Genomic DNA, 72,089 nt, shown 5'->3' with positions numbered 1-72,089 from the left:
GTAAAGCCAAAAGTCAAGTTCCTAAGGAGAAGAAGGAAAATAAGAAGAGAGAGAAGAAGAAGAAGGAGCCAAAAGCGAATGGGGGCAAACGAGTGTCGTCTAACGAAAATCCACACACTGCACCGACCAAGCCTAAATCGCCATGTGTCATTTGCAAAGGAGACCACTTTCACAGAGATTGTCCTTGCATCCCTCGGATCTTAAGGGACTGGTCTCCTCATTTGCACAACCCGGTGTCATCAACCTCTGATGATCATGTTGAAAACACACCGTCAACTAGTGAAAGTGAAGCCCCAGGACAAAAAGGGAAATGTAGATTTCCTTGTAAACTGTGCAAAGGCGATCATGCTGTCCACCGTTGTCCCTTCTTAGACGAAGCTAAAAGAATTTTTTATGATCGTCCGGTTTCACCATTACGACTTCCTCCTGGATATAAAAAACTCTTGCCGAGTCTGTCACTAGTTGAAAATCCAGCTGATCCGCTCAGGTGGTCGGCCGAAGCATCTATCATTGAAGATGAACCATCTGAATCCACACTAGATGAAAGTCAAAAGGTCGAGGCGGCAGTTGACCCGGTCTTGCCTTCAAGGGTTCCATCTTCAGATGATACAATCACTGAAGAGAACAAGGATGACACCGTCCAAATTCTTTTCATAAGCACAGACTCCAACAAACATGGGGACAATTTACCTATTCCTTTACCGCAGGAAGGAAGTTCGTCAGAGTCATACCCGGCCATCTATTCGGTCCCACCTCCAAGCAACCTAGTTGTCTCCTTCGACTGGAATCAACTAGGCAGACCCCATTTACCAGCTAGTGTACCATTCCGAATTATTGTTCAAATATATAGAATGGTTATGGCTGGTACCATCATAGATGAGGGGGCTTCTGTGAGTATCCTTTCCTCAACTGCTTGGAAAGCGCTTGGTTCGCCATCGCTTTTGCCTGAGATGAGAAATCTGACAGGCTTTGATAAAGGAACCAGTCGACCGTTAGGGATCCTTCCCGATGTGCCCATAACATTGAGAGGGAAAATAGTTCACATGAATGTAATGGTAGTTCAAGGACCCCTGGATTACAATCTACTCCTTGGACGAGACTATATTTATTGCATGGGAGCAATTGTCTCCTCACTCTTTAGAGTAATGTGTTTTCCGCACGAAGGAAGAGTGGTCAAGCTCATGGACCAGCTTTCATTTCCCGGATCATACAGAGAAAATAGTCATATACCATCCCTGAATGGTCTTTTCACGCAATAAATGTCTCAATTTCCAGTATGTCCTCCCGATGAGCGTGAGTGATTTGGAGGGATATGACTGAAACCCAGGGGGCATGCACCCTGTTCTGCTTCGGCAGGAAAACTTCGGGTATAGGATAGGTTTCCACGAGAGAATATGACCTCCGTACTCCCATCCATGATTGGAAGAGGGAGTTGGACTGGAACAAGATTCTCTTGTCAAAGTTATGTGAGTTGGCGAGCACCGCAACTCACCTTTGTTTATCTCGGTAGACATCGCCGAAGAAGTGTTTTGTTTGCGTTGTGAATAGAACAATCTTTGGGTAACCTGTAAGAGGTAGGCCTCTCTCGGTAAAACAAATGCTTTAACGGACTAAAGAAGGGGTAACCTTGAAACAATGTTTTATACCTGGGGACATGCAAACCTTTTGGAATGCAAGCAAAGAGCGACTATTTATTTTTTAAAATTTTTAGGACCTCTAACCCTTTAAACCCGTAGGATTGGTCGTTTCCTAACTTGCATAAAGAAAGGATGTGGGGAAAAACTATAAAAGTTGCCATTTTTATATGAGACATTCTTATCATACGACTGGATTAATCAAGAAGTTTTAGCACATAGTTCAAGCTCGTTAAAAAATAAACATAAGACATGAGAAAATGTTTCTACCCGCGTTTAAGCTCGTTAAAAAATGAACTACTCCCCGGTAAATAACCATCGTGAATGTAGTACTTCAGCCATTAAAGCCTTGGTCGTGCTTGCACCGTCACCTCCACTTTTTCATTGGCCGATCATTCACCTCCATTTGATTGTTTATCCATTTTGAGGAACAGCTGCGAAGAGTGATCTCACTAGCCATCCTTGTGACACTGCCGTGATTGGAAAATTCCAAACCTTACCTCGAATCAGCTGCTACCCGTTTTATCACTCGTTCCTCAAAAGACGAGTCTCCTTTAAGCTCTTTTCAACTGACTCGTAAAATATGAAAAGATTGCCGAGTCCTTGGCCTTCCAGCTCGTTAAAGGGACAGGTAGTGCTATCCCTCATCTAGATTTTAATCTTTTTGGACCTGAGGGATTATTACATAAAAAGATCGAGCGCTTGTTTTGTTCAGCTCGTTAAAACTATCGAAAATCATCACTTCTCTATTGTTTTATACTTTTCAGACTTAAGGGATTAGATGACGAAAAAGGAATTTTGGAGTTACCTTTACGTTCCTTTTCAGGCTCTCTAAAATTGAAAAGGACCGAGTTATCTTTGTCGTTAAACTCATTAAAAAGATTAATAGCGACAAACTTGTCTTTAGACGAGAACGAGTTTCACTATCACTAGGCTCGTTAAAACATAGCGATGGGTTTTCCCGAAGGGCAAATTATAGAACAAGCATATGTTATCCTCCTTAAGCTTGACAAAAATAAAGAGGTACTTGTCAGCAATGACTGGGAAAAATTGGGAAGAAAAATCAAAGAAACTTTGTTGGTAGCAAGTCGCTCTTGAACATGACAGTTCCACTCCGTGTCCGAGTCGGGTTGGGTTGTTTCATTCACCGGTCACATCGCCATGGTCACGCCATACCATCCACATTTGGGGTTAATGCTAGCAATCCATCACATCAGTGTCGCCGATATGTTCAAGAGAAGTCATCCAGAGAATTCACATGTGTCTCACCCACTACCATACATTATACTCCATTCTTTCATGACCGCCACCCTGAACATTATATCATCAGATCGTTTTCACCTCCATCAAAATCATTTGCTCCGTTCCGTGTCATTGACGTGGGATTCATTAAGGCCATCCTGTGATGGATCACTTCTTGTCGACATCAGCTCATTATCCAAGAAGTTGATCTAGGAACACCCCATTCAGTACTTTGAAGCTTGCATGCCTCAATGGCAAGTTTCTCACTTCCGGCGACAGGTTTACATCAATGACCTTCGACCGAAAGATTTTGCGTGGTGTTCAACACCAAGTCCTTTATTCACACCACGTGAATTGTACTGTAGTACCTTGAGGATCATTATCATTATCGGTGATTCCTCTCGTGCTTGTTAACAGTTTACATCATTGACTGGTAATCAAGCGATGTCTTTCCATGTTTGACTTCAAAACATTTCTCACATGGATCGACTTGTACTTTCAGTAAAGATCGGACGAGATTGAAGACCCTGGAACTAGTTTCATCCATCCAGGCTGCGATATATATTCAGGGAAATAAAGATATCAAATGTACAGCATTGCAGCACAGATAATCATCCTACCAAAAGGATGATGGCTCTATCAGAATCATCAGTCTACCCTCAGACGATTGTCTGTCCTATGTACATGAAAATGAATTTATAAAGCTGAGCATGGGAATGCCCGCCTCAGCTAGATCATGAAAATAGTATGAAGATAATGTATTGTATTGTATCTTATTATAGGTCTCCTCCCAGCATTGAAAGAACTTCGGATCCTCATAATAAAGAATTTCACCTGACACCAAAAGGTTAACGGCCTCATACTTTAGGGGGCAACTGTTATAGACATTTTTGTGCCCTACAACTCCAAGCATGAAATGTCCATAAACCAAGGGCTCCGAAGTCCCTAAAAGTGTTGTTCTAACCACTAAAGGAACAAGGTCAACAAATTACAGCTTCTCCCAGAAGTTCTCCACCAGAAACTGCTCAGAATAAGTCAAAACAGGATCATTTCAGCTGCTCCACTGGCTAGGTGCGTTGCATTGCACCTAAATACACTGTGAGGGTGCGTTGTATTTCAAAAGTCCCTTCTGTGGGGTGCGATGGGCGAGAAATGACAAATGGCAGTGTCATTCCGCAAGGTGGAGAGACAATGGAAGCTTCCAGAATCTTCTCCTGTGACACTTGCCTCACTAAATTCGACCAAAGATGAGTAAGAGGCCTTCAGTCTCCAAGTGGAAGCAAGAACTGACATAGAGACGACACTAATCAAATCACAAGCTGACTCATCCTCCTTACAGATATCTATATATGGATCCCTCATCTCAGAGATCCAGAGGCTGGAATTTTGCATATTGTAAGGAATTGCTATTGGTTTTTGAGACAAACATCAGAGTATTGGGTGATCTATGCTTTGTTTGAGGTGAAGAGGGGCTTCTTTGCTAGGAGGTTGATGCTAGGTTAGGAACCACCGGTTGTAACTCCTCCTGGATCTTTTCTTGTTTATCAATAAAAACTATTTGAGTTTTTCCTCCATGCTTTTGTATCATTGATGCTTGTTACATTTGTATGGTTAACTTAAATCTGATCCTAAGTTGTTTATGAATATAGATCCATGTCTTTGTATAGTGTTCTTGTTCTGTGATCTTAAAGGTACTTTGTGAAGCTGGGCAAGTAAGGGAGCAGGTAGCTGGAGACTATCAAAGAAGAGAGGGATTGGATCAAAGGATTAGCGCAAGACACAGGTTGGTTCTTTCTTTTCCTCTCTATCTATAGTTCATAAAGGAAATACAAAAGTAGTTTTTCTCTGTTTGTTTCTAAGGCAGCTGTCACACCTTAGTGGGATAGAGCAGTTCTAAATAGACACTTTTCCCTGTAACAGTAGAACTAGTTAAAGATGCCGGTTTGCTAGGAACTTTTCCCTTTCCTCCTATCAATGCATCGTCTTCTTTTGCAACCATTCATATGATTTCATCAGACACCATTGTTTATGATGATCCTTGGATCATACCTTCTGAGTCTGAGATAGACTCATTTGGTGATGTTATGCCTTTCAGTCCATATGAAATTGCGTAACAGGCCGTGCAATCATTTTCCGACCCATCTTCAACCAAAATTGACGTAATGAATGTGGTCCATGAGGAATCACTTTTCACATCAAACTCGGATTCAACAACGTTTTCTGAACTTGTTCACACTGATGAGCAAATTTGTGAAATCCTATGTGTCGATGATTTACCATGGGAAGATCTTCATCACAGATCTTCGTTTTTACCCGAGGATGATCGTTTTGAAAATGATTTCTCATCAATTTTTACGACAGAATATGTCAAGGAACCTCAGAATCCAATGAAAAATCATGATTTCGAGTTAAATTTGGGAAACATTTCTCGAACTATTCCTATTGATATTTCGGTTAAGCCTGGAATTGTTGGAAACATTCATATAGGTGCCTCGTGTACGAAAGATGAAATTCAAATATATAAGGCCCTATTTCAAGAATTTCGTGACGTGTTTGCTTGGTCATATGAGGAAATTCCAGTAATTGACCCCGCAATTGTTGTTCATGAAATCAAAGCTTACCTGGACGCTAAACCCGTCTGGCAGCGTTTGCGTCAGATTCACTCGAGAAAAGTTGCTGCTATTAAAGCAGAAGTTGAAAAATTACTCAAAGCAGGTTTCATTTATCCGATTCTGTTAACGGATTGGGTATCGAATATTGTTCCTGTTAACAAAAATAAAGGGACAATAAGAATATGTATTGATTATAGGGACATTAATCGAGCTTGTCCAAAGGACAATTAACCAACTCCCTATATCGATCAAATAATTGATGATTGTGCTAGCAGCGAAATATTCTCCTTCATGGATGGTTTTTTCGGATACAATCAAATCAATATTCTACCCACCGATCAACCAAAAACAACTTTCATTTGTCCATGGGGGACATTTGCTTATTGCAAATTACCTTTTGGGCTCAAGAATGCCGAGGCAACTTTTCAAAGGGCCATGTCTTATGCATTTCATGACATCAAGCACATTGTGCAACCCTATCTCGATGATTTCCTACTCATTCATTACATCGAGCTGATCATCTCATCCATTTAAGAGCAATCTTTATGAGGTGTAGGCATTATCAGATTAGGTTGAATCCACACAAGTTTGTTTTATGTATAGAAACGGGTCGGTTACTGGGGTTTGCTGTTTCGAAAGCTGGCATTCGCGTCGATCACTCGAAGGTTGAAGCTATTGTCAAATTGCCTCCTCCTTTGAGTCTTCGCCAACTCCAAAGTTTGCAAGGGAAAGCAAACTTTTTACGACGATTCATTCCTAACTACGCCGAGGTTACAAAAGGTTTTACCCGGTTGTTGAAACAAAATACTCCATTCTATTGGGATGAGATAGCTCAGAAATATTTTGATGCACTAAAACATGCGTTGACCCATGCATTGTTATTGCATCCTCCCAACTACAACCAGGACTACTTCTTGTATCTCGCCACCTCCCATTCCACCATTGGAATGGTGTTAGTTTAGGAAGATGAATTCGGTATTGAACATGTGATATATTACCTTAGTCGAACTTTAAATCCAACTGAGCTAAAATACTCACATGTGGAGAAATTGGCATTGGCAGCTGTTCAAGCTGTCCAACGTTTTCGTCACTACATTTTACTACGTAAAACTACAGTAACTTCTGATTGCAACCCTATGATCCATATTTTGACCAAGCAATTGCTAGGGGGGAGGTACTCCAAATGAATTGTCATCCTACAGGAGTTTGACTTGGAATTTGAAAAGTCCAAGTCGAAGAAATCTTTAGTTTTTGCGGAGTTAATGTGTGACTTCCCGCGTGCTGACACGGAAACTCTGGCGGAGGAGCCCATTGCAGACGAATCCTTGTTTCTAATCAGCACTTTAGATCCATGGTATGGGGATATCATCATTTATCTCCAAATCCAAACCTTTCGGCAAAAAATTTCAAGGTCAGGACGACGAAAAATACGATTCCAGTCCCAACAATTCAGAATTATTTGAGATACTCTTTATCGCCGTGGGGCGGACTCTATTTTTCAACATTGTTTAACTCACGAGGAAGCTGAAAAGGTTCTAAATTACTGTCACTCTAGAGCGTGTGGCGGTCATATGTCTAGGTATGCCACAGCCCAAAAGATATTGTGCGCTGGCTACTTCTGGCCGTCTTTGTTTAAAGATTGTATTAATGCGGTCTGAAAATGCCACAACTGCCAAATTTTTTATCGAAAGATGAGCGCCCCACCTGCTGCTCTCCACCCTATAATTGTTGTTGGTCCTTTTTCCAAATGGGGTATCGATTTTATTACATGTAACCCTCACTCGGCCGGGGGGCATGCGTATATCATCCTTGCAGTAGATTATTTTACCAAGTGGGCCGAGGCAATGCCTACATTTGAGGCAAACAGAAAACAGCTGCGATTTTCATGTTCAATCATATAATTGCTAGTTTTGGTGTTCCAAAAGCGATCATCACTGATCATGGGCGTCATTTTCGAAACGTTATGATGACTGAACTTACAGGCCAGCTTGGCTTGCATCACGATAGTTCAACTCCTTATTATCCACAAGCTAATGGTCTGGTTTAATCCATCAACAAAGTTTTAGTTATCATGATTCAACGAATCATTGGGATTCATCGGTTGAATTGGCATAACATGCTATTTTCAACGCTTTGGGCGTATCGAACCTCAGTAAAAACGTTAACAGGGTTCACTCCTTTCCAACTAGTTTATGGTTTGGAAGTTGTGTTACCCATTGAATGTGAAATCCCGTCATTGCAAATGGCCATCAAGTTACTTCCAGCCACTTCCGAAGAGGAAAAATGTTTGTTATACTTAGCTCAACTAGATGAGAATCAACGTGATGCTGCATTGGCGATCGAAACTCATGCAAAACGTATTAAAGCTCAGTATGATCGAAATGTGACCCCTCAAAATTTTTCGGAAGGAGACCTAGTCTTATTGTACGATCAAGCTAATGATAAATTAGGCGTTGGAAAATTCGTTACTATGTGGCATGGTCCCTATGTTGTCAAGCGAAAGCTAGAAAAAGGGGCCTATGAATTGGTAGACTTTGACGGGGACTCTTTAGGTAAAGCAAGGAATGGTCTTTACCTGAAGAGGTATTATGCTTAAAGAATGGGTGTGGAGATTTTTAGTTAGGTTAGCTTTCTTTCTAGCATTTGAAACTTTTACTATCAGTTTTGGGATGAGATAAAAACAAAACAAAAAAAAATTAAATTAGGAAAATGTTGAAAATGATTTTACCTGAGTCATCCCATTGCTCTCATGGTGGAAGAGCCATGTCTAGGTCACCGCAAAAATCTACCCCAGCGTAAGGGAAGTCTTGAATAGCGAAAACCTGGTTTTCCAACCAATGGAAATACTCAGGTTTGAATCGAATGACCTTTGTCCCCTCGTCAGGATGACGGGCCATAACTGCAACCCATCGCATCAGTTTGGGCTCTCAAGGAAGTCCAGCTCCAATAGTGAGGTGCTGCGGGACCAACATCGGGACCCTCTCCAAACCAAAGCTCACAACTAAAGCACCATAACCAAAGGTCTTCAGTTGTCCGTTCTTGGCTCTGGTCAGTTGGCCTTTTACATTAGCCAACACAGCATCGCACCAGTTGAAGATGGTGCCTCAAAAGCAGTCAACTGCCATCCACATCTGGGATCCAGTGGCAATATGTAGTGCGGCGCTCCCACAGAGCCTGGTAACAGTAAACACGATCACCATGAGTTCAGGACGAGATATGGTTTTGATGTCTATCCCTTTTTCTCTAGTCTGGTTGTTGCAAAACTCTAGCCGAAGGCTATCGACAGACTGGCCACCTGGCCTAGTCCCGAATAGAGTCAAGTCTTCGCCTCTCTTAGGCAAACCAGTCAAAAAGTATATGTCTACCGGCTCAATTTCGAGCTGGTGGCCACCAATGAAGAAGCACTGGTCCTGTATGCTCCACCTGTCTACCAGCCACTACAAGAAGTCCACCTGGGCCCTCATGCCAGGTATGGCCTAGAATTTGTACAAGCCGCATGCCTTCAATGCATCGATCGAAGGTTGGTGATTTAACGCAGAAAGATCTACGTCCTCATTCTCTCGTTATCACCAATCAAGCATGATGTATACTCTACATCCAACAAAAAGGCGAATTAGGATGCAAAAAAATAAATTGTTTGGGTCAATTTTGAGAAATTTGGGTTAAAAACCCTTGCTGCGGGGACCGCACCCTCTCTGTTAGAGACAGTGCATGGGTCCGCACCTTCCCTTCATGGCAGGTGCGGGCCCCTGACTTTTCCCCATTGAGAAAAATTTGGGGTCCACGGGCTGCCAGTGTTATGCCTGCGAGCCCCTGGGCGCAGGTTTCTAGCCTAAAAACCCTCTAAAAAATGAAATAAAACCTTAAAAAACAAATTGAAACGGATGAAATTGAAGAGTAGGATGATGTGGATTACTTGGAGGAGACGACGCTCAATTTCGACGAATGGATTTTCCGCAATATTCACGGGAAGTTTCTGACCAAAAGCACTATTTTCTCACCCAAATCTCAAACGGTAAAAATGAATTGACGAAAGCCCTTTTTATAAGTTTTTTGAATAAATGAATTGTAAATTTGTTTACGTTTCACTTTAGAAAGGTAACTTATGTAGCATTTTTATCCATCTCAAATAGGTATGAGTAATGTTTTCATTTTTGTTCATGATAACAGATTTTTCAGGCGAAATCGGTCATTTTCGACGAAAAACATTTAGAGTCACCTTCAAGCTCTTTTCTGACTCCTAAAACATGAAAATATCGCTGAGTTTTTCTTTTTAAACTCGTTAAAAAGGAACTAAAAAGACAGTCCACTTACAGCTCTTTTTTCTGACCGTAAAAACATGAAAAGATTGCCGAATTTTTGTCGTTTCAAATTTGATATTTGTTATAAAACGACGTGTCATTGATCGCTTTTTTACTTTTTCGGATCAGGGGCACTAATTATGAAAAGTATTCCTTCGTTGTAAAGATAAAGCAGTTATCTCAAGTATTATTTTATACTTTTTTGGGCTTGGGAGACACAAATTTACTAAAAACATCAACCCTGGAGTCTTCTTAAGTTTTTTTAGACTCTCTAAAATTGAAAAATGTCGAGTTTCTCCTATACTGGACTCATTAAAATTTAACAGTAAAGGACCTGTTCAATTAAAAATAGGAACGGACCACTCCTTCTTAGGGTTCAAATTTAAACTAAGTTGGACTCATCCGAAGGATGAGCTTATAATCAAGCAAATGTTATCCTCCTCAAGCTTGTCAAAAATAAAGAGGTACTTGCCAGAAATGGTGGGGGAAAAGAGAGAAAAATGAGCCTGTTTTTCATACTTTGTAACCACTCTTGAACATGACACTTTTATTCACCTGGGTTGGGAAATCCTTTGCCTAACAGTTGATCAAACCACATTGAAAGTCTTCAGCCGGTTTCTGGGTATTAACTTTGGGTCAATTGTCACCAAACCATCTGCTGTGTCGTTATGTGTTCAAGAGGTCAGTGCCAATAAGCCATTCATCTGCAAAATATCTGTCATTCGTCTTGACCATCCCTGAGTCAGTCCTTGCAACTAAATTTCTTCAACTTGATCTATGATTTCGTGTTGTGGGTCTGCCTACGATAGATCGCTTTCTATCGACTTCAGCCCATTATCTAGAAAGATGATCTAGAAATTGTCAGTACCTTGGGATCTGCATGCCTAAATGGCAGGTTTCTCGCCTTCGACGATAGGTTGCATCATTGACCTTCAATCAAAGGACTCCGCGACATGTTTGACATCAACACATCTATTGACATCTCATGGATTTTACTGGGTACTTTGAGAGCCATTGACATTACTGGTGGTTTCTCTCACACTTGTTAACAGTTTACATCATTGACTCATAATCAAGTGGTTTCTACCATGTTCGACTTCAACACATTCATTCGCATGGATAGAATCGTACTATTTCGGGAAGTAGAAATGAAGACCCTGGATCTAGTTTCCGCAATCCAGGTTGCGACAAATTTTGTATTCATTATATTGTGGACTATTCATAAAAAAATGGCTGCGTCCATACTGTGTCTACATGTGTCTATACTTGTGATGTATTACAAGATCACTCCTATATCAGAGCAGTAGTTAGTTTTCTAGTCAGTTTTGATCTGATTATGGGAATGCCTACCTCAGCGATGATATGATCTCATATATATATTGCATTGAATGTTTTTACAGGTTCCAACAGGGCTCTCCACAAGATGATCCTCGAAATTATAAAGTACTTCACTCTTCCTAGATGATAACTGAAATCTTCATCTACTACAGACTTCGCACTTTAGGGGGCAATCTGTTACACAAAAATATCGTCACCATGGCTATTTGCAGTCAGTATGGGTCTATCATCACTTGTATTGTTCTCCTAAGCAAGTCTTAGACCTCAGCTCTTCAAGTCAAGCTTTGAAAATGAGAGAAAGACATTGAAAATCAACAAAGCTCTGGTTCTGCACTTTCTCTCACTGTTGTCTGCGGTCTCGCACCCCCTGTTCACATTACCTGCGGACCTGCCCACTCTGTCCCTAAAGGAGTGGGTGCGGACCCCTGTGAAATTCAAAAAGGCGCAAGTTTATTCTAAAAAACTCACTTTGGGTTAATTCTAGATGATTCTAGATGGAATTTTGACGTGGATTGGTCGCTCTTAGGTGGTTCATGCATCCCAAAAGAGAAGGAGCTAATCCCTTGATAAGAGGAGCTATCCCTTTGAAGGAGGGCTTTATCCCTTTGAAGGAGGACCTAGTAACTTCCCTCCATTGCACTATAAATTAAGGCATTGGGCTGGTTGCTAGGGAGGTTAGAAGCTGAACATTTTTTAGGGTAAATGCTGGTGGAATTGAGACTTCCTAGTTAAGCTTGAGAGGAGAGATCACATACCTTTTTGGCTTCATTGGGAAGAAAGTGAAACTTGTCAAAGTAGAGGAGACTTCTTGGTAGACCCTGGGAGGAGCTTGTATAGCATCAAGGCACAGGTTGTAAAGTTCTTCTTTGATTTGAATTAATACAATCAGATTCATTTTTCTCAACAAATTGTCCTATGTCATTTCTTTCATGAATTCCTTGATCATCATGATAAGTATGCTTTATGATATTGGTTTTTCAGGTGCTATTTAATTTGTTTTCTTGTTTGTGTTTGCAGATTCGCTACAAGGAAGCCCATTTGGATCAAAGGAGCGAGGCTCCCACAAACTTGCATTGGACCCAAGGTAGGCCTAAAACACTTGTTTGCCTTTGTTTATAATTGCATATTTAGAGAAAGATAGTTTTTGATTGGCTTGCTTGTCACTAGATATAGTTAGATTCTAGGAAGGTCTACTTTTCCGCAAGATCGACTCATTCCATGTGACACACGGTATAACCAAAAGACCGAACCAACGAGGAAAAGCTGGCACAGTTCGCAATAGGACAAGTGGCCACTCCTTATGAGCCGTTGATGATGACGTTGAGACAAGGAACTCCAAGCAAGCAGTAGTAGGTGATTCGACAGAGGAAGAAGAGGAAGTGAAAAATCATGAGATTGATTGGCTTTAAGCCATAAATAGATGCAAAACCGAAGACAAGGGGAACAAAGGGAGAGAATAAGACGAAGACAGAGAAAACAAATACAGTGAAGCAAGAAGCAGAAGACAGAGGGCCGAGCTAACCTGCAGCATAAGGCAATATCGAGAAATCTCTAAGAGGATCTGTCGGGAACTGAGCACCACATTGGGCTCCTTCCATTAATGACCAGAGAGGTCAAGACTTGGTTAGGAAAAGGGTCTGTGCGCTCTAGTGGCTTGGGGAATCCAACAACCACCCTGCCAAGCAATTCTGTTTCAGGAGACTCAGATTGAGCTCCTCATTGTAAATATCTGCTTTAAAGACACAATAAAAGAAGACAACCACTGAAAGCTGGACCGGAGATGCAGCCCTAGAGGATAGGGTGAACTCCGTATTAATTGTTGTGTTCTTTTATTTTCTTACTATATTTCTCTTACTGTTTTCCATTTTCCAGTGTCTATGTATTTTGCAATCTAATCGATCCATTGCCTAAAATAACATAGACACACACCAGCACATGAGTCTATAATACCTTCATTCATTAGTAACTTAACTAAGGTCACTTAAGGGTGATTTTCAGATCAAGTGGTATCAGAGCTCTAGGCTGTAAGGTTAGACAAGCTTGTGTTGGTTTAGCTGTTTAATGCTTACTAGATCAAAGCTCAAATTAAGAGAAGGAGAGTTGGTCGAAACTAATCCTGAAATTGGGAGAGTCTATCCTCGGAAGAAAATGTCAAAGGAAGGTCCTATGGGTCTAGACCCTCAGTTCATTGATAGTTTCCTAGCCATAAAGTCAATGGTAGAAGAAATGTAAAAATACTTTAGAAAACATAAGGATGAAGATTCATCAGGCTCTAAACAAGGCCAAGGAGAAGATGAGTCACCTTTCCATGACCACTCAAAAGGAAAAGGGAAAGAGAAAATATTTCTCACACCTCCTAATAGCCCTGTACATAACAAGAAGGCATCTTTGATTAAGCTAGATATAAAATTTGATTTGCCTATATATGATGGAGAGTTAAATGCATAAAAGTTGGATAATTGGATTAGACAAATTGATGTGTATTTTAGAGTGCAGAATATCGACTCAGACAAGAGCAAGATTCAGTTGGCAAGCCTATGCCTTGGAGGCACTGCCTTGGTTTGGTGGGAAGGGAGAACCCAAGCTGACATAATAGGACATGGTAAGACTATCTCTGTCGGGAGTGAATTTGTTTCTGCAATCAAAAAACAGTTCTATCAATTGGCAGACTCTTCGACAGTTGAAAGGGAAAAGTGTGCAAGGGTACACTCAAGAATTTAGAAAGAGAGCATTGATTCTAGGAATCTAGTTAGACTCACCAGAGACTCTGTTGAAGTACATTGGTGGTCTACACAACTACATGAGGCACACCATCCTCATGTTTAATCCCACTAGTATAGATGAGGTATATGTACAGGCTACTCATCTAGAAGTTGGAGGAAAGAATGGAAGTCCAGAAGTTGGGGGACCATCCCAACCCACTGCAAGCAAGAATAAGGAGAAAAGAAAGCAGAAATGGAAAGCAAGGAAGGCTAACACTGCACAGAAAAGCAAGACCTCATGCACTTACTGTAAAAATGATGTGCATGATGATGAGCATTGTTGGATTCTGCATCCAGAGCTGAGACCTAAGAAGTTTGAGGGCAAGAACAAGAAGACTGCTGCAGTTGTTTAGAAAGATTTGGGGTCAGACTCGGGAGATGAAACGACCAATGTAGACATAGGTATAAAAGGTAAGAATTCTAAATCATCTACTAGTAATTCTACAACAATCTATTATTGATGAAGAATACGAGAGAAAAAGACACGAGCTTTTCCATATTCGAGTTATTTCCAAACATCAAAAGATTGATACTTTGTTTGATAGCGGCTCACAAGCAAATTTAATTTCTGAATGAATTGTAAAGAAATTGGGATTAGCAACTACACCTCACAAGAAACCATACCCATTAGGATGGTTGAATGATAAAGCATAACTACAAGTAACTAGACAGTGCAAACTCAAGTTTTATTTTGGGTCAACATTTGTAGATGAGGTTGAGTTAGACATAATTCCTTTGGACATATGTGGAATTGTTTTAGGAAGTCCTTGTATGATAGAAAAGCCATTTTCTATAGAGCTGAGAACAAGTATCTACTTGTCAAATATGGAATCGAATACTTTGTAAGAGCTCATAAGCTCAAGAATAATTATACTCTCATAAACTTAGGGCAGATGAAAAGAATGATAAATTCATGCAAACAATTCTTACTAATGGTTGTAGAGGAAAAGAAACCTGAAAAGACCAATGTATTTGAGGGTTGTAATGCTAAACAGAAAGTTGATTTAGAAAGGGTTGTTTCAAAGTATGATATCTTGTTTCAAGAACCTAAAGGTCTGCCACCCAAAAAGGAAATAGTGCATGATATTATTTTGCAGCAACATGCTCCATTGCCTAATATTGGAATGTACAGGTTGTCTACTTTAGAGAATGTTGAAAGCAAGAAGCAAGTGTAGGAGTTGCTTGAGAAAGGATTTATCAGGCCTAGCACATCACCATGTGGGTCACCAATCGTTTTGGTGAGAAAGAAAGATGGCTCGTGGAGAATGTGCATTGATTATCGAGCACTCAATAAGATAGCAATAAAAAACCATTACCCCCTTCCTCACATAGATGATCTTTTAGATCAATTGAAAGAATTTGTTTATTTCTCTGAGCTAGACTTGCACAGTGGATACCATCAGGTCAGAGTTGCAGAACAAGATGCATGGGATACTGCTTTCAAAACAAAGCAGGGATTGTATGAGTGGCTAGTTATGCCTTTTGGCTTAACTAATGCTCCTGCTACTTTCATGAGGTTAATGAATGATGTACTCAGACCTTTTCTTGATGATCTTGTTATTGTGTATCTGGATGACATTCTGATTTTTAGCAAAATGTGGGAAGAACACTTAAAGCATGTTAAGTAGACACTAGATGTTTTGAAAAGAGAAAAACTTCATGTTAGCCTCTCAAAATGTGAATTTGGCAAAACATATCTAAATTATTTGGGTCATATAGTAGGGGGTGGTGATTGAAGATAGATCCCTCTAAAGTGGCATTCATTGTAAACTGGCCTAAACCCAAGTCTGCTACAGAAGTGAGAAGCTTCTTAGGGGCAACACAATATTGGAGGAAGTTCATTTCTAACTTTTCCTCAATTGCATCTCCCTTACATTCTTTAATAGGATTGAACAAGGTGTTTTAGTGGGGAGGCAAACAACAGAAAGCCTTCGACACCTTGAAAGAGAAGATTAGTACAACACCTATACTAGCACTGCCTGATCTTCAAAGACCATTTGAGATCCAAACAGATTCGAGTGACTATGCCATGGGAGCAGTGTTGACACAGCATGGTAAACCCATATGTTATCATTTTGATACTTTTAATCCTGCAGTAGTTAACTATCCTACATATGATAAAGAATTGTATGCATTAGTTCAGAGTGTGAAAAAGTGGAAACATTACTTAATGGGCAAAGAGACATTAATAGATACTAATCATCAACCACTTCAATATCTACACTCCCAAACTAAATTTCAGCAATCAAGACACTATAGATGGATGGGTTTTCTACAACAGTTTCATTTAGTCATCAGATATAAAAAGGGCATACACAATAAAGTTGTAGACATGTTACCTAGACCTATCATAAATGCATCTACTATACTTGAGCATAATTTTGTGCTACATGAAAGCTACATTGAACAATATGCTCAAGATATAGACTTTAAAGATGTATATGCAACTTTAAGTCAAGGCAAATGAGTAGAAGAATTGGATTATCATGTAAAGGACCGATTGTTATACCATTGTGGGAAGTTATGCATTCCACAAACTGAAAGAGTGAAGATAATTAGAGAAGCACACACTTGTCTGATATCAGGTCACTTTGGAGTAAGTAAAATAGTTGCACAGCTGCAAAGATTTTGTTATTGGCCAAAAATGAATGAGACAATTTCTTGATATGTAAGAGGGTGCACTATGTGTGCTAAAAGCAAGCCCAACAATAGAAAACTAGGCTTGTACACTCCATTACCAATTCCTTCTCACCCTTTGGAAAGTGTTTCCATGGATTTTGTTGGAGGACTACCTAAATCTAGGAAAGGTCATGATTATCTATATGTTGTTGTGGATAGGTTCAGCGAAATGTGTATTTTGATACCTTGTAATAAACAAATTACAGCTGAACAAACTGCAAAATTGTTATTTGAACATGTATGGGTTCATTTTGGATTACCCACTTCCATTTTATCTGATCGAGACACCCGATTTGTGGGGAAGTTTTGGTGGAGTCTGTGGGAACTAATGGACACCAAACTGAAGAAAAGCACAACTTTTCATCCACAAACTGATGGCCATACATAAGTAGTTAACAGGACAGTGATCCAGTTACTTAGATGATATTGCAGCAAACATCCTAAGCTTTGGGATGAACATTTGTGTTATGTGCAACATGCTTACAACAGAGAAAACATTCTTCTACACAGAGATCTCCTTTTGAGACCTGTTTTGGTTTCACACCAAGGTCTCCTTTAGATTTTGTCCTTGTTAAATATACCACAGTTGAGGGACATAGTGATGTGGACATGGCAACTAGGTTCATTGAACAAATCCAAGAGATCCACCAAGCAGTACAGGAACATCTAGAAAAGAGCCAAGACAAATACAAGGCATGGCATGAGAAGGGAGCACAGTTTCCAAGTTGGTGACCAAGTCTGGTTGTACATTATCAAGGACAGGATTCAAGGTGAAGGTAAGAAGCTAAAGCCTATCTGGTATGGACCTTTCAAGATACTTGAGAATATTGGTGAAAATGATTTTCGCCTTGATCTACTAGCTTACATGTACGTCTACTCAGTCATAAATGCAGATTGCTTGAGATTGTTTGAACCTTCACTAATTGAGGATCCTGAAGAGCAGAGTCAATTGCCTTATATTGATGACCTGCTACCTGAATATCTTAATGAATTGCAGGAAGACACAGTTCTGGATAGGAAAGTGAGGATGACACATAGAGGAGATGTTGAGTACCTCAAAATTGGGCTCAAGGGTTCAAAGTCGAGCAATGCAAAGTGGATAGAGATTGGAAAAGTGAGACAATTATACCCTCACTTAGTTGATGCTTGAAAACCAACTTTTGGTGGTCCAAAAGATTTTTCAGTGGGAAGGCCATGATCTGAATTGGATCCAGGAAGATTATCATAGCACCATGACTGTATCAAATCAGGACAAAACTTCGAATTCAAGAGCACAGAGCGATCAGGAAGACCTATGAATAGTGGCAGTTGGCAGCCAGCGAGGAACGATGAGGACCTCAGTCAAAGTGCACTGACCAACGCCAATGGAGACTACGCAGGAGGCAAAATTGGCTATTGGGAAGCCCGAAGCGAGAAAAGGAGGCCGTTTCAGATGCGCGATTAGTGCTCTCTGGGAAAAACCCCTCGAGAAGGAAATCCCTTGAAGCACTCAGTCGTATGGAAGCTAGGAAAACCATGGGGAAGCGCTAAAGGCTAAAGGCGAGACCCGCGCTCCAAAACTGGTAGTATAACGGGGGCACCCTTGGGCGGTAAGCAGATTTGGAGAAAAATGAGTGATTCCATTCAGTGCCCAATGCGTGGTAGGTGAATGAGAGAGAAAACCACCTCTCATCGCATGCTAAGGTCAAGCAAGTCAATCGCGCGAAATGAGCGAATGTCGTAGGATCTGGGGCCTCCAGATCTGATGGTGGAGATCGTGCCTGATGCAGAAACTGGATTTAACAGGGGATTAAGACGCGACATAAAGAATTCTGGAGTCCGATTTGACTGCCGAGGTGGTGGATGACTCATTCCACTGTATAACTGAAAGACCGAACCAATGAAAAGTTGGCACAGTTCGCAAGAGGACAAGTGGCCACTCCCTGTGAGCCATTGATGATGATGCCGAGATAGGGAACTCCAAGTGAGCAGTAGCAGGTGATTCGACGGAGGAAGAAGAGGAAGCGAACAGTCATGAGATCGATTGGCTTTAAGCCATAAACAAATGCAAAACTGAAGACAAGGGGAATATAGGGAGAGAATAAGATGAAGACAGAGAAAAGAAAAGACAGTGAAGCAAGAAGCGGAAGACAGAGGTCCGAGCTGACCTGCATCATAAGACAGCATCGAGCAATCCCTAAGAGGATCTGTCGAGAACTGAGTAACACATTGGGCTCCTTCTATTATAGACCAGAGAGGTCAAGACTTGGTTAGGAAAAGGGTATGTGCACTCTAGTGGCTTGGGGAATCCAACAACCACCCTGCCAAGAAATTCTATTTCAGGAGACTCAGATTGAGCTCCTCATTGTCAATCTCTGCTTTAAAGAAACAATGAAAGAAAGCCACCACTGAAAGCTCAACCGGAGATGTAGCCCTGGAGAATAGGGTGAAATCCTTATTAATTGTTGTGTTCTTGTATTTGCTTACTATAATTCTCTTACTGTTTCCCATTTTCCAGTGTCTATGTACTTTGCAATCTGATTGATCCGTTGCCTAAAATGACATAGACACACACCAACACATGAGTCTATAATACCTTCATTCATTAATAACTTAACTAAGGTCACTTAAGGGTGATTTTCAGATCAATCACGAGATGTAAATCGAGTATGGGTTCATTTTTACACAAGCTTGGACCATGGAGAACTTTGCTTGGATTCAGTTTCATGTTTACATGAGATTGAAACGAAAAACTATGCTTGCTAGAAGTTCTCATGCCCCCAGCATAATGACTCAAATCGAGGTACATGCCCCCCAAGCTTCATTGCATTCAACTGGGTGGATGGAACGAAGGTTCACTTTCGAGATCTTGGAAAGACCCGACTGGGATTTTGCGAGATCTTAATCAAAGACTTGATTTGGAAAAGGTAGTTGTTTCATTTTTTAATGAGGTTGACATAGTAAAAGAACTATCCTCATAACCCTTGTTTCATTTTTTAACGAGCTTGACACAAGACAAGGAACTATGCTCCGGACTCCTTGTTTCATTTTTTTAACGAGGTTGACACAAGAGCAGGAATTATCCTCATATCTGTGGTTTCATTTTTTAACAAGGTTGACACACGACCAAGAACTCTCCTCATGACACCTTGGTTCATTTTTTAACGAGGTTGACATAGGAACAAACTATCATCTGCCATCTGTTCATGGACCATATGAGAACATGGCTCGCAATAGGTCTCTACTAGATGGAAGGACTACGCTTTGGGAGGAATACCTGTCATTTGATACCGAACACAAATCAGGTTCCAATGCCCCCAGTACATAATGTATTATACCATTTGCATGATCATCAACAGATACGGAGATGGAATGGGTAGCCACATAATTGATCTGTGGCAGGGAAGGTATTTTTTTCAAACAAGAGCCGATAGGGGATGATGGTTGCAAAGGATACATCTGGTGACCAATGAACGATAATTGATCAATAGTCACAATTCTTCCTTCATGCGGAAAACAAACAACACGGAAAAGTGAAGAAACAAGGGCTCCCATGACATAAACATAGTCGCGTCCAAGGAGAAGATTGAAATATAAAGGACCTTTGACTACCATCACATCTATATAGACGGTCTTTCCTCCCAAAGTAACATGGAACTTCGGAAGGATCCCTAAGGGTTGACTGGTTCCTCCATTGAAAGCCAACAGATTCTGGGTGACAGAGACAAGTTGTGGGGAGCCCAAAGGTTTCCAAGTAGTGGAAGACATGATGTTAACAGATGCACCTTCATCTAAGAGAGTGCTAGGTACTACCATATTATAGGCTTGTATTGTGATCTGGAAAGGCACATAAGATGGGAGGCGGAAAGGAGTCTAGTGACTCCAATCTAAAGTAACAACAGAACTACTTGGTGGGGGTATCATATGATTGCCCTCATGCTTGGCAAGAATAGAATAAGGACTCTCCTAAACAACCGGGATAGGAGGGTCACTCTTTTATTCATGAGAATTTGAGGAGACGAGAAGAACATGAGCAATATGATCACCACGCTCTTATGGGACAGAGTGAGCAACTGGTGGTGAAATCGATTCGACACTCTTTTCGACCAATGGTTGGTTGGGAACAGACACAAGAGAGTCAAGCTCAGGAAGAGCAGGATGGGCAAGAGATGAATCCAATCCATCTCTTTACCAATCAAGGGAGGGTCAAAATAAAGCCTTTGATAGCCAACAAGAAGTTGGGGTTGAGGAGCTGTAAGGTTTTCCAAAACTTTGGAAGCTTTATTCATAAGGGGACAAAGGTGAAGAAGATGCTCTCCTTCACATAACCTACATGGAAATCTAATCTTCCCTTTCTTCTTACCATTGCTAGCCAAGAGTGCAAACATGATCTCCAAAGGTCAATGGGAAGAGTCGATTTGGATTTTGAGACCATATCTCTAAGACTCTGGGAATGTCAGGACAATCTCGGAGGAGATGGTCACCCTTACACAATCTACGAGGGAGCTTGACCTTCCATGGAGGATTAGAGGCTTTGCTAATAGGAGGTGCATTTGAAGTAACAGTCGCACGGTCGGCCCCTTGCTTAGCTAACTTCTTCTTCTTTGTCTTCTTATTCTTCTTCTTAACCTCCTGGTTACTAGATTTTAAACTTTCACCAGGCGAAGTAGAAGAGGAAGAGGAAGGTGAAGAAATAGGGGAAGAAGGCAAGGGGTCAACCTTAGAATCATCATGCCGTGATTCGAATGGAGGAGGAGGTAGGGTAGGAATTGAGAAACTTTGGATCACTGAGGTTGAAAATAACCAGACCAGTAAACCAATGGTCAACCCAAGGAGGGACAACGTTGCCATATAAGGAGCACCAGCATTTCCAAAGGAAGGAAAAGGACCAGGATTCCCTTCCAAGGGGAACCCTTGACTGGTAGACTCCGAAAATGTTTCCATTGGAATCGACTCTAAAGAATTACTAAGGAAGTCAACTTTTACCAGGAATATTTCATGGGAAATTAATTTTAGAACACTGAAACAAAACTTTGCCTTTTCATGCTTTAAGAGTCGAGAAAAGGACGAAAGCTAACTCTATCACTTTCGATTGGAAACGAGCTAGAAAGGACAAGTTCTCGGATGATCCTTTTACTTTTAGAGAGTCAAAAAGGAACGAAAGTGACTACTCTGGAACTCTAGGAAAAAGGTTTACCCAGCAAGCGTGAACTGCAAAATACCTCCCAGCGAACCAAGAAGTAAGGCGGTTGAGTCGGTTTCCTTTGGATAATAGGATTGCAACCTAGTGGGATCTCCCATCATATACATGATGGTACAGGGAGCACAAGTCCGTACTAGCACTTATCGAATCACGAAAGGAGGAATCACCCAACCTTACTGAAAACAACGGCCACTAGGTTTAATGACACCGAAACACATCTCTAGCCTAGACCTCTAGATGTAAGCGTTAAGTTTCAATGCTTCCTTAGGTTAATTCAATAGATTTTAACAATTTATCTTGAATTAAGTCTCAGTTTTAAGGCCCTATCGAATGTATCTTCAAAACTGCTATAATGCAACTAAATGAGCAAAAAGACCATTCTCGTTGGATGAACAACTAGCTAAGCAAGAGTGAGAGGTTCAATGCACAACAACTGAATGGAAAGAAAGCAAAAAATTAAGGAAAAAATAATACTTCTACCATTTACTCAAACTTGCAAGCAATCTAAACAAGAAAACGGAAAACACATTTTTTTCTTTTCAATTTCTTAATCTCAGGAATCTACTAATGCAAAAATCGTCTTTCAAATCTTAATACAAGAGGAATGCACTTTTTGATTTTTTCAAATAAATGATAAGCAACTAAATGCAAAATGAATCAAAGACTCAAAACTAAGGAGATATTTATTTTTGAAAAACTAGAAAGTTGTCTCACTGACCAGGAAGAAATGTGATCTATGCCAAGTGAAGGAAGGAAACTGCATGAACAAGACATGAAAGTTTGGTAACCAAACGTCACATACCAATCAAGAAGATGACAAACAGTGAATATGAAGAAGTCTCAAACAAAGTCAGAGATTATAACAACCAGAGTCTAAAGATCCCAATGAATGAGCGACCTAAGCAAACCAATCATTCAGGAAACCCTAAGTTATTTAGGCCACATGGTTCAAAAGGAAGGATTTCAAACCCGAAATCAAAAATCCTAACAACCAACACTTCTGATACAATAAAGAGGCAAAAAAAAAGCTTAGAGGACAGAACACACTATCCAATCAACCAACAAACTTCAATATTTGAAACTTACAGGAATCGTCATGAGTATAAAACTAACAACATGCACCGACGATAAATTGTCGCACCTCTTTAACTAAGCACATTACGATGTCGTCGTGAAAGTGCACCAGTTAGCTGCGCCGAGCCGATTTCAAGACTCATCACAATTGTTAGGAAATTTAATTGTGCAAACAGTAAAAGGCACAACCCAGAAAACAACGCAGGTGCGACTACTTCACGACTGTCAAAAAATAAACAGTGATGACCTCATATCAAAGGCAAAAAATGAAAGCTTGGTTGAGGTAAGGCCAGATCTATCGCTCATGAGAGTGGGAAGACAATAGGAGTAGTCCAACAACTTCCAGAATAGAGCATGCTACCCAAACAATAAGGGAGACAATAACAACACACAACCAATCAACATAAAAGAAAAAATACAAGATCCCCAGTGGAGTCACCAACTTGTCTCACATGCACATTCCCTCTGTGGATAGAGGCAACCCCTCTAGCCCTAGAGTGGGTCGAGTCACTGCAAAGACAATACCAAAGAAAATTTCCTTAGATAGTTGGTGTTACGAAGGCCTATGTTCATATCGACATTCGATGAAGTCCTCATCGTGTCACTCCAGCTCTTGTTCTTCTAATCGCTTGTACCTGAAAACAACATGTAGAGAAACACCACAAACGCCATAGAAAATGACCAAACAGTCTACTTGAAGAGTCAAGGAACCTCAAGCTATCGACATACAATTTAACATATGATATAGGAAACAAGATATTGATTTGTATTAATATAAATCAAAGTAAAACTTACAACCGAGCCTTGAAATTGTAAGTCTCCTCGAAGGGTCCCGTCAACATGTCTCTGTAATAATTTACTTGTGAACCGTCTCCCAAGGGAACATGTGAATCTCTCTTTCGTCTAAAAGATTGATGCTAGAAAGTTCTCAAACCAACTCTACTCAAACATCTCTCAAGCCAAAATACATGTGAGGCTACTTCCACACTCCAATAACACTCTCCAACTCTACTCCTCTCTTAGAAACCTGAAGCTATCAAATTACATCTAGCTATCATCAAGTTACATCCATGCTAGTTGATCTCATTCATGGAGGAGACATTTATAGGAGGGAGAGGTTCCATAAGAGATGGGAGGAAGAGCTTATCTCTTAGGGAGGTTGCACAAAAGGTGGAACAACCATCCCAAAGGAGATAAGCAAGCTCATATGACCCAAAAACTAGCCCTAGGACCGCCCATGAAGCAGTTTCATCTCGAAGCTTCGACAAGTTGTTAAAAAACTTGCCAAAAGTAGATCTTCATCGGTGAAACACAGGGACAGAGTGATGACTTCGCTAGGGCTAGTGCAAACTTGACCATCTTGGTGGGTACGAAAACTGATGACCCACGACAACCCAGAAACTTAGGTAAAAAGGGGTATGCTTCAGGGATAATGAATTGAAACATTCGTCCTGACATTACAAGGAAGGCATTGACACATAATTGGCAACATGACACATAATAGATGTTAGTAATTGTTGGACACCTAATCCTAATGGGTTAGCGTGGAAGTTGAACGGACAAAGCAGTCCAAGAGACCTTGGGATCTGAATCCCAAGAGTCACATATGTGTACTATAAATGTATATCTATTGTTAATAAAAATACTCTCACTGATTTATCTTTCATATGTTTGTGCTGTCCATGTGACTTTAACATGGTATCAGAGCGGGCGATCTCCTGCCTTGCTCCATTGTGAGCCACCTGTTTCTGTGGCCTTTGTAAACCAATGCTCTTCTCTTGATTATTCCCTGAGCATTCCCTGAGCAGCTGGTCTAAGCTGCCTTGAATAGCGCTGGCCTGGTCTTCATTACCTGTAACTTTCCTGACTACCTAACACCCCTGACAACCTAAAAAAAAATTGAAGTTGAGCGCATCAGACTGCGTGCGTTGTTGCGAGAATGGCATGATTGAGTGTCAAATGTCGAAATTTTTATGACTTGAGCTGTTTGGTTAACGCCTGACCTATATCGCCTCCTCGGCCTATATTCGATTGAACGTTGGACTGTCCTCCGGCAGCTTTTCCATTATGAAATTCTTTGTTAGTTGAACGTTACCTGACCTCTGGCACTGTCATATACGTTTTTTATATTGGTTGCGCCCTCTGTCAAGAAACCTGCTGCAAACGTTGCCTCTCTGCGTGTCTTCTATGCATAATTTTCTGCACCCTGGGCTCTCTGCCATTACTATTCTTACTGCAGCACTCTGAGGAATCTGCCAAGGTTCGAAGTGGGTTGGCTCGTCTTGCAGCGCGTTACATTGTCATGATCTATCCTTTTCGTTAAATAGGATCGATCATGCCTCTATGGATGGGCACAAAACCACTGTAAATTTCCGAATGCGTGTACAAACTCCATAAATCAGAGGAATTCTTTCAAGTGTGCTGGTTTATTTTTTTGATGCGTTATACCTGCTTTGAATTGGCGCACACATTCCCAAGGTCACCGTTTTCGTAGGCGAGGCCCTGAGACTGTATGCCACCGAATGTATAAATCCCGCTTTATACACCTTCTCAGGATCAAATTTGACCACAATTGGAGAAAACACGCGGCTGTGAAGCTTTCCTCGGAGTTTGACAGCGACGGGAATGCCTTCATCAACAAGATCTCGGCTAGGGTGTTCCATGGGATTGCGAAGATTAAAGCCTCGTTTCAGAGGAGTGGCAGTGGCGAGATCCAATCCCCGTAGCTAGGTTTTGTGACGCAGTATTTATCAATTTTATATGATCATGAAGATCGCAATGCACTTGTTACGGCTTCAGCAGATCTCTCGGAGCGACTTCAGCTCATGTTAAACATTTTGGAGGACAGTGCGATGTTTAAGTTTGGAGATACATTCATCACTGTGTAGGATTCCAGGTACCACGATTGAAGGCGTTGAATGTCATGAATGGTGGAATCGATTGCATTGCATATTAAACAGTGGATTTATCCCTCGACTATATTTGCACCACATTGAGTTTTGTGCAATCTACGCTGGTCAAGGAATAGAAAGGGTTTACTTTTGTGCATTGAATAGTTTATGAAATGGAGCATTGAATTTGGTATGGGGAAAAAAAACAGATTCATATCCCAAATTATCTTTTTCAGTAAGTTACTCCTGCATTCTCTACCATATTCTCTATTCCTCTCTGTCCCTTTGCATTGATCAGAGTAACGTTGATACCACCGTGAAAATGAAACAACTGTGGTTGATTTGAGCATCGAATATCTGAGTTCATTTTGGTGAATGCATTGGTTGTTTAAATTTTGGTCAAAACCCTTGCGATCTTGTGTACGCCTATGGTGAAGCTCATTTGTGAAGTGAACCAGAACTGCAAACAACCGGTGAGACAGTCTCAGCATGCGTTGGGAATAGTTGTCCATGCGTTGAATAGCCTTTGCTTATAGTGGAAAACATTGGACTTGGAGAGACTCGACTTATTCTTGTTGGGCATGACAGAAGTCTTTATCATCTGCGTCTGAAGTATTTGGAGCAAAAGGGGTAACATGTTACTCATTATATGACTGATATATAAATAAATATAAGTGGTCTTCTTATTTTTTATTGGATGTGCCTGGGATGTATATGGGCTGACTCAGTAGGAGAGCGTTCCTCTCAATGGAGTTCTTAATTGTACTGGAGGCTGCTGTAATGCCACTTCTGGACTGCGTACCATTCTAAAAACCAAATCTGGCTTATTCTGTTGGTGTATAAAGGCTGCTGCTCTCAAAAAGATTGCTGAGCTGAACGTGCCTTGCTGGAGAAAGAACCTGGATCATACAATAATCAAGAGGCCAAATGTGTGCGTCACGTTGTATTTTAGTATTCAATATATTACAGTTTGTGGCCGGGCATGTCGTACCTATAGTTCATCCGGGGAGAAGAATTTAACCTGTCACGCTGCTCCTAAATCAAAGCTCCGTGCTAGAGTGTGCTGGCTTCTCATTTTTATTGATTATTGACTTGAGAACTATGCAGGCTGCTCATTACTGCAAGGCCTCTGCAGCCAACTAAATACTTTGGGTGAGATCACCATTTGTTAACATGGGAAGTTTTGAATTTTTCTTCTCAGTATGATGCTATTTATTATCTCTGTATTCTTTTCTTGAAGACCGGTGTCTAGTAGAGTAAGTAAATCTAAGAAGCAGTAAGTTTCTAGTAGCAGTAAGAGTTCTCTTTTGGTCCGAGGGCTTATAATTTCAGTTTTAATGCAAAGAACTTGCTTTGGAAATATAAGTTTCAACTGAAGTGACTACAATTTCAATATTTTGATTTTGTAACCTGGAGGGACGAGATATATCAGTGTTTGCAGTTTCAGCAATTTGATTTTGTATGTAAAAGGGGGCTGAGATTCATTGGGGATCATTTGTACCAATGCTAAAAGATCAAGGGCGCATTGAGTAAGGACAAGTCCAAGCCTTTCATTGATTAAAATAATGGGCACATTATTTCATTGAATTTTGGTCATATATGAATGATGTTTATTGGGTTGATGAGCATTTGAATGATTTGAGTCAGTGGGTTTAAGAAGTTATGAATTTGCCTGCTAAAGAGTAGATATTGGAATTGAGATAATTCCATATATGATGACTTTTAATGAAAGTATGAAATCAATGGTGAATGATTTTGAACCACATGAAAGATAAGCTTCCGCATGCAAATGGTACAGTTGTGAAATTGCCAGCTATTGAAGTTTGTTTTGCTGATGCTGATTTGAAAGTGAAGGAGTACTTGAAGGATCCAAGCAAGTTTGCAGTTGCTGCTGCCCCAATTGTGGAATTGTACTTAAAACTCACTATAGTGCATTGTTTCCTTGATTCAACTGCTTTATAAAGATTTTGGTGAGCTGATTGTAATCTTTTATGCTGCACATTGATCATTTGCTGACATTTATAAAGGATATTGTTGTGTACTGTGAGTAGATATTATTTTTCTACATTAAGACAGATGGCCAGAATCAGTGAAGTATTAGAGTTCATGAAAACTCTTATACAATCTACTGTTGATGACACATTACAAATCAGCAAAGGATCTCTCTCAGAAATTCAGACATGCTTATATAATGCACAGGAAAAGATTGATTTTTTACAGATTGAATCACAGCTACAGCAAGAAGAGCTACATCAAAATAGACACCATTCTGAACCTGTTTTTGTTCAGAACATTGAGGCAACCACCCATCAGTAGCAAGTCAATAATGTCACTGTTCATTCAAATAAAGCAACAGTTATACATGCAGATGCAGAAACTCAGTCTGCACTTCCCAAGCCCATCATCAGACCTTGGGAACAACTTGTCCACAACAAGCACAGAACTGGTCTTGGATATGACAAGGACTTGTCCTTTCATATTCCAGACTATGCCAAGCCCATTCAGTTTCAGAGTGCTGGATTCATTGATGACAGTTCACCTGCTTCTCATGACAGTTCAGCTTCAGCTGTTCCAGAATCTGCCCCTCTTCCGCAACAACAACAACAACAGATCGTGAAATGCCAACACTGTGACCGAGTTGGCCATCTGAAAGATCACTGTTTTGATCTTCATCCATGTAAGCACTGTCATAAAACCAGCCATTCTTCAAACAGATGCTTCAGAAACAAACACCCTGCAAGAACAAAGATTCATCTTGGATGGATCGCTTCTTGGCAATGGGCATCAACAGCCAAGAAGATATTCCAAACACATGTCAGAACTTGTTCCAGAGTATTGAACAGTCTTGCAGTTGAGTTTTCTCCATCTTCTCACCTTGTATCTGACAGGGGGGAAATGATGGTCATCTACAAGCTTCAAAGTCACATCAAGCGAGCCTGAGCCACAACCTGCCACACCAGTTTCAGAGTTGTAGCAGAGACAAAGATGCCTGAACATGCCGTCAGTTGGCAATCTGGGACACTTCCTCTAGCAGAAGACTCCAGCTTCTTGCCAGTTTTGGAAGAGTTCAAGGAATTGCATTAAGCATTCCAGAGTTGTTGGTCATCCTTAAACCATCACAGATTGAGAACACTTCCTCTAGCAGAAAATTACAGTTTCTTGCCAGTTTTGGAAGAGTTCCGGGAACTGCACTAAGCGTTCCAGTGTTGGTGGTCATCCTTAAACCACCGCCCTTTTATACCAACATTTCATAGAGCACATTCAGCATAGTGCTGCCATGCATCTTTTGCACATTTTGTATTACAGCTCTCTTCTTGGACTCATACATAACCCTTCGGATTAAGGGGGGGAATGTTGGACACCTAATCCTAATGGGTTAGCGTGGAAGTTGAACGGACAAAGCAGTCCAAGAGACCTTGGGATCTGAATCCCAAGAGTCACATATGTGTACTATAAATGTATATCTATTGTTAATAAAAATACTCTCACTGATTTATCTTTCATATGTTTGTGCTGTCCATGTGACTTTAACAGTAATATGGACCGGCAGTATCCAGGATCAGGGAATGTGGGGTCGATGACCAATTACTGTGTAACAAGGCTAGTTATTGGGCTCAGATTTTGATTTTTAAAATGGTTTGGTTGGTTGATTTGATCAAATTACCTTCTTTCCATTGGGCTATGGATTCAAATAAAATTGGATGCTGCACCAAAATTTCAAAGGAGTAATCACAAGGAAAGTTAGCTAGATTTACTGGACCTTTAATTTAAATTATGGAATGGAGAAAAGGTGTGCTTCAGCATGGATTGAAAAGCATTTAAGAATTTCTCAATCAGACTTTAGAAGAAAACATACAAATTATAAATGCATTTCAAATAAGTTTTTCAAAAACATATCTTATTTTTCACATCTCCTGTTTTACAATTAGATTTCAGATGCATAACACAAAGAGAATAACAATGAAAACACAATTACATTAGGAAAAAAATCACTAGTATTTCGTAACACAAGTATCCTGTGAAGAGTATTTTATTAATGGTGCTCTAGCAATGTGTAAAAAGTACAATGCTTGATAGAAAGAGTTACAATGCTCGGGAAACAACCCTCAATACTTCGAATGAATGAAGTATTTAAACTAATAATTACAAAATATCCTGAGATATTTTGCTAAACTAATATTAAATCCCAAAAAAGGAATTGATTTACAAAACATTCTGTAATAATCTTAGGAAAATTTGAATAAAATTATTACAAACAATATCTAAGAAACCTGTAGATATTTCCCAAAATACAACAAAGTAATAGGAAGTTTATACTATTTATATTCTTATGTTCAACCTATAAAATGAATTGTTGCTAATTGTGGCTATTTATGGAGAAATCCTGCATAATAAACTAAAGATAAGATAATATCTCTAATTTGCCTGCTAGGAACTCTGAACTACCTACAAGTAATGTGCATTCCAATCTGGAATTGGTTTACTCATTGCTTGAAATCTACTGTTTCAGGGCATTTTGGTGGTGACTGAGCCTTTGAATGAGCAATGTTGTTTGTCTTTCTAGTAGATGTTTGTGCTGTCCCTCTTTATACTGCATTCTGTTCTAAAATGGCCTTTGAATGAGCAATGTTGTTTGTCTTGCTAGTAGATGTTTGTGTTGTCCCTCTTTCTACTGCATTCTGTTCTGAAATGTTGGGCTGAATATACACTATTTTCCCTGGTTATCTCGCTGCTATCATGTGCCTTGTCTTATCCATCATATTTTAAATACTTTGTTTTGTCACAAATACTACATTCTGTTAAGAAATGTTGGGCTAAATATGCATTGTTGTCCCTGCTTATCTTGCTGCTATCATGTGCCTTGTCTTATCCATCATCTTTTAGATACTTTGTTTTGTCACAAAGAAATTGGATTTAAATAATATATTTAAATTAATATTTCCAAATATTTAAATGGAATTCATAATTCAAGTATTTATTAGAATGATTTATAAATACTATTTCAAAAATCCATGGGTTGTTTTCAAAAACCATGTCTTGTTTCTCCTTTTACCTTCCCTTGTAAATTTCCTTTTACTCCTAGAAATATTTGGATGGATTTCCAAAACCATGTGTTGTTTTTTGTAAATTCATGGGTGGTAAAACATTTGTGTTTTGACTTTTATCCCTATAAAACAAAATATTATCTTGCTCTGTAAAAACTCATTTTTAATTGTCCTCTTATGTGTAAAACAAGTTTACATGAAGTGATCTATCCTTCCTCACCTATACATTACTTTAATGAGCATATTGTTGCAAAATATCCCTCTTATTTTTTCTCATGCATTCCTAAAGCTATAAAATTATTCTTGTAAAATCGTTTAACTCCTTTTCCTTCCGTCCCTAAACCGTCTCCCCTGATCCATTCAACTTAGTCTGCCATCCACAAAGAATTTAATTTATAGTTGCATTGAATTATATTCAGCCTCCCATCCACATAGAATTTGTTTCACAATCACATGAAATCCATTCCCGCCATTTAAAAAAAAATTAAACCAAAACAGTGAATGGATTTCAGAGGGGGGGCCTAAGAGTTTTAACAGTTGATTTAAAATATGCACATATCCCTATGAGTTTAACCATGGGGGAATTAATGCAAGAGTGCACGGTGGGCCCTTTGACTTTTGGACTTTTGCACTTTTGGACTTTGGAATAAACGAATTTTTCATGTATTTTTAAAGTTTTGATTATTTATTTATTTTTGAATTTATTTTAATATTTCAAAATAAATTATTTCTCACTTATGCCATCTTATATGCTTTCTGATCCAGACTTCAACTTTCTCTTTCCTTAGATCTCGGAATCAGATTTGAGTAATTTGAGTAAATAATATACCGTTGGAAAGCTGATTCTGAGTTCTTTCCGATGGAAATACCTTCATTCTGATTTGATCCAAACATTTTTATGAAAAATCTCTCTAACTCTTAGTACTTGGTGTTGCTTTGGAAATAAGTTGCAGGAGGAAATATTATTTTCAACATATCAAACAAAATAATGATAACCTATAATCAAGTAATCCTATAAAAATTATAGGACCCTAACACGAGATATGCTCCTCCACCGATTCGAAGCTCCATACAACCCTCCACAACGCTAAGCTTTCCCCCACTGTGAAGTACATTTTCCATTGTATCGCCTCATACGAAGACATTACTTTGTGGGATTTAATGCCAGATGCAAATTTTTGAGGCAGGAGTAGTCTAGTCACAAATTTCTTGACAAATTTTTTATATCTAGAATTTCATGTCCTTTGGCATTATGGTTAAGGGAAAACATGATACATTCATCTAGAATTCATTCCTTTGTTAATGCATTACCTCGTGTGGAAGCCCAGACGAGAAGGAACTCAGCAGCGTGGGCATAAGTCTGATAAGAAACGACAACGTTGTAACAGATGTCGTCACTTATTCAACTAATGTGGGGATTGTATCTTTTTTTTGATGATCTTGGGTCTAGGATAGAATATTAGAATCTTTGATGCTACCAAATCAAGAATCATAATTATACTACCTTTCACAACGGAATATAAATAACAGTAAATCTACTAGTGCACAAAATATGGGAATTTTTTACCATTTTGAACCCAAATTTATTATATTTAACAACATATAATACAACATCTAGGGCTCTTATACCAGGGATAATGGCCCTCAATTATCCACTAGTATGAGAATACGAAACTGGGGCTTGGTGTTAGTCCAACAAAAACAATCTACCCTCAACAAGATACTCTGACCGTCTTGTTGATGTAGTCGATTATCTCATCTCCCCTCGGTCCTACCGTGTACATGCCGGGTCCTTCGGCTCCCGATATGTAGCACTTGCCTCTATCAATTCTCCAAGGCCATCTTGTTATAGACATTTTTGTGCCTCGCGACATGGAGCATGAAATGTCAATAATTACAGGGATCCTCAGTCCCTAAACATGTTGTTCTTACCCCTAAAAGAACAAGGTCATCAAACCACAACACTTCCAATCAGTTCTCCACCTGAAAACACTTCAAAACAGGCTATTTTTGGATCATGTCAGCTGCTCCACTGAGCATCTGCGCTGGAATGCAACTGCTCCTCCTTGTACCTGCGCTGGAAGTCAAATCTAATGAAGGCTACCTGCGCTGGGCGAGATTGGCCAAGTGGCACAGTCATTCTGCAAGGTGTCAACTGCCCAGGAAGCTCCCAAACTGACACTTGGTTCATGAGATTCGCCCTGTGATGAGTAAGAGGTACTTGATCACCATGTGTAAGCAAGGATCTCCAAGTGGACTCAAGAACTGAAGATTAACTAAAGAGGGAGAGGACACTAGTCAGCTCTATGCCAGCCTCAAGCTGACTCATCCTCTCTTCTTCTCTCCTATATATAGAGCTCTTCTATGAGGTCTAAGGAGGCTGGAATTTTGTGTAAAGCAAGGAGGTGTTGTTGGTTTACAGCTAGAGCTATTGGGTGATTGTTTTACTAGAGGTGAAGAGGAGAGTTCTTGCTGCTGGGGAGGTGCTGCTGGATTGGAGCCATCAATGGTTGTAACCTTCTCAGAACCCTGTTACTTCTATCAATAAAATTTTGCATGTTCTCCTATATACTTGTATTGCATTGATGTATTGTATTTACTTGTATATTTGATTCACTCTAATCCATGCATCAGTTATGAGTACATGTATCTTGTAGTTTCCTCTCTTGTTTTGTGCAGGATCTGTGTGTAGCTGGACCGGCAAAGAGAGCAAGGAGCTGGGAACAAGAGACAAAAAGAGAGGATAAGGATCGACTAAGCGAAAGACACCAGGTTGGTTAATATTTTCTTCCTTCTCTCTGTACTTTCATAAAGGAAAATATCAAAGCTTTACTTTCAGTTGTTGCTAAAGACTGTCACCTTTAGAGTAGGGATAGGGTCATCCGAATCGGATACTTTTCCCCACAACAAACTGGCGACTCCGCTGGGGAGGTGCTGCTGGATTGGAGCCATCAATGGTTGTAACCTTCTCAGAACCATGTTACTTCTATCAATAAAGTTTTGCATGTTCTCCTAAGGGAGTAGTACACAAGTCGACATTTAACCCTCGCGCCAGAGCGGCGCAACACTATAATATAGTGGAGGATTTGGCCCAATCGCCATCTGCTATGTCGACTCTTGAGGTACTGCAAAATTGTCCATCCCAAAGACAGGCATTGTTATCAGCAATTGGTGGAGTGGATCCTAAAGATTCCAATCTTGTATCCTTTGATCACAAAGGATATGATCCTCAGTTACCAGCGCAATTAGCTTTCCTTATTCAAGTGAAAGCACTCAACAAAACTGTTCATAGAACAATTATTGATGAGGGAGCATCGACATGTATCATGTCGATGAGTTGCTGGAAAACTCTTGGATCTCCAACCTTGTCGCGATCTTCGACGATATTGAAAGCATTTGACGGAAGGTCGTACACTCCGTACGGAATCCTAAATAACTTTAAGATTGAACTAGGAGGAAAAACAGTAGAAATAGATGTTGAGGTCATTGATGGCAATCTTGACTATAACATCCTACTGGGAAGACCATGGATATATGCCATGGCAGCTGTAGTGTCGACATATTTTAGGAAGATCACATTCCCGTTTGAAGGAGGGATTACGATCGTCGATCAACAGAATTTCCTCCCTAATGGTTCACAAGTTACTGGAAGCATTCCCCTGATCCATGGGAACGACCATTCAATACAAGATATCAGAGTAGGCTTGCTAAAAGATCCCACCATGATGGGAACTTTCGCGTTGCCACCTCCTTTCCATGTAGGGAATATCCCGTTTGTAGCAACATGCAACATGGTATCTTCCTCGAAGGTCGCAGAAGACAAAGTCGTCATGGATTATCAAGTGGTTTTGCCACCTAGCCCTATTGAAATATTGTAGCAATCAATGTTTCAGGCATGGGGGGCGAGCCCAAATCAACGCTCGTCAAGCGTTTGGGTAGATAGGTCTGGAGAATATGGTACCCCATTAGATCCATGGTCAAAAGTTCATGGGACTGACGAAGGAATCTTACAATCAATGATGATTGAGGGGGCACCGTGGAATGATCACCACCATCGTTCCCTTCTTCCAGAGTGTGAAGAAGAAACTCAACACGACCTATATCACCCTTCAGTGTTTGAATTCCTAACAAATACTGTAAATACGGTGGATTCAGAGCGAAACCTATCCAATATTGAAGAGACCGTAGCCGTAAACATCTCGACAAAATCTGATGTTGTAGAGAATATTCATGTCGGCAAAAGTTGTTCCCCTTCAGAACTGGAAATATATGGTGCTCTCTTTCGCGAATTTAGAGATGTCTTTGCATGGTCATATGATGAAATGCCAGGCATCGACTCGAGCATAGTTGAACATGAAATTAAAATGTATCCTGATGTCAAACCAGTAAGACAACGGCTTCGCCAGGTTCATCCCAAGAAAGCCGCTGCCATTAAGGCAGAAGTTGAAAAACTTCTCCATGCTGGATTCATCTACCCGGTTCCTCTAACCGATTGGGTATAGAATATTGTCCCTGTTATGAAAAAACAAGGGACGATAAGAGTGTGCGTCGACTATAGGGATGTAAACCAAGCTTGTCCAAAGGACAACTACCCTACACCCTTCATCGACCAGATAATTGATGAATGCGCCGGATGTGAAATCTTTTCCTTTATGGATGGATTTTCCGGGTATAATCAAATAAATATCCGCCCACAGGACCAGTCTAAGACTGCATTTATTTGTCCGTGGGGCACATTCACTTATCGAAAATTACCCTTTGGTTTAAAGAACGCAGGGGCGACGTTTCAGAGGGCAATGAATTATGCCTTCCATGACATCAAGAACATCGTTCAACCTTACCTCGACGATCTTCCGGCTCATTCGCGAAAGCGGACTGATCATCCGCGGCATTTGAGAGCAATATTTCTACGTTGTCGACACTACAAGATAAGACTCAATCCGCACAAGTGTGTGTTTTGCGTCGGTTCTGGTCGTTTACTTGGCTTTGTAGTCTCTAAGGATGGGATTCGTCTCGACCCCTGTAAGGTTCAGGCAATCATTAATTTGCCTCCACCTTCAAATTTGCTTCAGATTCAGAAACTCCAGGGGAAAGAAAACTTTCTGAGGAGGTTCATTCCAAATTACGCAGAACTTGCCAAAGGTTATACTCGTCTTTTGAAAAAGGATGTACCTTTTGTCTGGGACCAGGTTGCGCAAGCTTCCTTTGACGCTCTGAAAGATTCTCTAGTAAGAGCATCATTAATGTACGCCCTGGACTATCAAAGAGATTTTAACCTGTATCTAGCTGCAGTAGATACGACCATTGCGATGGTTTTAGTGCAAGAAGTCGATGGAATTGAACATCCTATTTATTATTTAAGTAAAAACTTAAATGACACAGAAAGTAAATATTCCTATGTTGAAAAACTAGCGCTTGCTGCTGTTCAAGCGATTCAAAGGTTTCGACATTATGTCCTCTTTAGGAAAACTACCATCCTGTCAGATTGCAACCCCATGACGTATATACTGTCGCGACAGTTGCTTGGGGGAAAATATTCGAAATGGATAGCGATCCTTCAAGAGTTTGATCTGGATTTTGTAAAATCCAAATCGAAGAAAGCTCTAGTTTTCGCGGAATTATTGTGCGATCTCCCATCATCGTCCAACGATGAAACATCAGAAGAGTCAATCGTGGATGAACATTTGTTTCTGATATCAGTAAGCGATGAGTGGTATGGAGACATCATTGTTTATCTCCAAACCCAAAAATTTAGGCCTAATACCTCACACTCGGAACGGAAGCGTATACGATACCAATCTAAAGACTACATGATCGTCGGTGATACACTTTACCGTCGTGGTGTCGATACGGTTCTGAGGAGGTGCCTTACCCATGAGGAGGCCGAAAAAGCCCTGAATGATTGTCATTCAGGCGCGTGTGGGGGGCATCAATCTGGATATGCAACAGCACAAAGAATCTTACGAGCAGGATATTTCTGGCCAACTATGTTTAAAGATTGCATAATAGCTGTCAGAAGTTGCCATGCATGTCAGATCTTTGATAGCAAAACCAGAAGACCGCCCGCACCCTTGCAGCCGATAGTCGTTGTTGGGCCCTTCGCCAAGTGGGGCATCGATTTCATGCAATGTAACCCCACCTCGACCGGGGGGCATGGGTATATTATAGTCGCTGTTGACTATTTTACCAAATGGGCCGAGGCGATGCCTACATTGGATAACACTGGTGAAACAGCTGCCCTTTTCTTTTTCAATCATGTAGTCGCCAGGTTCGGCGTTCCGCAAGCTATAGTGACAGATCATGGATCGCATTTTTGCAATCACATGATGGTTGAATTAGCTGCCAAACTAGGGCTATCTCACGACAGCTCTACCCCATATTATCCACAAGCCAACGGACAAGTTGAGGCAATCAACAAGGTCCTGAAGCGTATGTTGCAAAGGATGATCGGGGTTCACAAGAGAAGATGGCATCTAATCCTGTACTCAGCATTATGGGCTTACCGAACCTCGGTAAAAAACGCCACTGGGTTCACACCATTCCAATTGGTGTATGGCCTAGAGGCAGTATTACCGATCCAGTGCGAAATTTCGTCTCTTAAACTCGCAATTGACCTCCTCCCCGGAACCTCAGAAGAAGAGGCTCGTTTCTTGGAATTGATCCAGTTGGATGAAAACCGTCGTGACGCCGCTTTGGCGAACGAAGCCCATAAGAAATGAGTCAAAGCACAGTTCAACAAGAATGTCAAACCTCGCATCTTCTCTGAGGGTGACTTGGTTTTGCTTTACGACCAAGAATCCGACAAATTAGGAGCAGGAAAATTTCAGTCCTTATGGATGGGTCCCTATATTGTTAAAAGGGTGTTAGCAAAAAGGAGCCTACGAGTTAATGGATTATGACGGAATACCACTGGCGCAACCCCGTAACGGGTTGTACCTCAAGCGTTACTATGCCTGAATAGTAACCTGAGTGCTTTTGTTGTATTTTGTTTTCGCTAAAGTGTTTGTTTCGGTTTAGTTATCCACCCTTCTCGTTTGTTGCAGATGTCGAATTATTCTGATACATATGTGGGATATGCCGACGGAGTGAGTCGTAGTACGCGGAATTTGTCCTCTGCAGCCTGGGCCATTTTTTATCCAAACGGCGAGTTAGTGAGTTTCAGAGGTGTGTGTATTGGGCGGTCAACGAACAATATTGCTAAGTATAGCGCGTTGATTGAACTCCTCTCTGATACCATCGCTCATGGTATACGTCGACTAATTGTTAGGCTAGACTCACAACTTGTGATACTACAACTCACTGGTATATATTCAGTCCGCAATCCAGCTATTTATCGTATGTGTCTAAGGGTTAAGATTTTGGAAAGAGAGTTTGATTTAATTCAATACCAACATATTTCCAGAAACTTGAACACATTAACAGATTCATTAGCAAACTATGTATTAGATAGACATTTACAACATATATAGAAAGAGATGCATCGGTGCTATGCAAGTGGATCACAAATAAACTGAAATAAACTCCGAAAATCAAAATATGTAAAGCTGTTTATAGTTTGTACATAATGTGCTGTAATCAAAACAAAATTTGGTCATACGACCTAGAACTCAAAAAGATGCTAGGGGGCACCCTAGCATAGTGGTGCTCATGAAAGTACGTCACGGTCTGTGCGATCATGCGCAAGAGACGAGTCCATCGTCTAGGCACGCCAATAGTGTGCCGCTACAACTGTAAAGGTAACTCGTCAATCTGTACATCCGGAAGACCACGAGTAAGGTTCTCAACCTGCTCCTGCACAGCTGCAAGTATCTCAGTATCACCAAGGTCGCGAATAACAACTCTCCTAGCAGGCTCTGCTGCTGGGGCAGCAACTGGCGATCGTGGACGAGCTACTGGACGAATAGGACCAACATCTGCATGCACCCAAGAGTTTGATCAGTTTTGAACAGTAACATCATGAATAAAAACAATAAACAGTGATATGGTCAGAGATTTTACCAATAGCGCCCCATTGCTCGCCATCCGGAAGCACCAAGTCCGGATCACCTCGGTAGTCCATACCCACATATGGATACTCAGAAAATGCCATCTCCTGACGCTCGAACCACCTAAAGAAGGACTCAGTGAAATTAATATGAGGTTGACCAGCATGCCGGGACATATGGTCAACCCACCTCTGCATGCGTGGCTCGGTCGGAGAAGGCAAATCAAGCATGATGTACTGAGGTTGCATCAATGGGATTTTCTCCAAGACAAAGGCAGTCAGAATAGAACCAAATCCAAAGTTCTTCAGCCCCCCGTCCTTTACCTTGGTCAATTGAATTTTCATCTGAACAAGTACTGCATCACACCAGTTAAACACTTTCGGTTGGAGACACTCCAAGGCGTGCTGCATATAAGATCTGTTGGCAACATGTAAAGCTGCGCTACCGGCCATCCTACCAATAGTAAACAGAATGGATCTAAGAGACCTGCCAGTGATGTCACGGATATTGATCTTGCCGTCTTTGCTCGGCTGTGAACCTTCCCGGCAGTACTGACGAATATAGTCTCTGGTGGAAGTAGTCCCTCGAGCCGTACCTGACAAAGAAATGGGGGCACCCCGCCTTGAGAACCCAGTCAAGAAGTACATGTCCTCTATGGTCAAGGGGAAGGTCTTCCCCCTAATCTGGAATACTTGGTTTACAGGATCCCAAGCATCAAGCATATACTGCAGTAAAGAAATCTGTGCTCTCATGCTAGAGATACGGAAGAACTTCAGCAGGCCACAGTTCCGAAGCGCGTTCACCGTGACTGGGTCATGGAGTGCAACCATGTCCTCTGCTTCATGTTCTCGTTCTCGCCATGTAAGGGACATTTTGTTCAAAGTTCCCTGCAAGCAAAGAAGAGAAGGAGTAAGTTCCTCATTTTGATGAAAAACTGGCGAAAAAATCATCAAAAAACACATGCAAGATCAGCTTTTCTAGGCCCAGCGCAGGCAGAGAGTCTTCCCCTTGCGCTGTAAGGCAGTCTGCCTTAAGGCCACCTGAAATACAGCGCAAGTTTCGAAAGGGGAACCTGCGCTGATGCCAGGGCGCCCTGATGAAACCCTTGGGGCTCAGAAACCCTGAAAAACATGCATGAAACTGAAAAAGGAAACCATGAAAGTGAAGGGCTAAGGTTTAGCTCCTACCTGGTCCAAACGGCGCCGAAAATCGTCCACAGAATCTCCCGGAATCAGCTGGTGAAAATCAAGGAAGAAGAGGCACCTCCAGAGCTCCAACAAGCAAAATGCAAATGAAATGGTAAATGAGAGGTAAAAACCCCTTTTTATGACTTTTTACACAGTTTAAAGTTAAATATTAGGGTTATAATCTCGTTTTCATACAAATATTGTCCATTTCTAACAAAATTTGTTGCAGCAATTGAAGATGAAGTACTACATTTGAAAAGAGAAAAGCTAGTAAAAGTAAAAAATTAAATCTGACCATGAATCGAGCAGTTTTACCACAGAATTTATGCTCGTTAAAAAATAGAAAAGTGTGAGCAAAGTTTTTTCGCCAAAGTTCAAGCTCATTAAAAAATGAACCTATCTCGGTAAATAACCATTGCGATCGTAAATTTATCAGCCTTAAAAGCCTTGGTCGTGTTTTCATCCATCACCTCCATTTCATTTGGCCGGTCGTTCACCCCCATATGTGTGTTTACCCTTTTGAGGAACAGCTGCGAAGAGTGATTTCACCTAGCCATCCTTGTGACACTACCGTGATTGGAAAATTCCAATTTGTACCTGGAATCTGCTGCTATCCCTGTTTATCACTCGTTCCTCAAAAAACGAGTCTTCTTTGAGCTCTTTTCACTGACTCGTAAAATATGAAAAGTTTGCCGAGTTTTGGCCTTCCAGCTCGTTAAACGACCGGAACGCTATCCCTCCTCTAGATTTTAATCTTTTTGGACCTGAGGGATTATTGCACAAAAAGATCGAGCGCTTGTCTTGTTCGGCTCGTAAAAGTATCAAATAGCCATCCCTTCTGTATTGTTTTATACTTTTTCGGACTTAAGGGATTAGATGACGAAAAAGGAATCATGGAGTTGACTTTCTGTACCTTTTCAGACTCTCTAAAAATGAAAAGGACCGAGTTTTCCTTGTCGTTAGACTCGTTAAAATGATTAAATAGCGACAAACTTGTCTTTAGACGAGAACGAGTTTCCCTATCGCTAGGCTCGTTAAGTCATAGCGATGGGCTTGCCCGAAGGGCAGGTTATAGAAAAAGCATATGTTATCCTCCTCAAGCTTGACAAAAATAAAGAGGTACTGGTCAGAAATGACTGGGGAAAAAATGGGAGAACATCAAAGTTTAAAGGTAGCAAGTCACTCTTGAACATGACACTTTTCCTCCGTACCGCATCAGGTTGGGTTGTTTCATTCACCGGTCTCATCGCCATGGTCCTCGCCAAACCATCCACATTTGGGGTAATGCTACCGATCCATCGCATCAGTGTCGTTATATGTTCAAGAGGGGTCATTCTGAAAGTGTCAACCGTGTCCCATCCACTGCCATACATTATCCTTCATCCATTCATGATCGCCACCCTGAATCCTATATCACAGTTTGTTTTCACCTCCACTAAAATCATTAGCTCCGTTCCGTGTCATAGATGTGGGATTCATTAAGGCCCTCCTTTGACGGATCGCTTCTTGTCGACTTCAGCTCATTATCCAAGAAGTTGATCTAGGAACACCCCCATCAGTACTTTGAAGCTTGCATGCCTCAATGGCAAGTTTCTCACTTCTAGCGACAGGTATACATCAATGACCTTCGACCAGAAGATTTTGCGTGGCGTTCGACGCCAAGTCCTCTATTCACGCCACGTGAATTGTACTGCAGTACCTTGAGGATCATCGTCATTATTGGTGATTCCTCTCGCGCTTGTTAACGGTTTTCATTATTGACCGGTAATCAAGCGATGTATTTCCATGTTCGACTTCAGCGAAATTCTCACATGGATCGACTTGTACTTAGAGTGAAGATGGAACGAGTTTGAAGACCCCGGATCTAGTTTCATCCATCCGGGCTGCGATATATATTCAGGAAATATAAAAGCATTTTCCATGTACATCATTGCAGCAGATGATCATCCTACTCAAAGGATGATAATTTCAGCAGAAAATTATCAGTCTACCTTCAGACGATCGTCTGTCATATGTACCAAAATGTATTTATAAAAGCTGAGCATGGGAATGCCCGCCTCAGCTAGATCATGAAAATAGAATGAAAAATAATGTATTGTATTGTATTCTATTACAGGGCGCCTCCTCAGCACTGGAATGAACTTCGGACCCTCTAGATAAAGCATTTCACCCGATAAACGGCCTCATACTTTAGGGGGCAACTGTTATAGACATTTTTGTGCCTCGCGACATGGAGCATGAAATGTTAATAATTACAGGGATCCTCAGTCCCTAAACATGTTGTTCTTACCCCTAAAAGAACAAGGTCATCAAACCACAGCACTTCCAATCAGTTCTCCACCTGAAAACACTTCAAAACAGGCTATTTTTGGATCATGTCAGCTGCTCCACTGAGCATCTGCGCTGGAATGCAACTGCTCCTCCTTGTACCTGCGCTGGAAGTCAAATCTAATGAAGGCTACCTGCGCTGGGCGAGATTGGCCAAGTGGCACAGTCATTCTGCAAGGTGTCAACTGCCCAGGAAGCTCCCAAACTGACACTTGGTTCATGAGATTCGCCTTGTGATGAGTAAGAGGTACTTGATCACCATGTGTAAGCAAGGATCTCCAAGTGGACTCAAGAACTGAAGATTAACTGAAGAGGGAGAGGACACTAGTCAGCTCTATGCCAGCCTCAAGCTGACTCATCCTCTCTTCTTCTCTCCTATATATAGAGCTCTTCTATGAGGTCTAAGGAGGCTGGAATTTTGTGTAAAGCAAGGAGGTGTTGTTGGTTTACAGCTAGAGCTATTGGGTGATTGTTTTACTAGAGGTGAAGAGGAGAGTTCTTGCTGCTGGGGAGGTGCTGCTGGATTGGAGCCATCAATGGTTGTAACCTTCTCAGAACCCTGTTACTTCTATCAATAAAGTTTTGCATGTTCTCCTATATACTTGTATTGCATTGATGTATTGTATTTACTTGTATATTTGATTCACTCTAATCCATGCATCAGTTATGAGTACATGTATCTTGTAGTTTCCTCTCTTGTTTTTTGCAGGATCTGTGTGTAGCTGGACCGGCAAAGAGAGCAAGGAGCTGGGAACAAGAGACAAAAAGAGAGGATAAGGATCGACTAAGCGAAAGACACCAGGTTGGTTAATCTTTTCTTCCTTCTCTCTGTACTTTCATAAAGGAAAATATCAAAGCTTTACTTTCAGTTGTTGCTAAAGACTGTCACCTTTAGAGTAGGGATAGGGTCATCCGAATCGGATACTTTTCCCCACAACACATCTAGACATTGAACCTCATTTGTCAATCTGCTCACTACTTTATCGTTCGTCCATCAATGCATCAACACATCAAGACTCCTGTCGAGTTGTTCACATCTCCACTTGTGAACAACTCTCAATTTTCTTATTGTTTCTCCTCATCTACTCAAGGACTTTAGCCCATTATGGTCTTCTTGCACTGCACTAATGAAGACCAACATAGGGAACGAGGGTTGCCACCTATCACTACAAGATTTCCATCCCCCATAATGAACAAGGACTAGGAGGACTACCCATCATCTGCTGTAAATGTCCTTCTCCACACGCAAGTCTAGGGTTCCACAAACTGATCCTCGTTGATCAAACCTTTGAGCTTAAAAACTACCACTCTAGAAACTACTTTTTCCATCAAAGTGTTTCACACCGGGCTCCAACTTCGGCACTATCGCATTGTCCTCCACCAAACCATAAATGCCCAATCCACATTCACACTTGGTATACTCTCACATTGCCCTCCAATAGTCCATGAGTGACCAATACTTGATGTAACATTTGCTCCTATTTAGGGCATTCAACACCTAGGAAACCCTTCCACATGGTTGCTAACATACTTCCAAACTCTCCTCTCCTAGGACACCATCCACTCGCATCAATTCAACCTTAATACATCAATAAAGTAAATATCGAGTCTTGCTCATCTTTTCTGTCACCTTGGAACAATTGCTACATGCTCAGCCCTCACTTGTGCTACCTGCACTCATGTTCTTGCACTCATTCTTTCCTACACTCGCATTCCTGCACTCACAGGTTCCTACACTTGCGCGTTCTTGCACTCGCGTTCCTGCACTCACACGTTCCTGCACTCGCACGATCCTTTATTGATGTGAAGACTATGAAGGATGCTTCTTGGATGTGTCTAAATGCCTCACACTTGAACTATATTTATAGGCATCAAGTGGATCCAATGAATTATTCTTTGGGAACTAATTTAACCTCAAGCCAACCTGCCCAACTAAACAAATTTAGCCATCTTAACTTCAAAAATTCATTTCTCTTCAACCACAACTCAAAATGGAATGATTTTCAATGCGCTAGATTCGTATTTATGAGTATGATCATACTCATCCATCGCATGTCAAAATATCTCCATAGTTTTGCCCCTAACATTGATGGGTGCAAAACCCCAAGCTTGGGTTTCAAGCCCATAAGGCTATTTGTGGAGCTCCTTCCTCCAAACCCTTAATCCTCAAGGCTTGGAGTACCTCCCAAGATACAAAAATAAACATTATGGTGAGTGGTGAAGCCAATATAATCACGGGAATCCATTATTGTAGCAAATACATGGGTTTCAAAGGATTTGGAATCAAACTACAACTTGGGGGATTCACCTAGACTAGGATCATCGGTTATTATATGGACTATACTATCGTTGTTGCAGAGGATCTAGTGAAACTTGTCATTTCCTCTCAATTTTCATGCTTATATTTGTTATCTCCCTCTATAAATACCCATCATATTGATATCGATGAAATAAATGTAGCCCAGTATATATAACCTACACATTTCCAAAGCGTTTCTCTAGAGGGGGTGATGTCTTCATCAGTCTCAGCCTAATCCTTTGAGATAAAATGACTCAAACTTAATTAAGATAAATGGAAATATGAGACTTGGATTATAGATAGACTCAGTTGTTATGGTGAAATCAAGGATGGAGAGAACCCTCAACTCGATGTGAAACACCCAATATTTTGTGAGATTTCGGGCATAGTCATAAGTCCATGGAAGGTTGACGAAGTATGACTTTCCTAGCAATGACTGATTTTCTTTTGGTAGTTGTTTGCATCATGTCTAATTGACTAAAAATTAAACATAGGTGTTGGTCCTTGTTGAGTTTAGTACAAACCAAGTGATGAAATAAATAACCCTGACTCACCTACACGCTACAAAATAAAAAACCTACTATGTTGTTCTAACCCCGTCTGGAATACAAGCTACAAGATACTTTTATTCTATTTGAACTTCAAGTCCGTGGAATTCATTTTATAGGTACATATCACTAGAATATGTGCCAGTGCATATAATGGCTTGAATAGAGAAAATAATCTGGAATTCTCTATTGCATATGGTGGAGTAACAAAGCTTATCATCAAAGCATGAACCAAGAAAATTATAGACATTGCTTGCCCTGTATATATAAATTGGTCTTTTCCTATTTAGTTTTGGGACATATGCAAATACAAAATAAAATACGAATATAAATTTATTTTTAAAATTAATTATATTAAAGGAATACTTTTTATAATTTATTTTATTAAATAATTTTTAATAATTTAAATATATTCGAAAATAGAAATTGGTATTTAAGTAAATAACTACCATGTATTATTTATTATACTTAAAAAAAAATTTAAATCATTAAAATGTTTTCATAATTCCTTCAAAATGGGGGAGGCGAGGCTCATGACTAAGTGGAATTTTACAAAAGGACACATTATGCTGCCTGGGGAATGGGTAGTTGGGATCTAGGACCTTGACGGAGATTTCTCTTGTGCTTTGGCAGGTGACACACTTGGGGCAAGGTAGGTATATTAACACTTTGTGCTCATCCATAAGTTGTGAATAATGCCTCGCGATGCTTACATTGGAAATTTTGGAAGACCTTATGGGCATGCGTTCAACAGTGGGATCAATTGGTGGCGAGATGGTCTTCCCAAATATTCTAACTCTTCTTTTCCTTCAATGTATCTTTTCACTTTTAAGGGAAATTCCTAGTTACATATATAACCATATTATCATATTTGGTTAAATGCATAGTCCCATTTCCGTGTTGAAAATGCAATACGAAAATCCTAATTTAATTTTGTCCTTGAATTAAATTCGGAATAAAATTGTAATTCCACATCACATGACAACTTGTATTAGTTAAATAAGTTAATTTGAGTTAGTTGGCTCAGTTAATTCAAGTCCAGGGTCTAACTTGAGTCATGTAGAGTGTCTCCTACATTATAAGAGCCGTAGTTGAGTTTATTTTCAGTTGTAATTAATTAATTAGGTTTAACAGATTTAATGTCATTTAAACTAGTTCCAACTGATGGAGGAACTAGTAGGAGGTCAGATAGTGGGGTGTTGCAACATGTGTTCAACCAGTTAATTGACAATTCACTCATAAATAAGTCATTCATGTCAGAACTGAGAATTACCCAGTTGAGATTTGAGTTCAGGGACAATGTACTATCAATTGTATAATCATTTGAATTGTACTAATGATGCATACAGTCAGAGGAAGGCATATCAATATTACGTAATTCCAATTGAGGAATTTCCCTAATTAATAGGGGGTTAATTCCAAAGGAAACAACATAAGGAAATAGGGACTTAGACAAGCACGAAATTTGTTAAGTATTGTCCTAGGCTTGTCTAGGAAGTTGTGAGACAAATAGAGATAGTGAAAATGGTTCTCGGGCTTGAGCAAGGCATTGTAATCTTCTCAAATTTTATGACTAATGAAATATACAAATAGTAGGGTTGTTTAGTTATGGTTTTCCCCAGGAAATCATTGTGTAATGTGTTGATTGAATTCTTTCTCTTGTATGCTTCGCGATTTCACCATCATTTAATTATTTTTGCTGATGAGTAGAGTATATTTTCCCAAACAAGGAGGAAGAAACCATCAAAAACCCCCAAGGGAACCTGGAAGGGGAAACCCTAACTAGAATCAAAACCAGGGATCGACCAACAATAACCCACAAAAAAAAAAAACAAAAAAAAATCAAGAACAAAATTCTATGGACTAACCATGCATGTTCTATATGTGGGGAATAGGGTCATTATACCCATCATTATACTCAACTCCTTGACTTAAAAGGGATACAGGACAGTTGGGTCAAGGAGGTCAACAAACTACAGTAATGTGAGACTATTTCCCTCATTAGGGAGTGCTTAACACTCAATAACAATCACCCCACCCTCATCCGACTAGAGGGAACCCCCATAATATTTCTAATCATTACATTTTCAGGACAAGAGAAAATATCCTAATGCAAACATGAAAGAAAAGTTTTGAAGTTCCCCCAGAGCCCAATCTGTCCACCTCAACCATAGAAATACCTACATGATTGTTTACCATCCCTTGACCTTCTATAGAACCTATGCTTAAAATGGTCAAAGGACCTTTACGGTATGCAGGACATAACTCAAAATGCTACTCATAGCTACAACATCAGCGATGACTTAGCACAATCAGGGCTAGGTATGTCAGCTTTAGAAGTCCTGTAAAAATGCCCAACCCAACAGAAAGCCTTACTTTACCCTCTAGGCACAATTGACCCATCTAATTATTGCATAATGGTATTCAACTTGGAAAAATCTACCCCACAGCTACCATCATCCATCGCTTTCCAAATTCTAGTCTTAGTCCAAAACATTAGCATTCCCTATTGCATTATTGATGAAGGGGCCTTCACATGTATCATGTCCAAATCTGTTTGGAAGAAACAAGGATCCCACGAACTCAAGCCTTATGACATCACGCTTAGAGCATATGACAGGCAACCTTTTGCTCTTGTTGGCCTATATCCTAGCATACCAGTTAAGTTGGCTGGGAAAACTATGTTAATAGATATCAAATTACTAGATGTCCAGCTCGATTACAATATCCTACTAGGTCAAACTTACATGTACAAGATGTCAGTAATCACCTCATCAGTGTTTAGGATAATGATGTTCCCCCACAACAAAAGAATCATTACGATTGATCAGCTCACATACTATGAGAAGACAACCTTACCCGCACCTGACGGTGTGTTACCCTTAGTCTCATCTTCTCATGAATTGATCACTACTTACACTGAGCTCAACCCTAGCTAGTTTAATCCATCAACACTCCTAGGGACATTCCCAAGAGACCCTCCGATGATAGAGGAAATTTCCCCGAACACTGGAGAACCGATGTGCATGATGAGTTCATCAAACACCCTCCAAACTCAAGAACCAGTTCCGGATGCTACAAAAAATGTTGCTACCAATATGAATTTCTTACCAAATTCCATCAGTCATACACCCTTCTTATATCCCCCACCTGGTTTTATCTTGCACCAAGTCATCAAAATACTCTCATTGCTCCATATGCCTCTCGCAATACTAGTCTATTATTTAACCCCTTAGACCACATCAACAAGCATAGGTATCATTGCAACATGTGTCAATATTATTCCTCCTTAGGATAGCATGATACCACTAACAATGCCTACTTAGGTAGCTCCCACTGTTATAGAAATATTTGGGCACTTCAACCCCAATCTTATATGTCCATAAACTATGGATCTTCAACCCCTAAAAGAGTTGTGTCATACCCTAAAAGAACATGGTCAACTAATTACATCATTCCCCAACCGTTCCACCTCAAAAACCATCCAAAACTAGCCTAAATGGGACCATACTAATTGCTCCACCGGCAGGGTGTGATGCATGCTGAGTGGTACACTGCCCAGGTGCAATGCATACTGATTAGGCCTTCTGTAGGGTGCAATGGGTGAGGATGGACAAATGTCCGAGAGAGTTTTCTAAGTGGATGCTCATGGAATCTTCTAGAGACCTCTCCTATGGCACTTGCCTCTCTGAATTCACCCAGGGATGAGTAAGAGATCCAAGAAATCTCCAAGTGGAACCAAATGTAACAAGTGGAATGACACTAATCAAAAACCCAGAGATGACTCACACCCTTGCACACATCTATAAATGGATCCCTCATCTAAGAGATCTGGAGGCTGGAATATTGTGAATTGCAAGGAAGTGTTGATAGTTTGTAATTGACAGAAAGAGCATTGTATTGTTGGTGTGATCTTGTTATTTCATGAGGTGAAGAGGGCTTGATGCTAGGTGGAGGATGCTGGATCAAACAACTAGGTTGTAATTCTCCCTTCTATTTAATAAAGTTCTTCAAGTTTTCTTCCATATAATTGTGCACTTGTGAATGTTATCATTTGTGAATGCTATTGTAGGTTCATTATATATCTGAATCTATAATGCTTATGTTATAATATATCAAGATGCTTTGACGGTTCTTTATTACTGTGTTTCTACAGGTACTCTCCAAGCAGGATAAGTGGGGGGGGAGTTGCAAGCTCTGTCAAGGGGGAGAGAGATCGAGCAAGGGATTAAGCGGAAATTCCAGGTTGGTACCATTTTCTTTATCTGATCTATTATATATAGAAGAAATCATGAATTGCTTTAAACTGTTGTTTCTAGGGTAGCTGCCAAACCTAGAGGGCTAGTCGATCGAAAAGACACTAGTTTTCCCAGAAACAAATTGGTGACTCCACTGGGGAATCGAATAGATGTTTGTTTGTTGTTATTGTTTGTTTTATAAACTATAGACAGAGCCTGAAGTCAGCCAGGTAGCCTTTGAACTTCTCTTGTTCTGCAATTGCATAGTAGATGAATGCTGCTTCAGTCAATCCCTGGTTTAGTTTATGAATTAAAAATCTGACTTACAAGCATTCTAGATGCCCTTTTGGTAGCTCAGTAACCTCTCAAGACATTCCTCTATACTTTGCTCTTTACTATCCATCATAGCTCAGCTTAACTCACTGAAAATAGTTGCAAATTTGAGCCAAAACCCACTTTAGTTGCGTTCCCTAGCCCATCACAGTGTCTGTCACTGTAAACCAGTATGCATCACACCTCTTGAGTCTGTAAAGTGTGATGCATCCCTGTTTCTATGAAACCCAGGTGCGATGACTGACTGGACCTATTTCCATTCTTGAAATTGTGGGTTTTTATCCTTGTTTTCAGTTCTGTTTAGTTGATTTGCTGCTTATGAACAGTGCCTTCTTACTGAAGCCTTCTTGCATCACATAGATCAGCATCCGTCGATTAGGATTAGTGAATGTTTTTGTATTTTCTCATCATTTATAATCCTTTGTCGAAAAGTTGCTCAAATCGATCTGTCGCCTTGGTACAAAAAGTGTCGTAACTATCGTTTTGTGTCAAAAAGATAAGTGTCGTGGATTCTTCCTTCCCTGAATAGTCGATTAAAATTTTCATCATGTATTTGGTTTGATTTGTTGATATTTGAAGTGTGAAAAACATTTTTTTATTCAAAATTGAAAAGTGTCGTTTGTCTTCCTTTCTATTTTGAAAAAGAAATTGTCAAAAATGTCGCTTTGAGTAAAATATTTCAGATCTTTGTTGCATTTAGTTTTCCCTTTTAGCATTTTTCACATTAAGGGGAACGAAAACCAAATACAAGCATTTGCATTTGCATATAGTTTGTGTGCGAACAATGATTTAGGAAAATGCACTATTGTGTGCTCTTTTCTCTTTATTTGAAAGAATTGTTATCTTCTTTCCCTAGTAGCTAGGATTTTCATTGCTCAAAATAAACAACGATTGTTTATCATTGTAGATTGCATTTTAGGAATTTCAAATCAACATCACGTGGTGAACCATTGAAAGGTAAACTTTAAACAAGATCAAATTTAAAATAAATTTCAATGAACATAACAACGCTTTGGAACTTAATGCAACACATCTAGAGGCCTAGGCTAGTGACGTGTTCCGGAGTCGTAAAAACTAGTAACTATTGCTTTCATTGAAGGTTGGGTGATTCCTCCTCCTTGATACAGCAAGTGCTAGCACAGACTTGTGCTCCCTGTATCGTCGCGTATATATTGGGAGACCACAATAGGCTCATATCCTTTATCCATAGGAAGTCGTGTCTGCTGCCTTATTGATCGCAATGCACTGAACATAGCATTCGGGAAGATTGACTACCATAAATAAGTCCTTGGTAATTTCTCTTTAATGTATCACCAAGGTGTATATTGTAGTCTTGCGATTGGTTTGGTAATCCCTCTATTTAGATTTCCAGAGTAGTTATTTTCGTTCCTTTTGAACTCTTTGAAAGAAAAGGTCCATCTGAGCACTTGTCGCTTCAAGGTCATTAAAAATCGAAGGGGAATAGAGTCATCTTTAGCTTTTTCTCGACTCTTAAAAATTGAAAAAGAAAAGCCGTGTCAAAGCGTCGTTAAAATTAATTGAAATTAGAATAACATCCCTGTTCCTTAGTCGATCTTAGCTTGAGATATATGGAGACAAATCCATGATCCACCAATCAAGGAATCCCTTTTGAGGGGAATCCTAGTCCTTTTTCTTCTTGAGGAAATATTGGTGCTCCATATATGGCCACATTGTCCCTTCCGGGAATTACCATTGGCCCACCAATATGGCTATTCTCAATCTTTGTTCTTCAGAATACCGTGATTCCTCCCCAATCAAATCAACATCCAGTTGGTACTGAAGTTGACCCTTCACCTTATTCTTCGTTTTTTTCTTCCTCCACTTCTTCCTCTTCGCTTGGTGAAAGTAGTGATGCTAGTAACCAGGTGGTTGAGAAGAAGAAGAAGAAAGGAAAGGAAAGGAAGAAGAAGTAAAATTAGCAAGGGGGAAACAATGAATCATCTGGTGAAAATCTGCACATTAAATCTCCTAAGCCCAAATTTCCTTGCATAATTTGCAGAGGAGACCGTTTTCATCGAGATTTTCCTTGCTTTCCTCGGATCTTGAGGGAATGGTCTCCCCGTTCACACCATCCGGTGTCGTCAACCTCTGCTGATCATGTTGATAACACTCCTTTGACTAGTGATAGCAAAGTTCATGGACAGAAAGAAAGGTCAAGGTTCCATGTAGGTTATGTGAAGGTGATCATTCCCTTCACCGTTTTTCCTTTTTGGATGAAGCCAAAAGAGTATTGGACAACCGTCCTGCTTCACCGCAGCGACTTCCATCTAGCTACAGGAAACTCTCCCAAAGTCCTTTGCTAATTGAAGGACCGACTGACTTAAATCAACCATCAGTCGAGATCACTCTCTCTGAAAGCGAATCTTATGAGTCTATACCCGACAAAGTCAACAGGTCGAGGTGAGAGTTGACCCAATTTTACCTAAGGAAGATTGTATCCTTCCCGAAGAGAGTGAGAATGATACCATTCAAATTCTTTTTGTTACTTCAGAGTCTGATGAACTTGGGGGAAATCTGCTCGTTCCTTCACAACAGGAGGAAAATCCCCCAGTTCTCATAACTCAAGGGGTCAATTCATATGTTTATTCGATACCCCCTCCAAGTAGTCTAGTCACTTCCTTTGATTGGAATGACAAGCGAGATGCCACCTTCCTTCTTATTTACCTTTCTGGATCAGAGTACAAGTTTACAAAATGATCGTGTCTAGCACTATCATAGATGAGGGTGCATCAACGAGTATCCTTTTCTCAACTTCTTGGAGAGCGCTTGGTTTGCCATCGCTTATGCCTATTACACAGAATCTGTCACGCTTTAACAAAGGAACCAGTCGACCGTTAGGGATCCTTCCTAAGTTACCGATCACTTTGGGAAGGAAAACCGTTCACCTGAACGTGATGGTAGTCCCAGGACCGTTGGATTACAATCTACTCCTTGGACGTGACTATCTTTATAACATGGAAGCTATTGTTTCAACACTCTTCCGAGTGATGTGTTTCCCGTATGAAGGCAAAATTGTCACTATTGACCAGCTTCCATTTCCTGGTCCAAGCATAACTCCAAGTCAATCATCATCCCTAAATGGTTCTTTTGCATCGACGATATCTCTTCAACCTTCATTCCATCCACCTAATTGCCATAAGTAGTCTAGTGAATGTAATGAAGCTTAGGGGGCATGCACCCTTGTCTATTCTGCAGACGAACCCAATTGAAAAGATAAGTTTCCCTGCAGGTTATGTGATTGGTCTAACACACCATTCATCTTTGTCTATTCTGTGGAGGAAGCCAAGGAATTGTTTTTTCTATTCTGCGAATGAAACCATCCTACCTAACTTTAGTAGCTGTAGGTTATGTGATTGGTCTAACACACCATTCACCTTTGTCTATTCTGTGGACAAAGTCGAGGAAGTGTTTTGTCTATTCTGCAGATGGAACCATCCTACCTAACCTCAGTAGTTCCCATATGGTTATAGGAGAATCTTCTTTTCATCATACTAGGGGCATGCAAACTTTTTTTTAATCTCATTTTCTAGCTTTTAGTTTTGTCATTTCTAGCTTTTTGGTTTTGTCTTTTCTAGCTTTTTAGTTTTATCAATTCTAGCTTACATAAAAAATGAAACTAAACACCGAGCATAGTTCCCCCATGGCTCAAGCTCGTTAACCACGACTGAGCATAGTTCCCCCATGGTTTAAGCTCATTAAAAAATGAACCCACCTTCAGTAAATAACCTTTGTAATTGCCATGCTATTAGCCTTTTGAGCCTTGGTTGTGTACCTCCCATCACCTCCATTATTTTGGCCGATCATACGCTTCCACTTGGTTGTTTAGCCTTTTTGAGGAACAATTGCGATGGGTGGTCTTGTTAGCCAACCTCTTCATAGAAATCACCATGTTTTGAGAAGTTCCAAGCTTACTCAAAACCAGTTGCTACCCTAGACACCAATCGTTCCTAAAAACCGAGTCTCCTTTAAACTCTTTTCAGACTCGCTAAATATGAAAATATTGTCAAGAAATTGACCTTTTTAGCTCGTTAAAGTGATTGGAAGTGTCATCCCTCCCGTATATGTTAAATATTTTTCGGACCTGAGGGATTATATCACAAGAAAGTTCGAGCACTTGTCTTTTTCGACTCATTAAAGTGATAAAAAAAGTCATCCCTTTTGTATTATTTTACCCTTTTTTGGACTTAAGGGATTATTTTAAGAAAAATAACTTCTGAAGTTTCCTTTTCTTCCCTTTTCAAACTCTCTAAACATGAAAAGAACCGAGTTATCCTTGACGTTAAAATCGTTAAAACAATAGCGACAAACTCGTCCATTCTAGATGAGACAGAGTCCCATTTTCATCCCTTTTCAAACTCTCTAAACATGAAAAGGACTGATTTGTCCTTGTCATTAAACTTGTTAAAACAATAGCGACAAACTTGTCCACCCTAGACAAGATCGAGTTTCATTGTCGCTAGACACATTAAAACATAGCGATAGGTTTGCCCGAAGGGAAAAATATAGAACACGCATATGTTATCCTCCTCAAGCTTGACAAAAATAAAGAGGTACTAGTCAGCAATGACTACGGAAAAAGGGAATAAAACTTGAAAACTTTATGGTAGCAGGTCACTCTTGAATATGACACTTTCACTCCATCACCATGATTGAGTCGGGTTGGGTTATTCCATTCACCGGTCATCTCACCATTGGTCTTCCACACCATCCATCTATTGGGGTTGACGCTACCAATCCATCTTAGTGTCGCTGATATGTTCAAGAGAAGTCATTCAGTTGAGAAACCACAATCTAGTTAATGCCTCATCCACTGCAATACCTTCAACCTTCATTTTTCATGACCACCATTCTTGAACCTTCTGTCGTCAGATTGTTTTCACCTCCAGAAATCATTTGCTTCGTTTCGTGTCATAGATGTGGGATACATTAAGGCCCTCCTACAATAGGTCACTTCTTGTCTATATCATCTCATTATCTCAGAAGATGACTTAGAAACATCCTTTTCAGTACTTTGAAGCTTGCATGCCTCAATGGAAAGTTTATCACTTCTGGCAACAAGTTCACATCAATGTCCTTCGACCGAAAGATTTTGCGTGGTGTTCGACATTGGATCATATATTCACACCACATGAATTGTATTGTAGTAACTTGAGGGTCATTATCATTATCGCTGATTCCTCTCACGTTTGTTAATAGCTCACATTATTGGCTGGTAATCAGGGGATGTCTTTCCATGTTCGACTTTAGAACATCTTTTCATATGGATTGACTTGTACATCGAGCGAAGATCGAATGAGTTTGAAGACCTCAGATCTAGTTTCATCCATATTCAGGGATGTAAAGACATCAAATGTACAAAGAAGTTGCACAGATGGTCATCCAAGCCAAGGATGATGACTCTAAATCTGAAGAATCACTAGTCTGCATATGCGGACGACTATCTGTTTTATGTACATGAAATGAATTTATAAAGTTGAGCATGGGAATGCCCGCCTCAGCTAGATCATGAAAATTATATTATGATGATGTATTGTATTGTATCTTATACAGGTCACCTTCCAGCTCGAAACCTCGGATCCTCATGATAAAACATTTCACCCGACATCAAAGATTTACGACTTCATGCTTTAGGGGACAACTATCATAGACATATTTGGGCACTTCAACCCCAATCTTACATGTCCATAAAATAGGGCTCTTCAACCCCTAAAACAGGTGTGTCATACCCTAAAAGAACATGGTCAACTGATTACATCATTCCCCAAAAGTTCCACCTCAAAAACCATCCAAAACTGGCCTAAATGGGACCATACTGACTGCTCCACCGGCAGGGTGTGATGCATACTGAGTGGTACACTATTCAGTTATGATGCATATTGATTAGGCCTTATGTAGGGTGTGATGGGTAAGGATGGACAAATGTCCGAGACAGTTTACTAAGTGGATTCTCATGGAATCTTCTAGAAACCTCTCCTGTGACACTTGCCTCTCCGAATTTGCCCAGGGATGAGTAAGAGATCCAAGAAATCTCTAAGTGGAACCAAATGTAACAAGTGGAATGAAACTAATAAAATTCCCAGAGATGACTCACACCCTTGCACACATCTATAAATGGATCCCTCATCTGAGAGATCGAGAGGCTGGAATATTGTGCATTGCAAGGAAGCACTGATAGTTTGTAATTGAGAGAAGGAGTTTTGGTGTGATTTTTCTATTTCATGAGGTGAAGAGGGCTTGATGCTGGGAGGATGATGCTGGATCAGAAAACTGGGTTGTAATTCTCCCTTCTATTTAATAAAGTTCTTCAAATTTTCTTCCATATAATTGTGCACTTGTGAATGTTATCATTTGTGAATTCTATTGTATGCTCATTATATATCTAATTCTGTAATGCTTATGTTATAATAGATCAATATCCTTTGGCGGTTCTCTATTACTGTGTTTCTACAGGTACTCTCCAAGCGGGATAAGTACGGGGAGGAGTTGCAAGCTCTGTCAAGGGGGAGAGAGATAGAGCAAGGGATTAAGCGGAAATTCTAGGTTGGTCCCATTGTCTTTCTCTTATCTATTATACATAGAAGAAATCGTGAATTGCTTTAAACTGTTGTTTCTAGGGTAGCTACCAAACCTAGAGGGCTAGTCGATTGAAAAGACACTAGTTTTCCCGAAAACACCCTCACCACAAGCAGTGACCTAACCGACTCCACCTGGTGCAAAATAAAGGGATAAGTAAAAGGTAAAAATGAGGGGCCATCAAACACTCCCTCCTCTAGGGTCCCTCAACCCTATGAATTGTGTGAAACAGTGGAGCACCCCACCAATAGGTGCCCCAAGTAAAATGAACTTAAAGCTATTTTGTATGCCCCAAAAGCACCAATAAACCCTCATCCCTTTTCCATAGAAAAGAGCACACACATGCGTCTTAAGGCATTATGAAATAGCCACACATGTGCCATCTGTGTAGAGTACAGGCACCACACTCATCATTGCCTCGAAATCCCTCGATATAAATATGCGTTAGGTACACTCGCCCAATCTAATACCCCATTTATCTCAACAAAGTTTGGATCCAATTCTTTTTTTATGTTGTAAGGGAAGAATATTCTTGCTCCTATCCCTCATTTATTCCATCAACCTCCCTTCATGATCGGGGTAAATCTGAACGAACAACCACCCTTCCATTTCCCACTTGCCTGTTGTGCAATGAGTTAGATCATTTGAACAATCAATGCCTTGAATTAAGGGCATTTAACTGATTATATCTAGTTCCCCGAATAGATCAAAGCACCATACCCAGGCACACATGTCACACTTTCCATATTTGTGTAGGATATCATCATGTGCAACACTGCCCCCACCTTTCTCAATGTCACTCTCTATTAGGAATCATGAGACAATTTATCGCTGAGAATTTCGACTTAGTCGGCTCAGATACCGAACCACCAAATCATTCACCACCATCAGGGATTAAAGCATCTAGGTTCGTGTTATGTGTGTTTGAGGAGAAATGGCCACCAACAACGAAGAAGGCCCCCCATAATTTCATCTCCCCTCACTACCATCAATCTAGATCAGACAAAAAATGATCTAAGGCCACCTGGCAAAGAATATCACCCATCACATGTGTCCTATGTGATAAACCCAACCATTTGGTGAATGAATGTCATGAACTGGGTAAGTTCAATGACATCTTCTGCTTAGTGGTCTAAATTTCACACAAGCATATCTCTAATCAAGAGAAAATCAAACGATGTTATTGTCGTGTCTTCCCTCAATTCTACCATACAAGGAATTGCTAGTACCTTCAATGCTTTCATGCAGCAAGAGCATCGCTAAGGCCAACCCAAACTAGGAAGCCATGTCACATCAATACTAAGGTCCATAGATGGATACCACCTTAGGATATTCCATCTCATGACGTCAACCAGGCGTCAACATCTCATACTATGAGCAGTGTTGCCTCCCATACTATCTACTCGGTTAGTTCTATTCCAGTATGCAGTATCTGTGCCAATACCCCTCATAGCACTGAGGCATGCCTTATGTTACACACATTTCTGTAGCTTAGAATTTAGTGTTAACATCCTATCAAGGAATCTACTTTTGGCCCTTTTACACCAACAATAATGGAAGAACTTACTCCCACACAACATCAACACACCATACCTGAAATTATACGCCACCCAATGCTGGCGACACGCAACATCATGTTAGAATATAAGATCTACTACACTAGCTATCTATCTAATAAGCCAACAATATATCAACATATAAATAAGAACAGAAAGGGAACAAGGAAAAAGAATACAACATATATACGTGGTTCACCCAATTCGACTACATCCATGGGAAGGTTGTCTTCTATCATCTCTAGAAATCTCCTACAATCTTACAAAGAGAGAAACTACAAATACTGATACAAATCGCAGTATGATGTGAGCACAAGATAAGATGTGATGGTATCACAAAATGGTATCTTCCTTAAGAAGCTCCCTTGACCCTATTATATAGCCAGCAATGTGGAGGAATCATTTTGACATAATAAATTTGGAATAATATAATTCTCCAAAGTAACACCTCTTTATATAATAAATGGATACAAGAGTATACTATGCCATAATAAATATGGGATATAATGTATTACTCTTTTACATAAGATTGTGGACAACTTTCGACATAATACAAAGACATTATTATCTTCCAAGGAATATAATATATTCCAACAACCCCCTTAATAATGGTTGGGAGAAGGGCCCATCCTAACACTAAGGAAGGAAGGAGTAATCACTACTACCCCTTGATGACAACTTCCCTCATCCCAAGCAAAGAACAAAGATGCACATACTTCGCTTCTGTCAAGGACTTGGTGAAGATATTAGTTGCCTACTACTAGGTAGGAGAATACTCTAGAGAAAGAATACCATCAGTGACAAGACCTCGAATATAATGATCATCAAGGTCGATATGCTTCGTCTTGGAGTGATATATCAGATTATAATCAAGCTAAATTGCACCCTGATTGTCACATTTCAACATAGTTGATGATTTCAGAAACAAACCAAGCTTGGTAAGAACATGCCATAACCAAACGGATTCTTTAGCTTCTTCTTTGGCTACTCTATACGTTACTTCACATTAAGATAAAGAAAGAGTCCTCACCTTCTCATTGGACCAAGAGACTGAACCTAAACCAAGTTGAAATATGTAACCAGAATTTCACCATCGATAAGAAATGTCACCTACCCAATCAGAATCTATATAACCAGAGAGTAAAATTGTAGCATTGCTTGAATAAAATACACCATAATGCAATGTCCCCTGTAAATATTGCAGAATTCTCTTAGTTGCATGCCAATGACTTTCACAAGATTTTTGCATGAATCGAGAAACCATACTGAATGAAAAAGAGAGATCTAGTCTGTTGTGATTTAAATATATTAAACATCTAATGAGCTGACGATAAGGAGCAGCATAAACCAATGGAGTGGCACACTCAAAAATTAACTTTACACCAAATAGAAATGGCGTAGGAGCAGGTTTACAATCGCTCATATGGAAATGAGCCAATAAATTTGTTGCATACTTAGGTTGAGAGAGAAAAATACCATTGATCATATGTCAAATATTAAGACCCAAGAAATAGTGTAATGTACCGAGATATTCCATCTCAAATTGCTTCTCAAGAGAAATTTTCATATCATGAATTAATACAAGCTCGTTGCCAGTGATAATTAGATCATCCACATATAAAAAAATAATGAGGACATTATCACCAAATTACTTAACATACAGATTTGGATCAGATATACAACGGTTAAAACCATTATTCAAGAAATATACATCAATTTTATCATACCAAGCCCTATATGCTTGTTTGAGACCATATAAAGATTTGTGTAATTTTCATACTAAACTTAAGGATTCAGTAGAAATAAAACCAGGAGGATTTTGCATATAAATTTATTCAGTAAGATCACCATTTAAAAAGGCACTTTTAAGATCCATTTGATGAACTTCCCACTTATAATATGCAGCAAGTGACTTTTTTTCCTTATACTCTTCCTGTTTGGGCTCAGAAAACTCTTGAATCTGCAGGTACTGAGGTAGGAAATCCTTCTGATACTCGTCGAACTATATCTAACTTTTCTCTTATGACAAAAGTGATAAAATGGTTCTTATTTTGTTCATTTTAACAATAGGTGAAAATGTTTCATTATAATCAATACATTCAAGTTGATTAAAACCTTTTACAACTAATATAGCTTTATGTTTTTCGATATGCCCTTCTATAGTGAACTTAGTTTTATAAACCCATTTACAGGCAATTGAATTATTTCCTAAAGGAAGAAGAACAAGAGACCAAGTCTTGTTTCTCAAAAGAGATTCATATTCAGCAGACATAGCTTGTTCCCAATGAGGCTTACCCTTAGATTGAGCATATGTAGTAGGATCATATGTGGCCAAAACTTTGGTCATAAGAGCAAAGTTAGATCTAGTTCGACGAGTGTTGGAAGGATCTCCGACCTCACTACCTGCATATTCAAGAGTTTTTTTAGCCCAAATAGGAAGAGTAGAAGGAACAGAAGTCACTTCATGAGCTTCATGAGTTTCATGTGGAATACTTGAGGGAGATGAACAATTAATATCAATAAGAGGCACAAAACTAGAAGAAAGAGTAACAGGATTAAGAGTAACATGTGGTATTGGTAAATTCAGGGTAACATGCGATTCTACAGACTTAGGTGGGGAAGAGACTTCATGAAATTGAACATCCCTTCTGATTATGACACTTTTATTAGAAGGATCAGATAACCTGTAAGCCTTGGAATTCTTATCATAACCAATGAAGTGACACTTGCGAGATTTGGGTTCTAACTTTTTTCGTTTTTCATCATGAATATGAGCCCGACATTCACAACCAAACACCTTAAAATCACTAATATCTAGTTTACGTCCATTCCATTTTTCCTCAAGGGTAACATTCTTAACAGATTTAGTAGGAACTCTATTTAAAATAAAATTAGCACAACAGATGGCTTCAGCCCAAAATTTCTTATGCAGACCTTTAGAATAAAGCATACATCTAGCCATTTCAACTAAAGTTATATTTTTCCTTTTAGCAACACCATTTTGTTGAGGTGTGTAAGGAACAGTCTTTTGATGTTGAATACCATGTTTAGATAAATATGCATCAAATTCTTTCTTAACAAATTCCCCCCCATTATCAGATCACAAGGTTTTAATACTCTTACCAGATGCATTTTCAACCATGGATTTAAATTCTTGAAATTTTACAAATGTTTCACTTTTATTTTTCAAAAAATAAACCCAATATTTTCTACTAAAGTCATGAATAAAGGTAAGAAAATAAACTACATAATATATTGAAGGAACTTCAAGAGGACCATAGATATCACTATGAATTAATTGCAAAGGTGCTTTAGCACACCAGGATTTACCTTTATCAAACATTTCTCTATGATGTTTACCAAGAACACATCCTTCACAAACACCAGTAGTAGAAGAAATATTAGGCAAACCATGAACCATTTTAGTTAGCATTTTCATTTTACCATAATTCAAGTGACCCAATATTTCATGCCATAATTGACTTAGTTCATCAGCATGAGCAACATAGGAATAAAAGGGTTGTCTCTTAGTTGAATTAAAACCAACAAATTTATATAAACTAGTTGAATGATCAACAAGACCATAAGAGACTACTTTGTACTTCTGGTTGATATCTTTAAGAACATATTTATCAGGCCAAGCTTCAAATTTAAAACCTTTCTGACATGCACAATAAATTGAAAGTAAGTTGATGGGCATGTTTTGAACATGAAAAATATCTTCCAATTGACCATTAGCAACATTAATATTACAAGAACCAATTACGGAAAGTTATTTACCATCACCAATAGAAACTCTCTGAGATGGGTGCTTATTAGTTTCATAAGATGTAAATAAAGAAGCATTACCGGTCATATGTTTATAAGCACCAGAATCCATTATCCATTCCACATTAGAAGAAGAATTTCTAGATGAAACAATAGATTCACATAAAGCTACTTGAGATTCATTAGAATTTTTCTTGTTAGCTTTAGCCATTAAACATTTCTCTTTAAATCAATTCTTTTAAGGATGGTTAGTTTTACCAAAATGCTTGCAATGATCATACACTTTCTTCCTCTTACTAGTTTCATGATGTTCATGAGAAGCATGACCATTATTATTAGTATGATTAGAAGCGTGTGAATAAGAACGTTTAACATTATTAAAACTTTTCTTAGGACTCTTATTATGTGCCATAAGAGCTTTATTAAGTGAGACTTGTCCTGAAGCAATCAAACTTTCTTGATCATTTATCAACCCTTTACAGAAATCATCAAAAGTAGGTTTCATGGTACTTTGAGACAGTTCAAGATCCTTATTCCTAGTTTGGATGAACATGTCAAAACAAGATGGCAATTTTTGTTCTACAAGAATGATAAGAGCAATGTCAGTCTTCTTGTAATATTTACCACAATTATTTAACTTTTCATTTAAGGTTTTCAATTCAGCAAGGTATAATTCTACTCGATCAAAATTTGTAGGATCTAGCTCATGAACCTTCTTTTGAAGGTAATAAGCAGAAACATCATCAGATTTATCAAATAAAGAAGCAATAATTATCCATACCTTAATTGGGTTGTCCTCTGCCTCAATACTCATCTGAAGACTATCTAAAACCATTTGACCAATGAGCCCTCTTGCTTTATCACACTTTTCTTCCCATTTGATTAAGGCTTGAGCATATGTAGGTTTCTTGTGTTCACCATTAACAAACCTCCATAGATTCTTACTCCTAAGAACATCAATCATTTTCCTTTTTTCATGCAAGATAGTTAGAACCGATAAGTTCAGGAACAAAAGCCACTTATGAAGTCATAAAGATACAAATTTTGACAAGAAATATAAATGCAAGAAATGACAAGAGAAAAAGTGGATAGAAAACTGTAAATGTTTGCAGTTTGTTCTGCCATCATGAGAAAACTTGAAGAAAGAAAATGTCAATCTTAAATCAACGATAATTTTGCTTCCGGTACTCCATTTGAGCTTATTTTGTTTTTGAAATTGGGTAGTTCAGTGATAGGAACCCAAATATCTACTTTCTTCTGTGAAATTCTGCACAAAATGTAATAGATCTAACAAAAATTGTCAAGTGTCAAAACAAAAAAACACTCAATAATGCTCCAAATGCCCATTATAACTAGTTTTTGAAAATGGCACAACCACTCTACATCCACTTATGCGGCAAAATTTTTGATCTGAACCCTTAGTCCACCAATCTTCCACCCCACAAAAAAGGGACCAAAAAACTGGACGAAAATCACAGATATTACAACCAGAAGATAGATCTCCTTGAGGATAATCTGAAAACCATATAGATCTTATAGAAAAATAATCAAGAGCCCCTTGAAAAACAAAATCTCAAAAAAACTACATAAAAAAGACAAGGTTATGAGAAAAAAATTCAAATATGTAGAATGATGCCTAGATCTGAAGAGAAGCCTAATGGTGACCTAATAGAAAAAAATCGACAAAAAATAATGAGTGCCCAAGTAACAAAAGATACTAGATCATAGTAGCGATGGTTCTGATACCATGTTTGAATATTAGATCTACTACACTAGCTATCTATCTAAGAAATGAACAATATATCAACATATAAATAAGAACAGAAAGATCACAAGGAAAAAGAATACAACAGATATACATGGCTAACCCAATTGGGCTATGTCCATGGGAAGGTTGTCTTCTATTATCTCTAGAAATCTCCTACAATCTTACAAAGAGAGAAACTACAAATAACCCGATACAAATGGCAGTATGTTGGGAGCAAAGGATAAGATGTGATGGTATTACAAAATGGTATCTGCCTTAAGTGGCTTCCTTGACCCTATTATATGCCTAGATATGTGGAGGAATTACTCTCATATATTAAATGTGGAATAATATAATTCTAAAAAATAACACCTCTTTATATAATAAATGGATACAATAGTATACCATGCCGTAATAAACATGGGATATAATGTATTACTTTTTTACATAAGATTGTGGACAACTTCCATCATAATAAAAAGACGTTATTATCTTCCAAGGAATATAATATAATCCAACACATCATATACAATTCATTTCCTCATCCATAGGAACCATGATTTGTGTCATCTGCTCATCATTTTTTGGTGTCGAGACTGAAAAATCCACCTCAACAATGGTAACACAATCGATGGTGCAGAACCATCCCATCTGCACTTTTTCAACCTCACTTGGTTCTACGTCATCAACCAAAAAATCATATTATTTCTTGTCCACCAACATGATGGGGTATGAACCCCAACTTCAAGACCTAGCACAACCTAAGTCAACACTAGATAATATTTTTCACTCAAATGAAAATAGTAGAGACCATGACGAAACTTGAATATCCTTGGTATGCCATTCACCATTGTTTGGATTTTCTATGTGAAAAAATATTTGTTCCCATCAGCGCACAAACTCACGATATTTGTGCCATTGAATCAAAATATTTCCTCCCACTAGGGAAGGTTGATTGGTTCAAAAATCCCATCCTAGCACCTGATGCATTTGAGGAAGGGAACATGTCCAATATTTCACCTACCATCAAGGTGAATATTTCAAGAAAACCTGGAAAATTCAAAGAGATCTCCTTGGGGGAAGCATGCTCTCCAAAAGAAATAACTGCATACACATCCTTGTTCTAAGAATACAGGGATATTTTTGCGTGGGATTACTCAGAGATTCTGGGCATAAGTCCCACCATCGTGGAGCACCACATTGACACATGGCCTGATACGGCCCTTCTATCCAGCAGAAAAAACGTCAGTTACATCCTTCTAAGGCAATAACAATCAAATAGGAAATCGATAAACTCCACAAAGTTGGGTTCATCTATCATATTGCTTACACATCTTGGGTTTCTAACCCTGTACCCATCATGAAAAAGCAAGGCACCATCCATGTTTGTACAGATTTTAGGTATCTAAGCAAATCATGCCCCAAAGATAATTACTCAATGCCATTCACTGACCAAGTCATTGATGCTTGCGCCAATCATGAGGCCTTATCCTTCATGGACGAGTTCTCTAGGTACAACCAAATCCAAATGCGCCATACGGATCATTATAAAATTGTATTCACAACCCCTTTGGGTACATTCGCATACCAAATTATGCCTTTTCGTCTCAAAAATGCTGGTGCCACCTTCTAGAGGCCATGAACTACATCTTCCATGATCTAGCTCATCTCATCCTCACATATATGTATGACCTTACAATAAGCTCCAAAAATTTTACTAACCATTTAGAGGATCTTTGCTTGGTTTTTCAGAGATGTCGACAATATAACCTACGCTTGAACCCTCTCAAGTGTGTTTTCTATGTCAATGCTAGAATACTATTGGGTTTCATAGCTTCTCAACAAGGTATCAGAGTCGACCCTCTCAAAGTCCAAGCCATTAAAGAGGTACCTCCTCCAAAAACATTAAAATAATTACAAAGCTTGTAGGTTAACGCCAATTTCTTACAACGCTTTGTCCCCGATTATGATACTTGCGCATAAGGTTTCCTATGCCTCCTTTGTCAGGATATTCCCTTCCATTGGGATGATCAAGCTCAAAAATAATTTGAAGCTTTAAAAGATGCATTATCTCAAGCTCCTTTGATTAGCCCACCTGACCACAACAAAGACTATACCCTATACCTATTAGCATCAAAGGTAGCCATCGTCAGGGTGTTAGTCCAAGATGGACTAGATAACAAGGAGAACGTAATTTATTACATTAGAAAGAACTTATCTGGGCCTGCATTGAAGTATGAGCCAGAAGAAAAAATTGCCTTAGCCCTCATACATTCTGTACAAAAGCTTCAACATTATATCATCCTTCAAACCACTACCGTAATAGCAGTCATCAACCCCATGAGGTATCTACTCACTCACTATATGATGAACCACAAGTATGCTTGGTGGGTTGTTATTCTACAAGAATTTGATCTACATTTTAACTCTCCTAAGAGCAAAAAATCACTCATCCTTACCGAGTTCATCACGAACCTCCCAATAAAGACCTGAGGCTCTCCCATTAATGAGGCTCTTCCCGATGAACATCTATTTTTAGTATCAATGGATGACCCCTGGTATGGTGACATCCTCCTCTTTTTATGAACTCAAAATTTCAAACCCCGACTGACCCATGACAATTGGCGGCGCATACGCCATCAAGCCCCCCACTACCTCCTTTTGGGGGATGTCCTCTATCGACGAGGCATCAACACCATCCTACATCGATGCCTTAACCACCAACAAGTTGAGAAAGCCTTAAATGATTTCCATAGCAGGGCTTGCGGCGGCCACCTCTCAAGGATGGCCACTACCTAAAAAATCCTTCGCGTTGGTTATTTCTTTCCCACCCTCTTCCACGATTGCATTCAAGCAGTAAAAATATGTGAGCAAGTCCAACAATATGCTCATAAGGCACGAGCACCGCCTTCTCCCTTACATCCAGTCATAGTGGCCAGTCCCTTCTACAAGTGGGGCATTTACTTCATGACCTATAACCCCCCATCATCAGGCAACCACAAATACATTGTGGTCATTGTGGACTATTTCACCAAATGGGCAGAAGCAATGCCCACATATAATAACACCGCATAAACTATCGCATGATTTTTCTTCAACCATGTCATAACACGGTTTGGTGTTCCCAAGGATTTAGTGTCATACCATGGTAAACATTTCGAGAATGGAATATTTTAAGAGCTCTCCTAACACCTTGGTTTCTCTCATGATTTTGTGTCACCATACTACCCACAGTCCAACGAACAAGTAGAATTCATTAACAAGGTCCTAAAAACCATGTTATATCGCATGGTTAACACTCATAAAACCAATTGGCACCATATGGTGTTCTCAACCCTATGGGCATAATGCACAACAGTCAAGGTGTCTACAAGGTTTACACCCTTCCAACTAGTATATGGTGTAGAAGCAGTACTGCCCATTGAGGGTGAGATCCCTACCTTACACTTGGACATTGAGCTTTCAATTGACACCAAACTTTTGGAGCAAAGGTTTGTACAACTAGAGCTTGTCTATGAACTCTGATGAGAATCCACCTTGAATAATGAATCACTCAAGAAGAGGATCAAACCCTCATTTGATTGCAACATCACACCTCAGACATTTACCTAACGAGAGTTAGTCCTTTGCTACGATGTTGCCTAAGAAATGGTAGGACCCATAAATTTTGAAACCCTATGGAAGGGCCCATACATCATTAAACATTGCCTTCTGAAGGGGGCATACATCTTGTTATAGCACAATGGGACTTGCCTAAAAAATCCCACCAATGGTCTCTACCTCAAAAAATTTCACCCATAAAAATGCTAGAATATACATGTATGCACCATGACTTATTTTTTATGATGATCACCTCATCATGGATTCACTGTAGAAATCACTCTCTCATCATGTGTACATAGATGGATCATCCGACAACCTATCACCATGGGTTTTCTGATGACGCATCTTGATGGTTGCAAAACCTTGCTATTGCATCTTGGGCCATATACTCCCCTGACCGGACACATCGTCTCTGTAATGAACTTTGTATTAGGTTAGCCACCAATAATCATGTTGAGTACAACATTGTCATAAATCTCTTGGCCGATTTTGACCTCCTAGGTATCTATCACCTTCATGCATTCCGATTCCGAGCTAGTTGTATCACAGTTAAACAAGACCTTTCAAGTTTGTGATGCACGCATTTTCGGAAGTATCTGCATGCACAGAGGTTAGCATGACATTATCATATCACATTTACACATATACCAAGTGATCAAGATCATACAGATGGTCACATAGCTAATCAAATCCTAGACTAGAAATCATTACATATATATAACCATCAAGATACATAAACCATGAGCATAAGATGCATCTCAAACAAATTTAGAAATACATAAAAAAGTATAGACACATATGACATATCATGAGAGGTTCCAAAAAACCATCTCGTATGTACATATCCAAAAATATATATGAGTAAAAAAAATATCCATATAGTCCACTCGCCCATGACTAGGACAAATAAGTCAACAAATATAGGGGATCATCCTCATAATGGATGCTTACCCTAGTACATACATAGTCTCATAAAATATCTAGATCCACGGGTCTATCTAGGGCTCTCGTGGACCAATCTCTGCACTAGGAGCCAAAATCGAACCAGTTGTAGCCATCACCATAGTTATACGACGCAAAACGAGTTGATGTGATCGCTCAAGTGATATCATCATCTCCATGACAACTTCTGCCAGCCCTACCCAACCATCAATGGGAAACCCTCTAGTTAGGGCCTCTACTCTACCCCAAGTGTCACGATAACTCTGTAGCAAAGCTTCTACAACTGCCAAATGCTCATCTGTAGCCTTGGTACACTCAAGCCACTGCTTTGTGTCCCTGCCTGCCACTACATTGGTACCCTCATTCGAGGGTCCACCAATCTCTAACTCGTATCATTGCATTGGTCGCTCAAGCCTAGCATGTGGCCTCACGTCCCTCGGTCTCTGTGGCACGAGTATCACCCCTATGACATGCATATGTCTCAAATCATGGCCTACCAAGTAGGCCAGTGGTTTCCCCCATGGCCCCTCAGTTGAAAGTAAACACACATGCTATCATCATCATCATATATATAAAAAAAACCATAACTATAGATGCAAAAAACACACACACACACACACACACACACATATATATATATATATATATATATATATATATATATATATATACGAATACAGAAAATAAAATATACCTATTGGTCCTCAAGCATCACCTAGAGGAATCCCCATGTCTACATCTCCTTGGAAGTCCACGCCATGATAGGGAAACTCCAGAATCAGCTTAGGATTGGAGTTAATCCAATCCTCTACGTTGGCATTCTAATAATGCCCCACCGCACCACCCTCATCTCATGGCATCGAAGGTTCCCAACGACATATACGAGGGTCCCTGGCAGGCCCAGCCAACACTGCTAGGATCGGACATAGAATCATCACCCTCTCATACATAATTCTTCATAGTACACTCGCATAATAAAAAAATTTGAGTGTTCCATGCCACACCTATTTCAACTAGCACAACATGTCCCTATATAACAATCGAGCCTAATCAAAAATGTGGCTTGCCTACAACTGTTGGAGGATGACTATATGCAGCCTTGATGCTCTATGGGGGGATGTTGACTCCACCAATCTAAGAATCATCGCTAGCGCTTCTCACTCAGCGAGATCAAAAGTGGTCACAATCCCTATGCAACCCTCCTAAAAAGGGTTAGGCGCACACTGAGCCTCACCCTCACCCTCTGCCCACTAATGAATATCCACATGCCTAGATGATAGTGGATATGACAAAGCCTCCCCATGAGGCAATAAACTAGTAACAAAATAAATATCGGTACAAACCGATATCAAAACTTCTTTCAAGTGGATCACCATCACCTAATGGTCTACATCCTAGCATCAGATCAAAAAATGCACGAACCTATCATGTGATCTCATAAGGGGGTTTTGAAGAAACTTCAGAAGACCTCGCCTTTCCAACAACTAGCTAGCAGTTGGATCCCCTACCGCCTCTGCACGTAGGCACACCGAGTCTCGCACTCTCCAAATCATCTTGCCATCAGGGATACCATGCATCAAATTTATATCTCCCTAGGCTATAAAAAAATAAATAGGGAAAAACCTTCTTTTCTCATTGGTGTGTGCCTGTGATCCTGACAAATGCACTAATGCACACCTGTTTCTCGAACAGACACGTGGACGCGCATCTGTCAAGCCCTGTTCCATGGAGACCAAAGCACCAAAGAACATGAACTTATTTTAAAAATAGGTGCATGGTCTGTGCATCTATGTTTGACACAAAAGTGAAGATATCACATGGTCCGGTGGCTAAGCTGCGACGACCCCCAAAGGGGTTTGATGTGGCATATCCTACCTCAGATGCATGGACTATGTGCCTAAGGCCCACTTTTACACGGCGTCACCATGCAAAAACATGAGTTTTGTGCGACAATCGCACGACTCGATAGGAGTTGCCCTCGCGGCCACAAAAACCCACCTTTAAAATGTTGTATAAGGAACCCCTCTATGAACTATCTATCCTAATTCTGCTAAAATTATGAAGGGTATGGGATGAGCCCTTACCTGTATCTCCCTGCACACGTCCCTGGTGCTCTAGCTGACCGCAATGGCAAGAAAAGCTCCCAAACCTAGCTCTGTCCTCTCAAGCTCAGTTGTGCAAAATAAGTGATATTTTTCTCCCTCAACCCTATCTATTGACCTCTTCACCATTTTTTTTACCCCATTACAAAAGCTTGGGACCTTCGTTGACAAAATCAAAAGAGACACAAGGATCAATACCACACCATCTTCATCATGGAACTATCCATTCAAGTAATTACCAAAACTCATTTCTTGGGCCCACCACACATATAGAAACTTATTTTAGGTACTCCTCTCATTATTTAAATCATATAATTCAAATCAGTCACAAATTATGTATATGTTTTAAAAATACACTTTCATTTGGGGTATTGGTCATCTATATTTTAGGTACATCACACACGATCCACTTCGACCAACACCCCTACAAGAAAATAATAGAGAAGGTATCATACTGCACTTAGCATGACAGGCTTCCTCCTAATATTTTCATATCCTGACATCATTTCTCCTAAGGTTCCATCATCTCAACCATGCTTATCACCATCTTTCCTGGCATATGATAAACATCCATGTCAGTTGATAGATCCCTCAAACTCATGGCTCACTTCATGTTTGTAGACCCCTATTCACTATCAGAATCCATGACCACTTACTCTATCTCAGGAACCACTCCACTTACATGCCTTGAAGTTCAGCCTCATTATGCTACACTCATCACACATGCACCCCATTTCCTAGGCCATCATTGGTACTTTACGGTAGATGAAGATGGATGTACCTCCGCGTTTTAAATTTGACCTATCATTCACCAATATTGCATAACCCATCTGCATCATGAACCTAGCATGGACAACAACCAATGGGGCCCCTGCCCTCAGAAAAAACACCACACCTCTAAGCAGGTCACTATTATTACGGGCCACCTATCTCTATGTCTGTACATGAAAATCACCCACATATTATTTAGGTAAGTGTACACTGATTTTTTTTTAGTAAAAATACTCCCACCCACCTTTTTTTGTGTCTTCTACCCGGCAAAAGTTTCTAGTCACCTGTCACATGGAATAAGTCAATCTTGCGGACAAGATAGACCTTCCTAGAATCTAAAGAAGACCTAATGACAAGCAAACCAACCAGACACTATCTTTCTTTAAATATGCTTTAATAAACAATAGCAAACAACTATTTTTAGGGCCTACCTTAGGTCCAATGCTAGCTTGTGGATGCCCTCGCTCCTTCAATCCCAATGAGCTCCTTTTCACGAATCTGCAAACACAAACAAGGAAAACAAATTAAATAGCACCTGAAAAGCCAATTGCATAAAACATATTTAACATGAAAGTCAAGGAGTCCATGAAACAAATAACATAAGATACTTGCTCTGAAAAATGAGTTTGATTGTATTAATTCAAAAGAAGAAGAACCTTACAACCTTTGCCTTGAGGTTGTACAAGCTCCTCCCAGGGGCCAACAAGAAGTCTCCTCTACTTTGACAAGTTTCACTCACTCCCCAATGAAACCAAAAAGGTATGTGATCTCTCCTCTTTAGGCTTAACTAGGAAGTCTTGATTTCACCAGCATTTACCCTCAAAAATGTTCAGCTTCTAACCTCTCCAACAACCATCCCAATGCCTGTATTTATAGTGCAATGGAGGGAAGTTACTAGGTCCTCCTTCAAAGGGATAAAGCCCTCCTTCAAAGGGATAACTCCTCTCATCAAGGGATTAGCTCCTTCTCTTTTGGGATGCATGAACCACCTCAGAGCGAACAATCCACGTCAAAATTCCTTCTAGAAACCTCTAGAATTACCCAAAGTGAGTTTTTTAAGATAAAACTTGCACCTTTTGACTTTCACAGGGGTTCGCACCTACACCGTTCGGGACAGAGCGGTCAGGTCCACAGGTTTTGTACACAGAAGGTGCGGGACCGCAGGTGACCATGAGAGAAAGTGCGGAACCAGAGTTACATTGATTTTTAATGTCTTTCTCTCATTTCCAAAGCTTGATTTGAAGAGCTAAGGTCTGAGACTTGCTTAGGAGGATAGTACAAGTAATGATAGACCCATACTGACCGCAAATAATCATGATGACGATATT

This window comes from Pinus tabuliformis, chromosome J, assembly GCF_031772625.1.
Source record: "Pinus tabuliformis cultivar Carrire ecotype Pingquan chromosome J, CPIR1, whole genome shotgun sequence".
Taxonomy (NCBI): Eukaryota; Viridiplantae; Streptophyta; class Pinopsida; order Pinales; family Pinaceae; genus Pinus; species Pinus tabuliformis.
Note: the sequence above shows the minus strand (reverse complement) of the source record.